This window comes from Pelecanus crispus, chromosome 9, assembly GCF_030463565.1.
Source record: "Pelecanus crispus isolate bPelCri1 chromosome 9, bPelCri1.pri, whole genome shotgun sequence".
NCBI lineage: Eukaryota > Metazoa > Chordata > Aves > Pelecaniformes > Pelecanidae > Pelecanus > Pelecanus crispus.
The window spans coordinates 16533597-16604515 of record NC_134651.1 but is presented as its reverse complement, the minus strand read 5'-3'; the positions used below and the strand labels follow the sequence as shown (position 1 = coordinate 16604515).

Genomic DNA, 70919 nt, shown 5'->3' with positions numbered 1-70919 from the left:
TTCAAGCTCTGCATTAAACACGGTGGATACAGTGAAACAGGAATAAAATTTAAAAAAAAAAATGTTTTGTCATATATTTCTAAATAGTCTAATCTCCTTCAAATGTCTCGGATTTCTTTACAACCCACTGGCTACGGTCCTATAAACACCACCTGGGCAGTTTCACAAGCTTTAAAGTTTTGTGTGAGTGTGTGTGTGTGTGTGCGTGTGTGTGTGTGCGTGTGTGTGTGTGCGTGTGTGTGTGCGTGTGTGCAGTAAGTTGTTTAAAAGGCATCGTTACCATTCAGAGGTATAAAAGTATTGCCCTGATCTTTGGTGTGATGGGGTTTGTTTTTTGGATTTGGGAGGGTTTTTTTTACATGCACCTCTCATTTTACTTAACTTTTTAAAGATGGGAAAAGCTGGAAGCTTTAGTTTTCGAGAGACTTTTCTCGTTATTCATCTGTTTGGTCGCCTTAGCTGCACAAAAGCGTATCAGCTGCGTTATGAAAAATGGCCTAAGCCCAGAGAATGTCACAGTGGTCGACTTATTATTTTAGCCCTTCTTAAAAAAAAAAAAAAAAAAGAAAAAAAAGAAAAAAAAAAAGAAAAGTCGGGGAAAGTTTGCTTTTGATGAATTCAATAAAAGCGGCACTGCAACGGAAGAGATTTTAAGCTAAAATCATACAGCATGGGGGCAAAAGCTTAAACCAGCCAGATGGCCAAAGGTAGCCAGAGTCTGCCCGCTACAAACCCATCCACTGAAGTTACAGTCCTCCAGGCTTTTAGCTTTTTTCAAGTTTATCGTGCTTTGTGTGTCGTGTGTCGTCCCCCCCCCCCCCCTTAAAAATTTCTCAACAAACAAATAAACAAAGTGAACTTTTACAATTCATGTGTCACGAAACATTTTTCTTTCCGCCTCTGGAACAGGGACAAGGCAGGATTTTTTTGGTTTTGGTTTTAAAAAAGTCACGGCATCTCAAAGCCGCTGGGCAAGGTGTTACTTTTTAATTTACCAGCACCTCATCCCTCGTCCCCAGGGAGGGCTTCCCGGCCGTAACCAGAAAGGACAAGTCGAAAGGACTGCAGGGATTGCAACTGAAGGCTGTGCTGTGAATCAGCTCCTGCCCTTCTCCTGAGGAATAAATAGATCTAGATAATAACAGCGATTAATAATAATAATAATAAATATCCCGGACTAGGGACTCTGTGGGGCAGGGCGTTGAATTCGGTGTGGGGTTTGTTTGTTGTCAGGAAACACCCATGAACAGAGCCAAACCCACCAGTAAACCCCATTCTTTTCTGGTGTAAAAACCTTTGCAATACTTGTGATTTCGGTGGCCCTCGGAGGCTGCCATGGGATTCCAGAAAGTTGTCCTGGCTGTCAGCGAGGGCAGGGATCTGGCGCCTTAGCCTGGATCTGAGGCTGTGCCCACCTGCTTCGGTAACAGGACGGAGCTTTTGATGCCGCAGCTCCGGGGGAGACGCCAGTGCTGGCTGCGCGGAGGGGAGTGATTCCCTAAAGCAGCACGGGCTGCAGGCGCCCTGCCCGGGCGCCCCTCGCCCCTTATTTCATAGTTATCCCCATCCCGCAAAACGAGGGGCCGCGCCGCCCCGCGGGAGGGGGGCTGCAGCCAGCCCGCAAGCGCCTAAGGCGGAGGCAGACCCTTCCCCCGCTTCACCTCCGCCCCCCGCGCTGCGGGGCCGCCACCCGGCGCGCCGGACCCAGCCCCTCCTGCCCCCGGGCCGGGCCGCGCAGGTCGCGCACGGAGGGGCTGGGGCGGGGGCACCGCGGCCCGCAGCCACCTGTGCCCCGGCAGCCGGGGGCCCTCCCGCCGAGGGGAGCCCCGCCGTCGGGGAGCGCAGCCCCCCCCGCCCCCGCCTCAGGTAGCGCGGCGGCCGCGGCGCGGGTCCCCGCAGGGGGGGCTGCGCCCCCCGTGGGGTGGGAGCCGCCGTGCCCACGCCTGGGGGCGGCAGGTGTTGCCCGCGCCCCGGGGGGGTGGAAGGTCCTGCCCGTGGTCCAGCTCCGCGGGCGGGGGGTGCTGCGGACAGCCCCTGGGAGCCGAGGAGGGCAGGGGATCCCCGTGAGCCGGCTGTTTCCCGGGGGTGGTGGGGATTGAAAATCTAATGCTGGGCTCAATTTGTAAACGATTAAACGAAATGGAAGGAGAATAACGCGCAACCCTGCTGAAAGCCGGACGCAGAGGAGAGGAAGGAGCGTGCGTTTGCGTGTCTGTAGGAGCGTGCGTGTCGCGCACTGGGCGAAGTCACCTTTCAAAGAGCGAACTTACTGTGCAGCTCCCTAACGCCTGACGACCCCCGTGCCCGGGGCTTGTGCCCCGACGGGCGCTGCCGGGCGACCAGGGCACCAGCCACGCCAGCGGCCAGGAGCAGGAACCGGGCTGCAGTCGTTTCTCCCGCTGGTGCAGCAACTTGCGAGAAGCGCTGAAATAAGAGTGAAAAGGAGCTGGCGGGGAAAACTACGGAAAAACCAGCCGCGAAGACCCCCACCCCCCCCCACTCGTGTATGAACGGGGCTGAGAAGCGCCGGCCACCGGGGTGGGGGAGGACGCGCGTGTCCCCCGTGGCACCCCCTGCCCTGCCGCAGCCCCCGCTGCAGCCCAGCGCCCGGGTCTAACCCGCGCCCCTGCCTGCACCCGGGGCTGCCCTTAACGGGTCACCTCGACGTGAGCAGGAGACACGTCCAGGGGAATCCTGGTTGCCTTCTGGACGCCTTTCCCCCCAAACGCTTGGGAAATCCGTTAAATCAAAGACCTCGCGAGGTTGGAAATTGCCCTCTCTATCTCCAAAGAGCACGGGCTGTGAAAACTTGAAGAGACTCCGTCCCGATGGGAATCACAGCGCACCATCGAGGGGCGTTTAGAAAATTTGTAGGAGACCGTCACATCTGTCAAACAAAGAGGTTTTGGTTTTGGCTTGGGTATATTTTGTTCCCCAGAAAATAATATCGATTCCGGGCGGTTTTGCAGAAAAGGGGGTAAATCAGGCGCTAAGGGAGCGCATTCCAGCCGCATGCTCCCCGAAGCGTACCTGCTCCCGCTTACACAAATAACCCGGACAACCCTCTGGCAGGGCAGAGCCCCGCTGCCCTCCCCGCGCTGCCCACCCCCCCACAGCCCCCCCCCCGTGGCACTGCTCCCTGCGTGGGGCAGGTCCCCCCGCCTCTCCCAGCCTGCTCATCCCCGGCTCTGTAGCCTGTGCAGGGTGCTTGGAGATCCCCCGGGAAGGCGGGATGCTGGGAGCGCTACCGGCGTTAGCTTCCCCCTCGGGGGGGCGGCCCCGGGGCGCAGCCCAGTTTGGGGCGGCGAGCGGGGCAGGCTGGCCCCGGGCGGGGGGCTGAGGGCTGCCGGCCGGGCAGGGCGTCCCCACCCCGGGCAGCGGCTGGGCGCTGGGGACACTTCAGTCCTTGTGCCCCGACCCCGCCGGGGACCGGGCGCGCCGGGACGGCTCTGCCCCGCTCGGGGCACGGCGGGCCCGGAGACAGCGCGGGGTCACGCCCCGAGATGCAGCCTCGCCGCTCCCCTGTGCGAAATACCGGCATGTGGACACGATCACGAGTGTGCAAGCTATTAGACGTGTTGGTGCGTCCTCCCAGCTCCAGACTGCCTGTGAAACGGTGGTGTTCCATCCCTTCCCCCAGCCCCGGTATGTCACCCTTCCTCAACCTTGCAGGGAAACTGGCTCTGAGCCCCCTTGCTCTGGGCTTCACATCCTCTGAGGACCGATCCCGGAGGTCCCATCCGGCCCAGACTTCCCCGGAGTCAAGAGGAGCGAGTGGGTTTGGCTCTCGGAGTGTTTTCGAAAGTCAGGACACAGCGAGGGAACGGAGTATTGCGGAGATCTTTCCCTCCGGCTGGCCAAAGTGCCCGCTAAGGACGGGCTTGGGGGCAGGAGGCATCCTCGGAAGTCCTCGCAGTTCTCGGAAGGTTGCGCCTTGTTTCAGTGTTTACTCCCCGTACCGCAAATGTCACCAGAATGCAACTTCAGTGCTTTGCGGTTAATATTTTTTGCCCGAGGTCTATCACTAGCATTAATTGTCCCAATAAATTGAGATATAGTGTGCATAATGCAATGTAACAATATGGTTATATTCCACGTGTATGACTTAATTAAGCTATTTGCAGCCTGATGCTGCAAGTCAACGGGTGTGCAAGTGGATTAACAATGTACTGTTCTCGTATCCTCAGGATGGTGCATAATTACTTTACTGGCGGTACATATCAATTTTTGATGATTGCAGAACACATGCTCACTTTACCAACAAGCGCTTTAATAAGTCTCCATTGTGTTTTAAAAAAGCGTTGTTTGGAAATATTTGGAAGCCTCGGCAAACAATGTTCGAGGTTCGTAGCGCGAGGTTTCGACCTGATCTATATTTGACGAAGTGCAAAGGCTACGAGGCAGCGCCCGTGCCCGCCTGCCCGCTGCCCGCTCCCGGGGCCGGCGGAGGAGAGCGGAGCCGGGCGGGCCGGGTGCGCCGGGCGTCGAGGCACGCCGCGGGCCTCCGTGCGGTCCCCGGGGAGGGAGGCGTGCGGGGGGGGGGGTGCGCACCGTGCCCCAACACATGCTCCTGACATTTGCGAGCGCAGTAATGCAATTAGGAAACTCGATTACAGGGCGGCGGCGAGGCTGGGGGAGCCCCGGGTCTTTGTTCCCAGGAAGATGGCGCCAGGGTCTGGCCGGCGGGATTTAGCGTGCGCCTCTCCAGGCAAAGGTGGAGGGGGACGAGTGCCGACCTTTCTGGGGGCAACTTAATTTCCGCAGCCTAATCGTGTTGGGGAGGCAGGTACCATCCATCAGAGCGAGTTCCCCGCACGGCGCCGAGCGGGGACAGGCTGCCTGCCCGGCCGGGCACCGCCGCGCCCGGCCCAGCGCCCCGGAGCACCAAACCCACTCGGGCAAAAAAACACAAAAAAAGGAAGAAAAAACAGGAGAAACATGGAGAAAACCATGTAATAAAAGCTGCCGCTTGTCGTCGGCAGGCTCAGGCGTGGCGCAGGGTGCGACCAGGAGGGCCTCGAGAGTGCGGGGGCCGCCGGGGCTGCGGCGTAATCAAACGCACATGGGCTTCTTGGCCGGCGAGGGCACCGAGTGACTCCCGGCCGCGGGGGCCAGCCGGGCAGCGGCCTGCCAGCCCCGCCGGGGCGGCGAGCAGCCCGCGGGCGCCGGGCGAGGCCAGCTCCGAGAGGCCTGCGCGGCCCCGCTCCGCGCCTGCTCCGCGCCTGCTCCGCGCCCGGGCGCGGTGGCTCTGCTGCTCCGGAGCCTTCCGGGAAGGAGTCGATTTGTTTGTTCTTGTACCTGAAGCAGGTGATGTTTATGCAGAGACATCTGAATGACAGCAGGAGCGAAGGACAAATCTAATAAAGCCTAATAAACCGTGAGAGTCTAAATGTCATTAAACTTACAAAGATGAGACTCCAAATCACCAAAAAGGTAAATGTCTTCATTAGTCTGATCTCTGAAGACTGTCGAACATTTCATTAATTTATAATTTATGATTGTTTGACAAATATTGAAAAGTATGTAAATATGAGGGGGATAATGTCTTTTCTGCGGGAGATAAGGAAATGACCCAAACTGTACGTGCCTGCTAGATTACACACGAGGTTCCATCTATCTGTTATCAAACTGTGCTTTCCCTTTATACAACATATTGTGCAACTGACAAGTGAAATAGTGCAGATAAACCAATGGTTTAAAACGTAATAAAGACAACAGCCATTTGCATTTTTTACATTTTATTACAAAGGTAATTTACTATGACACATTTCTGAATGTAATTTATGAAAACATTTTAAAGCAATTATATAATGTATACAGCACTCGGAGACACAGAAAGTCAGATAAATAATAATCTTATGGATCTTCAGAGACTTTCTATAACGCTGAAAACACAGACTTTCGCAGGAAGAGCAGTAAAACATAAAATCATAGAAATAAAATGCTGAATGATGTAATAAAGAGGAAATGGGTATAGTTCGAACTGGAATTGCAACATTAGATATTCAAGGAAACAATCTCATCTATTCCAAAGAACTAGACCGTCTCAGAATATTTCTTTTTTCCTTCCTCTGCGTTGTGAAATAGGCTTCTTAAAGGAAAGGGGATTTCTGAGGAAGGCGTCTTGCACCCCAGCCCTCTTTGACGGACCTAGAAGTGGACCTTCCAGCGGGGCCCCTGGGGGGCAAGGAGCAGCCTCAGCCTCCCCTCGCTCTCCTGCGACAAAGGGGAATTAGGAGTTTGTCACCACTCCTCGTCTGGGGGCGAGCGGGGGCAGGAGGCGCTGCTTTGCGCGGACGCCTGCGGACGTGGCTGCGCGGGGCCGGGGCCCGGGGGCGCGGGCAGGCCCGGGCGGCTGCCAGCCCGCCCGCCCGCCCTCCCCGCACCCCACCGCCGGCGCCCGGCGAAGGTTTCCGCGGGCTCCCCGCTCCTCGGCACGGCGCGCCCTTGCTCGTGCCCCAGCGAAGTCCACGGCGAGGTGGCCACGGTTCTGGTGGGCGAGGGGAACGGGGCGGCCCCCGGCGCGGGGTCCTGCGCCCTCCCCGCCCGCCCCCTCCGCTCGCCGCTCCGCGGCTCTCCGCGGCTGGCGCAGGAGCGCCTCGCTGCTTACCGTGGAGAGCGGGGAGACGCCCAGAAACCGAGAGGGGACAGCATCGCCTGATAAATGTCTCCAGGTGCCTCCAGCAAGGTATTCGCACCCAGAGGGTCAGCAAACCCATCGCGTGCAACTGCCTGGCTTTCCCCCCGCTCCCCCCCCCCCCAGACCCCCCAAGCCACCCACTAGACAATAAGCCACGGAGCAGAGTTTTGTAAAAGCCCCGCGTTCCCCAGAACGGGCTCTGTCTCTTTGTCTTTACATAAAACAGTGCCCTTTGGCCAAATGTGCTTGTAACGAGCTTGTAAAACAAACCAGAAATCTCAGCTCTTCCTCGAGTCTACAAGCAAGTCGCTTTATTCCCAAATCTTGCAAATATGTTAGGAGTGTTAGAAGTGGGACTAAAAAGCCCCCTAGCAGAGCTGGTTACCTGCTGTGAGCCTCACTGCCACAGACCCTTTCACCAGACATATTAAATCTCTTACCCTAAGAAAACAGGCACTTGTCACAATTGAAACCCAACGTACCGGGGCAGCGGGATGTAACAGTTTAGGGAACTTTGTATTTTCCCCGGAGGCCCTTGCGAGCGGAGGTCCCTAACACGCCTCCCCCGAGAGGCCTGAAGGGTCTGCCCGGGCTTCAGCGCCTCCGAGGGCCACGTCCAGAGAGGTGTCCCCTGCCCGCCACCAGCACCTCGCCTCTGGCCTGGCCCTCGGGTATTTATGGAGAGAAAGATTTCCACGAGATGGCAGGTGATTCCCCCCCAGAACCCGGTTTTTACGTGTGCCCCCCCCCCACCACCACCACCCTTGTCTGTTGTCCCGTCTGCCTCCCCCGACGGAAGGTGCCCGGTGCCAGCCCCAAGCCCGGCGCTGGGAATCGCCACCCCGGCCCTCCAGCAGCCGGGGACGGGTGCCGCCAGCTCCCCCCCACCACCACCGCCCCCCACCCTTCGACAACACGCTGTCATTCTTTCCCAACTCCGAAGTATGTGTTTTATTATAGATTATTTAATTTGATGAGCAACATTCCCACCGCCCTGAGCACAGTCTAAGTGGAAAAAGGTTCACTTGGAATTGCGAAGCGATTTCAATAATAATAATTAAAAATAAAAAGAAGCCAACGACACGCACGCAAGCAAACAAAAAGCTCTCCAAATATCGCCAGAGGGGCTGAGCCGGCTTCCACCGACCTGAGTTGCAAGGTTTTCCACCCAGACGAGCCCTCGTCTCTTTTATCTAACAAGATAACAAGAAACAAGAGGTGTCCTGTCCTACCACCCCACATCTGCTGCCAGGGCAGGTCCTCCCCGTCCAGTCCTTACGCGGCTGTCCGTGCGCATCTTGGCTAACAACTGGCGGTTGTCAAAAACTGGCAAAACGTCCCCCGTAATTTAAGTTCAATATATGTCAGGCGACGGAAGGACACTGGCAACTCATTTCTAGGGCGTAAATGATCCCTCACAACACTCGCGGGTCTGTAACTTGCAACGAAAGGAGGGAAAAAGGCAGAAGCGGCCGGCGGCTGGGCTGGGAGAAGCCCACCGATCCCTTAGTCATAAAAGTGTACAATGGAAGGGCTTTATTGTCTCTCGTTAAGCACTTCATAAGTGACCCCGTTTATTTCTGAATAGCCGTGTTTTGATGACTTATAGTATATGCAAAAACAAACTTTCCCGCGGTGTTTTTTTCCTCCGTCATGCTTTTCTTTTCAAACAGCCAGATGATTTTAAAAAGAAAAACACCCAGAAATGATAAATCGCGTCGCATAGCTAATGGCTGGAGGGCGCGTTTACCAATTCATAATCATTTATTCTTGGTGATGTATGACCCTTACTCTTAAATCTCAAAAGCTTCTATTTGAAGGTGTAAATAGCTTTTTCCCCCCTTGCAGTAAACCTTACTGCATTAGCAGTGATTGATCTCCTGTACAATTCGTCCCAGAGTGCTATTTTAGAGGGGGAACACTGGCTTTTGGAGATTAACTGGGGAGTCTGTTACATATTAATGAACCTAGGAGATATACTAACGTTTTGGTAATTTAGTTATTTGTGTCTATAGCTTTCGCCGTTATTTTCTCTTAGACCCCCGCGGTTGTTATACATCGAATTAAAAAGTGGTCCTTCAGCATCATTTTTTCAGTGGCAACTAAACGCCATTTAATGTGAAAAACAAATGTTGACTTGTCTCTTGAAGGAAGTGTGTTTCTTGGCAAGACATCAAAGTGTTTTAAACTGTATTAGAAGGGTTTGTTAGTTTTCTTACCCGGAGCCTACGGTAATGTAGGAAAAGCGCCTGTCTCCCGGCGGAGGCAGCCCGGGGAGGGGGGGAGCGGGCGCTGCGCAGCGCTCACATAGGTGCACGCTCGAGAGGCGGTTTTAGCTGCAGCAGGAATGCACGGGCACCTCTTCGCTGGGATTACAGCCTTGATTAACGTGCTAATGAATAGGGATGCTAAAGAGTCGTCCGGAAACCCGTCTGTGAGAAGGAGGAGTGAGAAACTCCTAGGCTGGGCTTAGCCTGCAGAGAGACCAACTTAACTCAAATGCCATTAACCTACTGCTCCTTAGCAGACACTCGGGCAAAACACCTCGGAAATGGCTGAGAGGGGGCCGAGGCGGAGGCAGGAGGTGGAATCCCCGCTGGGCTCCAGCCTCGGCCCCTGCAGCCGAAGCGGGGCTGCGGAGCGGGCAGGGCAGCCCGGGGCAGCCGCTGTCCGGCTCCGCGGCGGCAGAACGGGCTCGGGGGGCTGGGGGAGGGAAAGGACCCCGGCGGTTTTGTGCAGCGGCTCCGCTGCCCCTTAACTTTGACATCTCGCGCGGATTTATAAATCCGAGTTCATTATCCTCGAAGGTCGTTGAAGTAGGCAGCTCAGCTAAGAATTAATGCGTGCAAACCCCCCTCGCTACAGCTGGCTTCGCCCTGAGCTGTCTGGTGGGCTCAGAAAGCAGGCGGAGGCTACAGTCACTCCAGCGGGCAAGGAGAGATACCGGTCCCTCCTGTCCTCCTCCGCGCCATTTGTCGCCTCCACCTCAAAGGTTGAAGCGCAGCTGGCCACCAGATTGGGGAGAGCGGCGAGCGGGTCCCCAGGTCAAATGGATGTGCCCTTATTTTTGAAGGGAACGAACGCATTTCTCCCCCCGCGTCCCGTCCCAAAGTTAAACGTTTGTTTAGGACAAACTCGAGAAGCAACAATCTTTGGGAGAACCTTGTTTTCCCCTTCTTCTCCTTGTGAATAACAAAGTGATCATAGGCTACTCGGCCAGTTGGCGAGGAGAGAACTTTTGTTTTCTGGGGCGATTTATGTTCTTTATAAATATGTGGTTTGGAAAATAAAAAGAGACTTGAAAACGTTGTTACAATGAAAAAGGACAAATTAGAAGACATTTTCTGTGATCAAAGGAGGAAGAGAAAGCGAGTAGGGGTATTCAAAAAGCTTGACTTATTCACACAACTCCTTTGGAGCCCAGGGGCAACAAGCGTGTCTTACATTGAAAAGGCGGCTCTATTCAGAGTGCAGGTGCGAAGTGGTGTGGCACATTCTGCCACATTATGTAAAGGTTGTTGGAGATTAGTGTTCAGACTTAATAACTAAAGCGCTTGATTTACATTGGAAAAAAGCCCCCTCATCCGTGAAAGCAAAATAATTTAACGCGTGATCATTTCGAGTGCTGCTGATATCCTAATACTTGCATTGTTCTCGGCCAAGTACTAGAGGAGCGCGGATTGATGCTTTTGGGAACCTATCATTTACAGCCACTGAACTCTGCTCAGAACTGGAGGTCTGGAGGGAGATAAAAGAGGGGCACAAGAGAAAAGTTTCACATTAGGGGGAAAAAAAAAAAAAAAAGGAAAAAAAAAGAGAAAGAAAGAAAAAAGAAAACAATATAAATGTGACAGTTCCCCTCCTCCCCGCAGACGTCCCCGCGCCTCCTGCCCGGTGCCAGGGCGAAGCAGCGCCCAGGTCTGCGGAGCCGAAAATTGGGCTCAGGTCTCAGGCTCTTCCCTACTCCGCCTTCCCCCGTCGCAGCAGAATTACTTACCTTACTAATTATTCATATTTATGTAAATGTCATTAGTTAATGTAACTTTCTATAAAAAGATAATCAGGCGAGAACGGAGCATAGGTATTACCTTAAGTGCATTGGCTCTGGGTGTTTCATTCATATGTTAATACACGTGATGCAGTAGTGCCAGGCGTGGGGAGGGGGGAGAGGAGGGGAGAGGAGGAAGGCAAGGGAAAGAAATTAAATAATAATAACAAAGCCCCACAAAGGCTTTAAGTTTGCATCGCGGGATCGAGGAGCACGACGCCTTCTGATGCACGGAACAAAGGGGGACCCGCCGCCGTCCCAGCCGCTCCGGCTGCCCGGGCATTCCGGCAACTTTGGGTGGCTTTTTTGTTTGTTTGTTTGTGTCCCCTCCTCTCCTGGAGGAGAATTTTATGCTTCAACTCGTTTCGATCTACCCCAGTCCTCGTGCCGGGCTGAGACCCTCCATTCCCGAAGGACCCGAATGAAAGTATCTTTGTACGGGACACGCACCAATTAAAATTGCAATACCTTTTTGCATCCCTCTTTAGTGTAAGCATTTTAGGGCCATTTCCATAAATTCTCCGCGAGAATAAAGGCTATAATGGGAACAAGGTGAGAAAGCTGTTAACCATTGTTTCAGCAAGAAAAGGTCGTAAGTCAGGCAATTGGTGTCTGACCTGTCAGGATAAGGTATAAAGGCTTTATTCATGCAGTCGCTCACGATTTTCTCAGCTCTCACAAAAGTGTTTTTATGATTCTGTTTTCTTACCTCGTTCCTTAATTAAAAAGCTGAATGATTAGAATAGCACCTGCATAATGTCTGGACGACGCCTGCATACTAATTCGCGAGTCTTTACATCTAGTAATTATAACATAAAATCAGAGATTGAATAAAACAGAAGGATTTTGCCCCTAAAGCCCTGCTAATCCCCTTTTAAAAGAGTCTGCTGAAATAATTCAGAACAGTTTCCGGAAGTTGGATTACCGACTCTTTTTTGACTATTTACAATGAAATGATATTTCACACTTAAAGGAGTCTCTGTATTTCTACAACAGGTTTTTAAAGGTGGCCTGTTTTCTAGACAATAACAATCCACTGACTCCTTCTTTCTTTTCCTACCCGTTTTTTACCCCCCTTCCTCCCAAGCAAGATCTTCATCTTTATCAAGTATACGCCAGCATTAATCTGTCCTCAGGTAGGGAGAACAAAACCCTCCCCCCTTGAAACCTCCCTTTGACTCCGCACTCCGGGACTCCCAGCCTGGCCACCCCCGGCCCCGGGGGGGGACGAGGGGAGAGGGCTGCGGGAGGGCAGCCCGGTTTGGCCCAAATTCAGATGCACCCTGTTTCCCAGCCGCTCGCAGGAGCAGGCGGTGGAGCAAGGAGCTCCCATTGCTTCACTATTGCCCCCCCCCCCCGCCCCCCCCAAGGGCAGAGGATAATTTAAGCCAGCAGTGACTAGTCAAAAGTTGGAGAATAAATTTTTTGTGTGTGTGTGTCTTCCCAAAACAGCTGGGGGGGGGGGGGGGCGGGGGGGATCGGCGCTTTTGTCTGGCTTTCAGGGCGGGCTGGAGCAGGTACGCTCCGAGGCAGCAGCGGCGCAGGGCGGGGGGCAGGAGGGAGCCGCTGGCCGCGGCAGCGGGGTCCCGGGGGGGGTCCCCCGGCCCGGGCGGGGGCGCGGCCCCGCACGGTTCCCCCCGGCTCCCGCTGCCCCGGTGCTCAGCCCGGCCCCCCGGGGCGGCTGCCCCCGTCCGCGCATGGCAGCGCAGCGGCGCGGAGACGGGCTTTGCAGCAGTAATGAGCCCATCCGCTGGGTAACATTGGCGGGGGGGGGGGGAAGAACAAAATCAAAATCAGCCGCTTTGTTAGGGCGTCCTGTCTATTTTAGGGAAAAGGTTTCCTCGTAGCCCGGCGTGCTCCAGCCCAGCCATGGGGTTGACTGCGGCGGCTGAAGATGAAGGAGACGAAGCCGATGCGCGGATTTCCAAGCGCGGGAGCTGCGGGGTCTCGTCGCCTAACCCAGGCGACCCAGCGCGGTCCTCCAAATGCAGAAGTTGAGAACAAATTCAGCCTCACGGCAAAGCTGCAGTGGTTCCTCTGAGCTGTTGCCATCATTAGGTGCACCTTAATCTGTTGTGTGTCCCCCCCCCCCATTAAAGAGTTGGTTTTGCGGTGACTTTTGTCGTCCCCCCTCCTTCTCCTCCCCTAGTGTAATCCTGCAAGAACTCTAAATCATCAACGAGAAAATGGAAGCAATATGTCATTCAGCATTAAAAATCTGGGGGTTTTAACTAAAAGCTTTAATTGCTATTCCGGCCCCATTATAACCATGGGAACGACGTGCTCTGTTGGGATCTCAGAAATGTTACATATCCCTTAAGCAGGCGCTCCCCTTGTTTGTTTACTCTAGCTTACTTTCATTTATATCCCAGGAATAGTCTTTCACCAGACGACACACGAGAAGACAAAGGGTGTAAATAAACTAACATATGGCCCAGAGGTTTTAGAGAAGCTGGAGCCGCTTAGCAAGTCATGTGGGTGACACAGGGAATCCGACTTCTCTCCTTCCCCCGCTCCCGCACAACCTCCTCTTCCCTGCGCTCTCCTTCTACCTTCTCACGACAAATCACGCTCGTATCGCGACCGGCTCTGGGGGACCAGCTCATTTTTCCTTTGGACTGGAAAAATCTGGGCAGCGAAGGGATGGGGAAGCATGGGCGCACGCCTGTGTGTCTGTGCCTCTACGTGCAGCTGGAAACCCCCCTTTGACATAACAAATGTGCGCGGGGGTGTGTGTACACACGCACAGCAGCGCTGGGCGCCGGCGCTCCCGCGTAGGGGGGGCCCGGGCCGGGAAGCGGCGGTGCGGAGCGCTGCGGGCCGGGCCGGCCCCTCGGAGGGGGGCTGGCGAGGGCGCAGGGGGAGGGCGAAGCAACCCGACGGACACGGGGGACACCTGACAACAACCCCCCCCGCCCCGCCACCACCCCCGTCGTAATCCAAATCAAGGTTTCTGTGCCAAAGAGCCTAAGCGGTGGCTGAGCCCCCGCTCAGGCTGGGGAGGTGCGGTGTGTTTAACCGTACCCTGCACCTCCATCCCCTCCGCTTCTCCCGGTAAGGCGGCGGAAACGGGTCTCGGTTACTGATTCATATTTCTAATCTTCCTTTCCTGAACATACAATGTTCTTTTGTTAAATGAATGGTCTTTAATTAATGCACTTGCACAATGCAGGGGCTTGCATGGGGATCGATGATAGGAAGCAACAGGGGATGGTTCCCTCCAAAATGGTTTGTCAGCATTGAGAAAGAAAAGGCAATGTCTATAAAAGGACCACTAATAATGCCCACACGTCTCTCACCATGTTGTCTGAGGGGACATTCCTTCCCTTGTTGACAGTCAAGTGTAATAAGTACATGTCTTCGCTCAATCATTATAGACCATAGAATTGTATTCTTTAATGAGCATGTACTGTTAGCCCTCCTTTCCTTTATGGGCCATTTTTTTGTCTTTTACAGACCAGCAAAAATGTTTTCCTTCAGTTCTTTTTCTTGAGTTCTTTTCTTTCTTTAATTATTCTCTTTCTTTCTCTCTCTCTCTCTTTCTGTAGTCAAATGTATTCTTTATTGACAGTATTCCTCCCAGACAAAGCCAACTTTTTGTCATCTCTCTGTGTTAGGCAACTTCTTTCAAGTTTTTCTTTTTTAAAAAGAGTCAAGGCAGCGCGCATGCGCACGACGCCCGCCGGGGTTAGGACCGCTATGTGCCCAAGGCTGCTGCATCCCTCTAAATTGCAAAGCTGAGGTTTCAAAAGTCATGCGAAGAAAACTCTGAGCATGTTGGGGAGCTGCGAAACCCTACAACGTCTTAAAATCGGTTAGGGGAATACTCAAGGCGAGGAAGGTTTACCTTCAGATTACTTCAGCTGACGAATGAATTTCCTCTCTTAAAAAGAAAGAAAATGCTCTAAATCCTCCTCGGAACCTTATAAAAAGTGACGCTGTGTCAGGGACACGTTTTGGGGGGGCAATTCTTCAAACAAACAGTTTCATCCCTCACCCGCCCTGCCTAAACAATAACCCCTCGGGGGCAGAGGGGAGCAGCAGCCTTTCGGGGGCTCGCCAATATCCAGAGCCTTAGGGACCCCAAAACTCCCTGTGCAGGAGTCAGGGTGCCACTGCAGGGGGGGGGGGGGGCAACAAAGGGACAGGGCTCCGCTTGGGTGACACTGGGCTCTGTTCTCGCCCTCTGCACCTCGGTCACTATTTAAAGAACTAAATAATTTGAAGTCTCCGACCTGAAAAATGGTCATCGCAGAAATGAAGCCAAAGAAGGGTTTTGTTTTGTTCTTTTAATGCAAATGCCAACCTAAAACGATTAACATTAAAAGAGGTTAAAGACCAACAAAAACACGCATTAGTACTCGATTGTACACCACATTAATAGTACACCGGTTTGAGGATTTTTTTTTTTTTTCGACTAATATAAAAAACAACAGAAAGACAAGGTTGACCACACAGTGTTTTAGGAATGGCTCGGTATCATCAGTCCAAACACATATTTTAAAAGTGCACGTTTGTAAAAATAACCGTAGAATTGAAACGTTTATAAATATTTATTGTAAAAAAATCCAAATATTAAAAATAAATAGTATGTTCAAACACACAACAGAACATTCCTTCATTACCAAACATGTGCTGAAGGAAAATATGGAATATAAGAAGTCTGCAAAGAGATACAGCATATCAACATTGCAAATGTTTTTTTTGCGAGCTACATTTTTCAGAGACGTTTCTTCTCTGTACAGTTCACAAGGAATGTGGTAGGTTTTCCCATAAATATGACAAGATCCAGGAACAATAATAATAATAATAATAATAATAATAATAATAATAATAATAATAATAATAATAATAATAATATCCACTCCACTGCAGTTTGACTCGGTCTTTACTCAGGACAAGTCCCATTAAATTAATGGGGTTGCTTAGAATGGCAGGATTGGGCTCAGATCATTCTGTAGCAACTAAAACAGAAGTACACTGATGAGTTACAACTTCAAGGAATTCATGTTACGAACAGAGCACTTCATGATCTCCAATGAGAAACTACTAAATAAACCTTGATCAGGGAATCATATCAGTATACACCGTGATGTTTATAAAATGAAGATACAAAAGGGATGCAGTTTGACTATCTTTACACTTACGGACAATAAAACATGAGAGCATATGGAAGCCATCGCTTTGAATGCGTTAACAACTTCGATACATTGCAGTATATACATGCTTAATAGGTATTCGGACTGTTAAAATGATCAAAGCCTTTACTCTTATGTCTGCGCTCTTGCTTTCACTCTACTGGAAAGAAAACGTTTGTTGGTCACATACTGGTGTTAATGAAACCCAACATTTCTGCCTTCTCCCAAGAACCGCATTCTGTGCAGCATATGTGTAGGAATAATTTATTAGACGGGAAAGTTCAGAGGATAAAATGCAAAAAAATGGACATCATTTCAACTTTCGAACAGTAAGGTCATACAGACATCTATGGAGATCTGTACACAGACAGACTTTCACACAGCCACAGCCACATATATCCAGATGTATGTCTATACACGGGATTCGATAGTTTGGTATTTTCTGCACCCTCTGGGCCCCTAAAGTTATCTTTAAAAGTTTGATTTTATCTCTTTAGAAACGGTTTAAAGCTAACGGGCAGGGTGAGTTTGACAGAGAGGAGAACAAATCGCTGACAAAGAACCTTTTACGTTTCATCAGCGTTGTTAGGACGACGAGCAGGAATTTCTCAGATAATAACTCCCACTTCAAAGATTTCTCAGCTCAATAGAAATTGGACCATCCTTTTTATTCAACCACAAGGGCTGGCACTAAAGACGACTCAACTGTTTGAATTTTTTTTCATCGTGTTTATTTTTCCCCTATTCACTAGGGTACTTGGATAAAATAAACAACAAGACAATTACTGGAACATGGACTTCTAACTTTCCCGGGCCCACGGCCCGGCGCCCATGGCCCCGGCCGTGCGGGTGTCAAGTTCCCGCACCGCGGAGCCTCCGCTCGCCGCCGCGCAGCGCCGGGCGCGGTGGGAAGGGAAGGGAAGGGAAGGGAAGGGAAAGGAAGGGAAGGGAAGGGAAGGGAAGGGAAGGGAAGGGAAGGGAAGGGAAGGGAAGGGAAGGGAAGGGAAGGGAAGGGAAGGGAAGGGAAGGGAAGGGAAGGGAAGGGAAGGGAAGGGAAGGGAAGGGAAGGGAAGGGAAGGGAAGGGAAGGGAAGGGAAGGGAAGGGAAGGGAAGGGAAGGGAAGGGAAGGGAAGGGAAGGGAAGGGAAGGGAAGGGGGGCACGGGCAGCTCCCCCCGGCCCTCGCCCCGCTTTCCCGGCTCCTGGGGGGGACTTCCATCGGCACACCTACTCCCTGGGGCCGAGGCAGCCCAAGGTGGTGGTGGTGGTGGGGTCTTTCTGTCCCCGTCCTACCTTCCCCTGCGGAGGGGGGAGGGGGGAGAGGGAAGCGCTTCTCGGGCTTTGTGGCCGGGTTTTGTTGCGAGAAGATGGTCAGAAATGCTGGGGAGAGGGGACGGGAGCTCGCCCCGAGCCTAGCTGGCAGCCCCTTACTTTGGGGAGAAGGAGAGAGGGGCTACAACGCCGGAGTGGAGCCCGCCTCGGGGGGAGGGCGAAGCCCAGCAAACCCCAACTCCGCCGAAGTGCATTAGGTGGAGGAAGTATATCTCTAGCGGGGAGCAGATTGAGTGTATTAAGCTAGCATGAAACCAAAGGTCAGTGCAAATGTATCTTAATAGACTGTCTCAAATGGAGTGTGCCTCCTTTGAAGGCCGCTTGCTATTGCTCTCCTCATTACCATAGCGATCCTAACGTGGCATGCTGATGCACCATAAAACTCACACTTTCAACCCCAAAATCAGGCCCTTTGAACAACCCGAGCTTGATTAGACCTTTCTCCTTTTCTTTTCCCCCCTTAAAAAACCATTTCCTTGCCTTTAGAAACTCGCCCTCAAATCCCAAACGCATTCTCTGATCCCGGCAGAAAGCAGAAACAAAAGTGAGCTGAGGCGACGGTTCAAGCGGGCCTTTTCTTCCTGACAGTCTTATCCATTTTTATTATGGTCTGGAACAAGTGCCCTGTTCGCGTGGGTTTTGTTTACCGGAAATTAAATGAAAATTATTTAGTTCGCGTCAAACAAAAATATATACTTGTATACACAAGAAAGAAAAAGGGCCTGTTAGACGTAAATATTATGTCCTTAATGAAAAGACTGGACGGGCTCCAGACTTCGCCTTTCACTATTTAAGTATGACTTGCCTATTGCCATAGAAATCCTAACTTACCATGAAGATTCACCGTTGTGAAGAAATACTTCTTTGTGCGAGCTTGCTTTGATGTCTAAGGCATAAGATTCAGGCTTTCAGCTGCGTCTGTCTAGATTACCTTGAGAGCAACGGGGTAGACATCTGTAACAAGCAAATGAAAAATTAAAGGTGATTAGCCTGCACATCCAAACACTTCTGTAAATAGAGAAAGAAAGAAATAAACAGATCTCGGGACACGATGGAAGCATCCTCCCTGCCCGCAGCTGGCTTCTGTACCTCTCGATTTCCATGACACAAGTTTCAGGGGCTGCAGAGGGACGCAATCCTCCCCTAGTTTAGGCTGCTCTCTGGCACATTTCTCTCGCCTAGGTAATTCCCTACGTGTGTATCTCCCGGTAGCGACACGCTGTTGTCACTATTCGAGGCGTTTTAAATACAGAAGTTGCCGAGTTTGGGCGAGTGAATGAGGGAACCCCGACTTGGTGCCTTGGGAGGAAAATAAAGATGCAGCAGTAGGGGAGGCGCTGGGCGTGGGGGGGTGTTTTTAGCCACCGACCAGCTATTTATCCTGCTGTAGCTTTTCTATTTACACACATATACGTGTACGTGTGCGTGTGCGTACAGTGGCACACACATGCCAACCCCAGTCACCCGAGGTGATGTACCAGCCAGGCGAAGATGCGGTTGCCGCAGCCTGCTGCCTGCGCTCAGCAAGCCGCGGAAACCTCTTGCAGCAGCCCATGCTATTTATTTGCCTATACTATCTGGTATTCTTAAACATCATCAAAGTAATTAAACCGGCACCATTCGGCAGTTTCAAGCTACCCCAGTGGAGGGGTTTGTCTATGTATTTTGGGTTTTCCCCCTTCTTTCTTTCTCTGAGCCAGAGGAGTGAACCCTGGGGGTTTGCGCAGGGTCTGGCTTGCAGCTCTGGGGCAGGGTCAAGATGCTACAGCCGCGTTGCTGGACCGGTACAAGACCCCATCACCGGGACTATTCGCAGGGCAGACGCCGCGGAGCAGCGGCCCCGGGTCCCCGCGCTGCCCGGCCCCGGCCCCGGCCCCGGCCCTTGCCGTGACGTCACCGAGCGGGCTCTGCCCCCCCACCCCCCCCCACCCCCTCGGGAGCCCCAGCGCCCACGGTTCAACAGGAGCCACTCTCTGGGTGGGGACGGGCATGTTTGGGTATTAGAAGTCATTACCAGTGGGAGCTAAAATGGACAGTCAATCATCGCACCCCCCCGGGCCTTTCTTTATTAGCGACTACTGGGGGGGGGGGGGGAATATATATATATTTATATGCAGCAACAGGGAAAAGTAAGGAGATTCTTTACAGAAACGTCCATCGAACGGCTTAATTAATCAGAGAATTTAATGGATCCATTTTGTACAATCCGGTAACAAATAATAGTTTATATATATATTCTGAAAAAACCACACTCTCACAGAAAATAGTGGGCGAACAGAATACTGCAGCACATGGTACTGTTGACAAGAGGAAATCTGTACAGCCAAAATCTGTGTGAAACCACTTTGGTCCTTCGGGGGAGGGGAGGGAGTGGAGGGGAGTGGAGGGGAGGGGAAGGGGAAGGGGAAGGGGAAGGGGAAGAGGGGAAGGGGAAGGGGAAGGGGAAGGGGAAGGGGAAGGGGAAGGGGAAGGGGAAGGGGAAGGGAAGGGGAAGGGGAAGGGGAAGGGGAAGGGGGAAGGGAAGGGGAAGGGAAGGGAAAGGGAAGGGAAGGGAAGGGAAGGGAAGGGAAGGGAAGGGAAGGGAAGGGAAGGAAGGGAAGGGAAGGGAAGGGAAGGGAAGGGAAGGGAAGGGAAGGGAAGGGAAGGAAGGGAAGGGAAGGGAAGGGAAGGGAAGGGAAGGAAAGGGGAGGGAAGGGAAGGGAAAGGGGGAGGGAAGGGAAGGGAAGGAGGAAGGGAAGGGAAGGGAAGGGAAGGGAAGGAAGGGAAGGGAAGGGAAGGAAGGGAAGGGAAGGGAAGGGAAGGGAAGGAAGGGAAGGGAAGGGAAGGGAAGGGAAGGGAAGGGAAGGGAAGGGAAGGGAAGGGAAGGGAAGGGAAGGGAAGGGAAGGGAAGGGAAGGGAAAGGGGAGGGAGGGAAAGGAAAGGAAAGGAAAGGAAAGGAAAGGAAGGAAAGGAAAGGAAAGGAAAGGAAAGGAAAGGAAAGGAAAGGAAAGGAAAGGAAAGGAGAAAGGAAAGGAAAGGAAAGGAAAGGAAAAGGAAAGGAAAGGAAAGGAAGGAAAGGAAAGGAAAGGAAAGGAAAGGAAAGGAAAGGAAAGGAAAAAGGAAAGGAAAGGAAAGGAAAGGAAGAAGGAAAGGAAAGGAAGGCAAGGAAAGGAAAAGGAAAGGAAAGGAAAGGAAAGGAAAGGAGGAAAGGGGATGCAGATCAGTGGGCTTGTAAACAGACTGGAGCAAGACGGTCGGAGGAGGGGGGTGTGCGTGGCGCGGAGGGAGGAGCGGCAGCACCCCTGCCGAGGCCGGAGCTGCCCTCCCGTGTGCGGGGTGCCGGGAGCGCAGGCTGGGGCCCGCCGCCGGCCCCCCCGCGTCCTCCGCCGCGCGTCGTCTCTCCCTCTGCCAAGCGCCTCTCTCCGCCTCTCCCGCTCGGCCTCCCCGTGCCCCGGAGCAGCGCTCCCCGGCCCCGGCCCGGCCCGCTCCGCCGCCCGCGGGGCTCCCTAGCAGCGGGGCCGGGGGTCGCCGTGGGGGCGCGGCGGCGCGGGGGCGGCGGGGGGCGCGGGGGGGCCGCGGAGCCCCGCGCCCTGACACACGTACCATTCGCTCAGGTTGGCGGCGGGCTGCGCGGGCGCGGAGGGCTCGGCGTGGGAACAGGAGGCGGGGGGCTCCCGGCCGGAGTCCGAGGAGGGGGACACCAAGGAGGGCGTGGAGGACTCGTAGCCGGAGCTGGGAGGAGGGGATTTGCAGTGCACTTTCATGTGTTTTCTCAGGGAGCTGGGGTGGGTGTAGGACTTGTCGCAGCCTCGCACTTTGCAGTTGTAGGGCTTGTCGCTGGTGTGGACGTGCGAGTGCTTCTTCTGTCGCTGCTGTTGGCGAAGCGTCTGTCACAGCCCTCGAATTCACATTTGAACGGCTTCTCCCCTGCAGGAGGCAATGGGCGAGCACAGCCATTAGCGACGGCGGCCGCAGGGCAAGGGATGCCGCACCCCGGCACCCCCCGCAAGCTCGCAGCCTCCCCGGGCCCCTCTCTCCGGCCCTGGCACGGTTCTCCCCGGGCAGCTCCCCTCCGGCCTCCGCCTGCCCCCGCCCCGCCACCGGCCCTGCCCTTCCCCGCCCGCCCCGCCGAGCTCCCCCGGCGCCGCCGCCCCGTGCCCACCCGGCTGCGCAGCCGGCTCCGCACCGGGAGCGCCCTGCCCGGCCAGCTTCTCCTCCCCCTTCCCCTGCCCTGTGCGTCGACGTGGGGTTTTGTGCAAAAGACAAAGCCCCGAGATAAGGACAACTTAGAGGCCAAGTGCTCGTTCCGAGCAAACAACGTGGTGTTGTCCCCGCAGCCTCCGATGTCCTGCAGCAAGAGCGGTCAGTGATTTATCCTGGGAAGGTTTTTACGTTAAATAAATTTCTCACACTCCCCCAGGTGCACGTGGAAATATTATTCATAACCTGGCTAGATCACATCTCAGCCACTCCATTCTTGCACTGATTACAATCCCGTGGAAGATCCGCATCCCGCCTCCTTTCCCACTCCCCGGCTTGCTGATACCGTGCGTTAAGGCACAAAATCTTTCAAAAAGACGTTGATTGGGGGGGGGGGGGGGGGCGCAAAACGATTGAGATTCAGCAGGAGGACGACTAGGCCGGTGCAAGGCACTGTCGTGAGGGTAGGATTCCCCTTTTCATTTGAACCTACTCAGTCATGGAAGGAATCGCAATCGGATTAATTTGTCTGGTACTATGATAAGTGACGTTAAGCATAATAGAAATATAATCGTGTTGCTGGAGTCGTGTGAAAGTTTAACCTCGGATCGTGTGGACCGGGCATGGTACAGGATATATAGAAAGGTTTCAAGGCAACACGCCACAGCCAGCTTCGGATGAAATGGTGACTACGTTATTGTCGCTGATAATAGCAAACAGCAAAACCCCGCTCTCCAAGGAGTACCCAGGTCCTGCACCCACCTAGTATGAAAATAACCTCCGCATCCGTCAAAAGCCAAAAAGTATCAGGGCGCGGAGGACACCACAAAAATATACGGCCGAACCTTAAACGTGAAGTGCAAACAAAGCACTGTGTTCACCGTCATGGCGTATGTGGTCGAAAGGACTTCCAACATTTGTAAAAGCTTCCAGGTTTGGGGTTTTTTTTCGAATTTGTTGGATTGGGGTTTTTTCCCTCTCAGTTCGTCACGATTAAATTTCGGAGGACGCAGCCCACCTCGTGCTCGGCTGCGAGCAGAGGCACATAAAGGAAGGCATTCCAAATATTTCACATGAATGCACTTTATGCAAGGTGGGTGGGAAAAAGCTCATGGCTCCGCGTTTAAAGTATGTCCTTTCTGCACTGTAATAATCAATGAGGAGCTCTCACATCCTGCACCGCTAACATTTGCACAAAGGATGGGTAAATACCTGGCGTTAGAGGGAAGGGGGGGAAGAGGTTAAAATAAGGTCTCTTAGAAAACGATGCGGGCCCTGTAACCAAATACTGTCGACATAGAGCGGGGCATATGCAGAGGCGCACGCATATAATCTAATTACAGTTTCACGTAAGGAAACAATTTGACCTTCAGCATCCAAGTTGAGACAACAAATCAAGGATATTAGTGTAGTACAAGCAAGCAGTAAGTAGGAGACCCCAGGGAAAGCCATCCTCATAAGCACTCTGCTTGTGCAAAGTCAGTTACATTCAGGTAAAAGCGGGCTGCGGCGCATTCCGCTTCCCCCAGAGTTGAAAAATGTTCAATTTCGCTTAACCCCCTGAAAGAGCCACAGAAAAGTCCCTCCGTACAGTCATGTTTCAAGTGGGAAGAGGGCAGCATTTTCTCAGCTGACCGGTTTGCCTTCTCTGAACGCCTCGATAAAGAGGAGCCATCCGAGCCATTTGCAAGCAGTCCTTTCGCGAAAGCAGGTTTTCTTACGTGGAAATCCCTAGCCGGCAGGGAGAGGACATTTTACAGGTCCTGGCTGCCGCAGCCCGGGCACGGAGGCGCAGCCACGCAGAAAGTTCCCCGGGTGATGGAGAAGCGCAGGATCTCAACCGCCATTTTACCCCCACACTTGTAGCTGGGCAAAAGTGTTCAGTGAGATTCAGCTTGGAAATTGTGGCATAATCCCCCGTCTCCGGGAGTGATTAAGGTATTTACCAATTTCTCCGGGGGGGGTGAGGGGGGTGGGGGAAGCCGGGGCGGGGGGGGGGGTGGGGGGGTGGCGGCCCCCGGGGCTGCGGGCGCGGCGCGGGGGCGGCGGGGGCCGCCCGGGAGGAGAGGGGCTCCGTCCCACGCCTCGCACCATTGTTCCTGGCCCGCTGGGAAGGCGGCGAAGTGATCCCTGCCCGTCCTGCTCGTCCCGCTGCCGCCGCCTTGACGGCCTTACCCGCCAACCTGGAAAATCCGCACATCGCCAGAAATCCCTCTGCCTGCTCCCCAGCCTCGGAGAAATCAGAAGTCATTAATATTTGAGGAGGCAATAATTTTCCTGTTGAATCTAGAACTGTCTTCATGAATAATTCGTAGCGAGTTCTATTAGGGTTTCAGAAACATTGCGTTTTTGACAACTTCTGGGTGTTTAATATAGAAACGCTGGAACCATAAAGGCCCTGCAGGAGTTTTCACAATACAGCAATTAATCACCGGGAAAGTTAAAGCGAAAAGTACAGACGCGCGGAATGATGTTTAATAAACGCAAACCTCCGATTTCGGGTTTGCCCTGAACCTGCCTCTCCGATGTAGGTCAGTTTTCCCAAGAATTTAACCATTTTCTGCTTCAGAGACTTCAAACAGAGAGGCCGTTAAAGAGCAGTAAAAGTTTGTTTACTTAGGAAAAATACTGTCATTAAGGGATGAGCTCTCCCGGTTAATGGCTGTACCTGTGCTGATCCGACAAGGAGCTGGCTCGGGTGCAAGTTATGTGACTCGGGGATACTCCTTTCTTCTCCTCGAAAAAGGGGGCCGAGAAGGCAGCAGAGGAACACAACTTTGCTATTCCACCCCCCCCCCCCCCCCCGCACACAGACGAGCTATTCATCAGAGCGATGGAAAAATAATTAGGTGACGAGTGACGGTCGCTGTAAAATCTCTGTGCTATGTTTAGACGATAGCGATACGAAATTAATATACGTTCTGCATATTATATCACGTCGAGTTATATCATAAAAATGCAACTCCTGGAAGGTCAAGCCCTGCACCGAGCATGGGGGAAGGGGAGTTTTAATGAACTGGAAGGCGAAAAAAAATCGTTTGGCTGTAAGCAGATCTTACAATAGGATTATGTAGTTTCCCCTCGCAGTGCATAAGGCTGTACAGGAGGGGGTGGGGAGGTGGAAAACCCTACACTGGAACAGATTAAATTTTCTAAAAGGGCTTATTTCTTATCTTCTTCTTCAGAGGAAAAAAAAAAAAGGAAAACAGGGAAAAAAAAAAAAAAGCGCCAGCGCTACAGCCTACAAACACCGGCTGCTAAACTAATTAATACAACTTCACAAGCTGCTCCTGGAAGTGTGAAAACTTTCTACGTGCAATTTCATTAATTATAAATGCTTCCTGGACGGAAGAGCTCAAACATAGTTTGCAAGATCGTCCATCGAGTTACTTTATTTTCTGTTAACTAAGAACTAACAGATGTTTTCTGACACATGTCCCAGTTTCGCTTAACAGATCTGCAAATGACATTTCAAAAATGTACAGGCCGAAACAATACCGCGTTTTCTCCTCCTTTTTTTTTTTTTTTTCCCTCCCGAGAATCAGAACTTGCAGCTCCCTATATTTGCGAATGCAGAGTCGTTGAAAGGCAATGCTCATTAAAATGTCAGTGTTATTCAGATCAAACATTTGAAACTCCCTCTGCCCAAAACAAAACTGTTGAACGAAAAGGTCGCAGCTGTGTTATTCTCACAACGTTCGAGCAGCAGCATCTCAGCGACATCAGTCAAAACTGACTAGACAAGTTGTAACTTCTATTGTTCACTTTTAATTTGTGAGCTTGCACAATGATTTCATTTTTCCCCCAACTACTTTAAACTGCCAAAAAAAAAAAAAAAATTCCTCGCCTGTGTGAATAAGCAGAAATAGTAGCTATATCACTCGATATTTACACAGCTCTACCCCGCATAAACATTACAGCAACCTCTCCACACAACCAGAAAAAAAAATATGGACGAGAATTCTGAGATTTGTTCTCGCTCTCCTTTCCCCCCCCCCCTTTTTCTCCCCCCCCCCTTCAAACGGTAAAGAAGCAAACAAATCTGAGAATTTATTTTCCAGAAGTACTTGGCGTGCATTCAATAACAACGCAAAGGATACATTAAAAACAAAATAAAGCAAAACAGTATGCTGAATAACACAGAGAGAGAGTAAAGAGAGCTTTACATACTGACCTGTATGAGTTCTTTTGTGTATTTTGAGATTCTCTGATCTGGCAAACACTTTGCCACAGCCCGGGAAAGGGCAGGGGAAAGGTTTTTCACCTGTGTGGACTCTGATGTGATTTACAAGTTTATATTTGGCCTTGAAAGGTTTCCCTTCTCTTGGACACTCTTCCCAGAAACATATGTGATTGGACTGCTCGGGTCCTCCAACGTGCTCCACCGTGACATGAGTCACCAGCTCGTGCATCGTGCTGAAAGTTTTCGAGCATAATTTTTTGGGAGTCTGGTCCAACTCAATCCACTTACAGATGAGTTCCTGTTTGATGGGCTGCCTCATGTAACGAAAGAAGGCCCCCGGGCCGTGGTGTGGAGCCAGATTCACGTTCAGATTCATGCCACCGTAGCTATGAAGCGAAGAAGCAGCAAAAGGATCTGTCCTGGAGGCTGGTACTTGAGTGAAATGTTCAGACCTGGCGTACATTTCTCCAGGTAACCCCAGTCTTATCTGTCCGTTTAGATGGCCACCTGGAGCTGCATGGGGAGGCTGCTCATGGAGTCCAGTGAACAGAGAGGGATTCCCAGCTTCTGAGTGGTGGTGGTGGTGACCATGGTGTCCGGGGTAGCTACCTGTTGTTGAGACAAACAGTCCGTGGTGAGAACTTGCAGCGGGTGCTGCTCGGTCAGCCCTGGCATGAGTGGGGCCGGCAGGTCCCTGCGTATGAAGAAGTCCCTACCTGCTGCCAGAGCCTGGGCTGGGTGAGAGACGGGGTAAGGGGCTGCTGGTGACTGCGCCGGGCCAAACGCTCCCGTTTGACTAGAGACCACCTCGGCTTGGCCTGCCTGATGATGATGATGATGATGATGATGATGATGATGGTGGTGTGGTGGTGGAGCTGGTGGTGGGGATGAGGGGCAGGGCTGAGCTTAAGGGCCGCAGGGTGATGCTGAGGAGCAGGATGAGGATGGTGGTGGTGCCCCATGTGTTCTGGCCGGAGCGGGTGCGGCCCGAGGCGGGGACTCGGCGGCGTGCTCCCCCGGCTGCGTGGGCGCCGTGGCGTGGGGGTGCCCGGCGAAGCCCGGGAAGCCTGTCACGCTCTGAGGGGGGTGGTGGTGGTGGTGGCGAGGAGCCCCCGCCAAGTCTACTAATCTCAGCGCCGTGTTCCGCCTGGAGAGAGCAGCAGGGTCCATCACTGGGATCCCAGAGCATCCACGCTCATTAGCTTCTAACGCTAAAAAGTCACCTGACAGCGGGAGGAGAGAGACACAAGGGGGGGGGGGGGGGGGAGTAAAAAAAACCCAAACTTTTTTTTTTTTTCCTTTTTCCCCAGAAAAAGTTTGCCGGTCCCGCTGCCCCGGCGGCGGGGCGCTGGGGCGGCGCTGCCAGCGGGTGGGCTCGGCGGGGGCCGGCGGGGGCTCGTTTTTGGCGGCGGCGGCCGGGGAGGTCCCCCCGCGCCGCCCGTCCTCCCGCGGGGCCGGCGGGGAGCCCCACGCGGCGCGGCGCGGCCGCGGGACGGGACGGGGCGCGAGCGGCCGCGCGCCGCCTCCGGGCCGCGGCGCCGGCCCCGCCGGCCAAACAATCGCCGCGCCTTCCCATTGGCTGCCGCCGGGGTGACATCACCGATGACAGGTCCCGCTGCTGACTGAAAGGGTTAGCGCTCGGGGCGGGGCGGGGGGGGGACTGCGCATGCCGCCGCCGCCGGGCGTCCCCTTCCCCCGGCCCCCCCCCCGCCCCACGGAGCCCCCCGGCGCGGCCCGCGGACACGGCGGAGCCGGCGGCCGCAGCCCGGCCCGGCGGCCGGAGGCCCTGAGCGGGGTCGTCCCCCGGGCCGCCCTGCGCCCCGCCGTCGGGCGGTCGCCGAGCTTCCGCCGCCGGGCTGCGGCCGTGGGGGAACAAAGCCGAGGCGGGCGGGGGGACCCCGGGGGGGAGCGCCCCGGCCGCCCGCCCCGGCCTGTGCCCGTTCCCCGCTGCCCTGCCCCGGGGCGGGGGGCAGCCCGCGGGGTGCCCCCCCCGGCAGGGCCCCGGCAGCGCCCCGCGGTCCTCGCCGCCCGGCCGGAGCCGCGGGGGGCGAGGCGGCCCCGCACCCCCGCGGAAGCGGGCCCGGGGCGGCCGGCGGGTCCCTGGCACTTGTTGGCAGCGCGGGGAGCGCGTCCTTCCCCGGCGAGAGCGGCAGCGGGAGCCGCGCCGCCCAGCTCGCTTGCGAGGCTTACGCGATCGGCCTGGCGCTCGGGCTATTGTAGCGGTGCCTGAGCCCTGACAAAGGATTCCTGGCAGGCTCCCCGTGCCCTTCCCCTCCTTTGACAAGTTTTAGCAGTTATCTGGTTATTGGCTGCCGGAGCAATGCGAGAGATCGTGATGTTTAGACTGAATCTGAGTGCTTAACCCAGAAGAGGAGTCTCTCTCCTTTCCCTCTCTCTCACGCACACTTACAGGGTAGTTCCACGTAAAATCCCCATCCTTGGCTTGAAGGGGAAGCATTGCAAAACATTCACGACCGACCCGGTTGTGGTGCTTCTCACCTGAAGGAAAGAACCTGGTCTGCAAGGTTTGTGTCGCTACTGTAGGCTAGGGTTCCAGCTGTATACACTGGGGCCTTACAGGTTGAGAAGAGCTTAGGGCTTCAGCACGGAAAGAAGCATCCACTTAAGTTTTTGAGAAGGGGATTGCTTCAAAAAAGTAATGAGACGGGGCAAAAGAGGGAAGGAATCGGGCATCTGCTTCAAGAAAGTAAAACACAGCTGTGAATATCTGCCCACGTTATTTCCACAGAACTCGGATCCTGACATAAAAATGCCTCCACCAATAAACGCGCAGTCTTACGAAATAAAGCAACAATTAATTCTCTATGCGTCGTGTCAAACTCCCAGCGTTTTAATACATTGACTTGCTGTTAACTTGCCAGTGGCTACTTTACCGCATGCACGCCAGGTAAAGCTCCCTGCGCGGAATTTTGCGTCTCCATAAAAATTTAACAGTATCGGCGATCGATAGGTTTTATGTTAAGTAGTAAAACAAGAAACTGTTTGGCAATGTCAACCCAGCTACTCTCACAACAGAAGCTACCAGCCAATGATCGGAAACCTTAACATTAAAGCGTAGGACATACATAACCACATAGGGGACATTTTTATCACAGCTTCGCGTACTCTGGGCTGGCTGCAGTTACGTATTTTGGCTCTGCGTGGCTTTCACCACTATTTCCCCTGTAACACAAGGCTAATATTTAGGTAGCTAGCTATAGATACATCCTTGTGTACATCTTTCTGAGTGGAGATGATGAGAAGTGACAAATGATGCAATTAGCTCTCCGTCCTTACATAACATGTTTACGCAGGCATTTTAAACCACACACCATCCTCACAATATCTCAACTTTCAAGTCTACTTGCTCTACGAAATGGATTTGACAGTCCTATTCATGACCATCTCAATAGGAGCGCACAGAAGAGACAAACGTTAGGAAGTATGAATCTGTTACTTACAAACGTACTGAGAGTGTGAATTCCAAATAAAGCTGCTTTCCTCCTACCTCCTTAAAACACTGCATCTCTACATACTTGTTATCCATCAATTCTGACACTTCTCAGTCAAGGGAGAAAACATCTGGAACAGTTTATCAATTAAAAAAATGTCATAACCGGTTTGCCTAAGCTCATTTAAAATATTGTGATGGTTTCTCGTCAGACACTCATGGCTCTCAGCTCGCCCCTCACTCAGGGCTCTCCCTCACTCCCTCTCCCAGGCAGTGCAGGAGAACCTGGCCCTCGGTGTCCCTCACTGTTAGGTGAAGTTGGTGTGAGCCCCGGTTGCGTGCGGGGGGGGAGCGGGGCGGGGGGCGGGCGGGGGCCGCCACATGACTGCGGGGAGGCGGAGAAACGGGGAAGAGGAGGGGAGCGGGGCCAGACCCGGCCGAGCTCCGCGCATCTCCCAGAATGTTTTGAAAACTTGAATGCCTGTTTGTGCAGCCCCTTGGCAGCCTGAGCTCGTACGGCTGCCGCTCGAGGGGTGACCGAGGTTTCCCGCTTCTTGGCAGCGGCCTGAGCCCTGTTTGACCAGATAAGCCGGGCTCTCGGCAAACTCTCAAACGTGTCAACATCAGCTTAAGCAGGGCCAATTTTTTTTTTTTTTTTAAATTATTATCATTTCCTTTCCAACCCACCTGGCTACGGTAAGCGCACCGCCTTCTAGACTGCCCTCGGGACTCATGAGCTGGATGAACCGGAGCCTTTCCAAGGAGAAGGCAAGATTGCCCAAGCAGCGAAACAGAAACATCTTGAGCTGAAGCTGAAACTCAGCCATCAGGGCAGGTCCATAGGACAATGTTCCTGGAAGCTCTATAGGACAGACCTTATCTTAAGGGAAGTGAAGTTTAGAGGGACCACGGTGCTCCCTTGGGTGCCGGATCCCTTGGGTGCCGGGTCAACACGAACAGGAGGGCAGCTCGGTCTTGAGCACCAATTTTCTAGCGGCTGCTGAGTTTCTGCTACCCCGGCCGCAGCCCCCGGCCCCAGAGCCCGCCCGTGCTGGGGGGCTGCTCTATAGAGGTGACATGTTGCAAAGACGAGTCACAAGCACTTTTCCTCCTCGCTCCCCCCGTCCGCCCCTGCCCACGACGCGGCTCTCTCGGGGAAGAGGCGAGTTGGCCACGGCAGCGCCGGGAGGAGGCAGGAGCCCCGCACGTCGGGGCTGTGCCCTGGGAGGGGGCCAGAGCTGCCTCCCCGCTTTCCACCCCGCCGTGCGGGACCCAGAGCTCCGCCTGCCCACACCTGGGGGGGTGCGGGGCCGAGCTGAGCAGCCCCAACCCTGCGGCCCCTGCCTGCACCCCCGCCCCGCGCCGGGCGGCTGTCGGGGCCTACGGGATGGAAACTGCACCGCACACCCCTTTGCGGTAACCCCCGGGGATGGGGACAGCCCCTGCTGCGGGACGGCTTTACAGATCCACCACCCTTTGCCTTGTTTTGGGTGGGAATCTACCCATACGGCAAGGCGCTTATCCATATTTCTGCCTTCGCCGGAGAAAGGGCTTGCTGTGAAGGTGAGGTGCAAAGCTCCAGAAAATCAGGGTCTGCTCGTGTTGTGCTCTTTGACTTGGGGCCAAATCCTGCTCACCCTTAGAGTCGTGCTCAGCGCAAGGAACAGCTCCTGCCCCGGGAAGCATCGGGGCGAGCAAAGTCTGACCTTCACCCACCCCCGTGCTCTCCCACTCCTGCCTCTGCAGAAACTTCCTTCCCTGCGAGCCAGCTAGAAACTTGCCAGCCGGTGCCCGAGGGCTGGGACGGGAGGGGAGGGGTGCCCTGAACTCTCCAGACAGCAGGTTCCAGCGGCTTTAGGAACCTTTAGGCTTCAACTTCCGGACGAGAGGAGGGAAACGGTTTCATCTGAAAATCCTAATATTTACTGTGAGAAAGGGAAAAAAGCGAGGCATGGAAACAGAGAGGACCGAGAAGTCAGCCTGTGCGATTCCTTATCCCCCAAACTCGCATTAGGCAGGGAGAGACGAGGGAGGCAGCGAGGGACACAGGGGCAGGCGCAGGACCTGAGCCCGAGTCCTGCCTGCCCCGGCAGAAGGCACTGCTGTTTAGGAAGAGGTGGTTCCAGAAAGCCTTTCAGTAACCCCAGCATCTCCTCGGAGGCAAGAGGAGAGGGTACCGAGCGGCTCGGGAGCACACTCTGCCTTTGTTTCGGTTCCTCGACCCATTCCCACCTACGGGGACTTCTTTATTTCAGGGTTCCCGGAGAATGGGAACTCAGCTACCAGATGAGCAAGGGCTTGCGCCTAGGTTTGCCTCTCACTTTTTGTGACCTAGAGCTACCCTAGGACAAGCAAATCATATGCTTATTTTAAACAGAATGTTTCATTCAGTACCTCAAGATTAAGGTATTCCTGTCAGATAAGCTGTCAGTCACTAACTACTTAGACACCACATTGTGGAAGCCTGGTATCCCTGGTAAAGATGATACATATCATGTAAACCCCATCAACAAGATCAAAGTCTTCTTCTTTAATAGGATCCAATACATGTCAAACCTCATTCCAATCAAATCGTCCGTAAATGAATTCAAGATGAATATGTCATAGAATAATGTGACAGTGCAATCACATGGGGTCAGGGGTTGTTGTTTCAATGAGAGAGTCGTCAAATATTAATTCTAGAACCTCCAAATGAATAGGCATTGAGCAGGATTAGGCAGCTGCTGGTGGGGAGTTGTGTCGCTGATTTGTGTTTATGCAAGTACGTTAAACGCTAAGCTGAAAAAAATATTGTCTCCTTTGAACTGAGAAAAAGACATATTTTAACTTACTTGACTTCTCCAGGATGTTTCTGTAAAGTCGTTTTCTTTTCCTCATTACAAGGGGAGTCTTGTGCCTCATTTCCTGACTTTGTTCCTGTTTGGGGAGAGGGGTGGAAAGTTAAGAGCAAAACCATTTGTGTGTGATATGAAACAAGTAAGGCGCTATGTGACTCGGGCATCATGGATTCAAAAAGAAAAGAAAAAAACAAAACACAAGAGTTAAGCAGCGAGGGTGGGGGGAAGACAAGCTTTCTCCGAGGGGAAACGGGAGGCTGTCTCCCCGGCGAAGCAGCACATGTTTTATGGAGTCATGAAGTTTCCATGGCTGATTTAGGGGAAAAAAATATGAAAGGACATCTTTTCAGTTCTCCTTTGATCTGACATTCACCTTCTGGCAGGCTATTGTAAGGCAGGTTTTTACCAACTCGACTATATTGTTTACAGATCCTTCCCTCGCGAAATTAAATTTCGGACTCTCTCCGAGCCCCCAACGCAAGTTGTTGTCTCAGCAAGGATTAGTATAGTACCACACTGGCACTTCTCCCTGCCTATAATTTTCAGCTTGCTCTTTGCACTCTGCAAAGCTGAGCACTGCCACTACTGCAGGCAGAACTTTGCACATCTTTCTTTGAGCGGCAGCAAGAACCCTGAGAGCACATCTGGGACTTGATGGAGGGTCCGAGTCTGAATTTTTGCAGATATCTTTGAAATTCTAAGGGTTTGCTTTTTTAATTTTTTTTTTCTTTCTTCCTCCCCCAATACAGAAAAGCGCACTAGAATCTGGAATCAGTTACTTCAAAGGAGATTATTATTATTGCTACTGCTACTATTATTATAGGGACTCCAGGGCTGGTGAATATAAATCTATACTAACACAAATAATTGATGATATTAATTATGAAACTTCATCAGCGTATCACAGTCATACTCTGTCACAAATAATTTGATGTCCTTAGTATTTTCACCGCTGTGATGAAAATTACTGCCGAAATAAAAAGAACTAGAGGAAACCCTTAGGAATTACATTTTCTAGTCAACTTCTATTCATCCTCACACTTTTATCAAGTCAGAGCAGCAAACGCTGCCCCGCTAGTGAGAGGTTTGCAGGAGTTGTGCTTTATTGGTTAGGTTGGGAGGCTGGAGGAGTGCTCAGTTCCCAAGCGTTCGCCAAAACTTGTTGAAACTGGACAAAAAAAAAAAAAATCCGCTGTATTTAATATTTCAAATGGTTACCAGATGACAAAAAAACGAAGGCAAACCAGTTGTGGATTTCAGAGTAAATATTGGCTAAAACTCTGGCTCGACCTCGCACGCCTTTCTCATCTACGCAGTGCCACTGGCGGAGCAGGAGGCTGAGGATGCCCCGCTACCCGAGCCGGACGGATCTCGCCCGGGCCGAGCCCGCGGCTCCGGTGCAGGGGACCAGAACCCCCCCGGGTCCCACGCTAGGGCTGGGGGTGCGAGGGGCTGCAGCCCGCGCAGGGGGGGACCCGCCCCCCCTTCCACAAATGCTGCCTCCTACACCCGGCCAAAGGTGCGCCCGCGGAGCGGGGCCGGGAGCCGCCGCCGCCCCCGCGGGAGCCCGGCGGCCCCGGGCGCGTTCGGCGGCGCTGCCCCGGGATGGGAGAGCCGGGCTGAGCGTGGGGCAGCGGGGACGGCGTGCGCCCCGCCGCCACCGGCTTGTCACGCAACCTGTGCTGTCCGCGGCCGCGCAGGGTGAAGGGAGCGCTCGCCGGGAAGGTCTCGGTGCAGAAATAAAGTTCCTCGGCTCCGGGTGGAGCGAGCCCCGAGCCCAGCCCGGCAGACGGGCTCCCCGCCTGGCCGGGCTCCCCGGCGCTGAGGACCGTGCGCGACAAAGGAGCAGCAGGGCAGGGGGCCACGGGGGGGCTCGGCGAGGAGCCCACGCCGGTCCCCGCCCGGCCCGGCGCTGTGCCGCTGCCCGGGGGCTGGCACATGGAGCCGGGCTCGGGTCAGAGGTCACCCTCGGCGGGGATTTGGGAGCATCGCCCCTTCCCCAGCCGGCGCCGGGCGCGGGGCGGCCCCTCGGGGCCGGGGTCTCAGCCCCTCCGCGGGCTCTGCGCGAAGTTGGCGGCAGCACCCAGCCTCTTTGGCAGCTCCCCCGGCCCTGCAAGCGGGGGGGGGGGGGGGGGGCGGGGGGTGAGTGTGGGGAGGGTGGAGGGGGCCGGCCGGGCTCCCGGGCTCCGTCCCTCCTGCGCCCGCCTATAAAGAAGGGCGTGCGGTGCCGGAGCGCCGGCTCCCCCGGCGCGTCCCCGTGGCACCGGGCGCGGCGGTGGGCGAGGCGCTGGGCGGGGAGCGCGTCCCCCGGGACGCCTCCCCACGGGGCTCTCCATTGTCAGCGCTCCTCGCCCTCTGCCCGCCGCCCCGGGCCGCCCCCCCCGACCCTGCCTGGGCGGCCGCAGGACCCGCCCGGACCCGCCGCCTGCCCGTCCCCGCCGAGCCCGGCCGCTGTCGGGGCTGGGAGCGCCTCCGCCCCGCTCCGCGGACCCCCGCCGCCCCGCCTTGCGCGGACCGCCGGGCCGGGCCCCCCCCTCGGGCTCAGGGGAGCGGGCGCGGCGCCCGGCGGAGGCTGCCGGAGCCCCCCTCGACGGCGCCCGGGCGCTTCTCCCTCCGCCCGCCCCCGCCCGCCGCGGTGCCGCCGGGGGCCGGCCCCACGTGGGCGCGGGGCAGCCGAGGCACTGCCCCCCCCCTGCACCGCGGGGCTCCGGCCCTTCTCCCCCGGGGTGGCCAAACCTCCTCCCGCCGGGCCCCCCCGGGGGCAGGGAGCTCTCGCCCAGCCCTCGGGGCAGGCGGCGGGGGCTAGCCAGCCGCCCGGGCTGCCCAGGCACCCCCTGCTCCCAGGCACTTACCCCTGCGACCTGTTGAAGGTTTCCCCTCATGTCCTAACTGGCAGAAATAAAAGTGGGGGTGGGGGGAAGGGAACAGAAAGAAAGAATGAAAGAAGAAAACAATAACACCCCCCCCCAACAACCCACCACCTCTTTGGTGCTTCCATCGAGGCGGTCATCCTTCATTTCTTCTTTTCTTGCTTTCTGGAAGCAGTTAGGGAATGTATGATGAAGCAGAAATGAGCCGTCAGGATGATATTTTAATGGCTTATATGTCACGTTGGTGCATGTGGCTTTGAACTGGAGCAGCTTTCGTTTCCTGCAGAGAGCGCGCCGCAAATCCCACTTGATAACTTCTACAACCCACAACATTTTTTTTTTTTTTTTTACATTCACTCTTACACTGTATATTTAGATACGCTTCCTAAAAATACTCTTTCGTCTGCCTTCTCGTATATTTTGCACCGACCTGGAATGATGACTGGGTTCTCCCTGCACTGGGAGGCGGGCTAGCACTGGACTACCTAACTTTCTGGATCTCCTAATGCCATCTCCCTGAAGACTTCACAATAACGCTGACAACTCTGTCCTTTGCTTAATTTTAGCACCAAATACAGAAAGTAATGTAACACCCGCCTAAAGACCACGTCCACACACAGGCGTGCTCCTAGAGCGGGTATACCTGTTGCTATAAGCTATTGCAATTCCTTCGAATGGATTTGGCAGAATAAATGCAAACGTGTAGATTCAGCCCAGCGTTATTCTGCAAAACCCCCCAACCCTGTAAAGCCTCCCAAGATCCAAGGGAAATTACACAACACTTCTGCTTTGAAAGCGATCTCCGTGCAGCGAGCACAGGCAAACTGCATCTGCAGATAAACTGCAGCGAAACATTCCTTCCAGGCGTATCAAAGTTTATTTGTTGTCGTTTGTTTGTTTGCTTGTTTGTTTGTTTTCTAGGCGCAATGGCCATTTCCATACCTCTCGAAATGAGGCAGTTCTCACCCGAGAAGGGTTCGCGCAAGAGCGCTGCTGGTCTGATTCCCCAGTACCTGCGCTGCGGATTGCTTACCAGCGCCTTTAATTAGAGAGGATGAGTTTAAAGTTTCTTTGTTTGGCGCTAGGAATTGGAGGGGGTCGGACTGAGCTGCGAAGGAGGCAAGTGAAGGGCTGAACAAAGGCGAAATGGAAGGAGTCCGACTCTTAGCGAGCTTTTGGTGTTTTCGTTACTAGAAAATAATTAGAGCTAATGAATATGCAGGCGACCGAGTAAATAAATAATTTGCCAGTTTTATATATGTACACACACACGGGCACATACGTAAGTGTATATATGCACACGCACACAAAGGCGTCTATATTTTAAAGTTTCACGAGATCTTTTCTTTTTTAGTGCCGAAGCATCGTTTAAAATATTGTACAAATGTTGCTTAGCTTAATTGATTAAGCCACAAAGGTTTTCTGCTTTTAAATACCATACTTATACCTTTCAACAATCATTTTAATATATAGTCAATGGCTCTTTGTAGCGAGAACAAAAAAGAACTATCCGCAGTTTTTCAATAGACTTTGAGCTGGGGAAAGACAGGTTAATCGAGGGTTGCATCTAGAAAACAACCAAGTGTTGTATGTTTGCACTGAATCCAAATGTCTGCATTTTTCTAACTAAATCAAAGGGAGTGTTATTTCTTTTTCTGCTCACTCATCTGAAGGTAAGTAAATTTTCTCTGGCGATCAAAAGCCTGGTCAGCAACAAAGACACCGCCTGCTTTTTCCACCGTCCTGGTGTGGCAAGTTGAGGAATTTCAATAACTGTGACAAGGGTGACTGATTTGTGAACTAGAAAAGGTTTGAATGTCAGAAAATTTACATTGCTCCTATCGAGGATTTAAAATAAATTTTTACCAAAAAAAGAGAGAGAGAGAGAGAGAAAGAGAGAGAGAAGTATCCGGGAGTTTCATGCAGCAGGAGGAGAAACAATGTAGGTTTGGGAAATTTACAGTTTTACCTGAATGAAAGAGACCCCGTAAAAAGAGAGAGCGAGAGAAAGGGAGAGCCAGAGAGAAAGGAGAAAGAAAATAACAAAAAAGAGGCGAAACAACAACAACAAAAGTAGCAAGTTAAGAGTTCTCACCCACCTGCGTTTTGATGGGTGCAGAAAACAAGATTTATGTCAGAAACCTGATGGAGGGATAGAGTCAGCTACCCAGAGAAATCGCGCCTGGTGTTTAAAAATAAAATCAAATGCACCCAGCACCTACTCTTGGAGAGCTTCAGTTTTAAACGAGCGGAAAACAGCAACTTCAAAAGAAGCGAGTCCCTACAGGACTTCTCTTTTCAAAGCCTAAAAAGTTGCTCAGTGATCTTAAAAATTCTGGATCACCAAGAAATCATCATTACCATCATTATCAGAGTGCTGGGGAGAGAGGGACAGAGAGAGGGAGAGCGGGGGAGAAAATAACCCTAATAATAATCAAAGTTTTTTTTTTTTTTTTTCCTTAGCACACGTACATACAAAAAGATGCGCTGGAAATATTTTCGTGGAGGGAAAAAAAAAAAAAAAGGCTTTATATATTTAAAAAAAAAAAAAAAAAAGTTGCTACTCCTGCAGCCCTGTTTGTCAGAAGGGATGTCAGGGCGCTCACAATACCTGCGATTGATGAGGCGGAGGGGCCAATCAGCGGCGGGAGGCGGCCGTGCGCGCCCCTCGTTGGCGGGGCCGGGGGGAGTTACGCGGGGAAGGGGGAGCCGCCGCCGACCAATGAGCGCCCACGTCCGCCCGCACGTCGCTCCGCCCCCGGCTCCCATTCATCAAGGGGGGGGACGGTGTCGTCTTTTCAATTCATTTATCTGCAGGAATGATTGCCGCTATCAGTCTCGCGTTCACCGCCCGGCTGAGGAGGTGAAAGTTTCTCCCCAGGAAGATAAACCGCAAAAGACAATATTGTGCATGATTTGCGCCTTTTTTTGCAAAGCGAAAAAAAAAAAAAAAAAAGGCCCCCAAAAAAAAAAAAATCGGGGAGAGTGTGGGGAAGCTCGAAGAGGAGAGAGAAACAAGCTCTCGGCCACTTTGCAACATTCCTATAGCCAAAAAAATCACTGAAGGAAGTTTCTTTTTTGTTTTGTTTTTTTGCTGCCCGTGTTGATCTCTCTCCGTTATTGTTATTTGCAGCCAGTTTATTTTTGAGCCCACCCAACCCCCCCCTCCCCACTTAAACCTCCCTGAAAAGTCAAAGCAGAGAGACAGTGAATATTTTTGGGGCACGTTTTTATTATTATTATTTGCAACTGCGAAGATCTCTTCCCCCCTTCCGCACCAGCCTCTTTTTTTTTTTTTTTTTCCCCCTCTTCTTCCCCCCTTTTTTTTTTCTTCCCCCTGCGCTGATGCCGAAGGGGGTGTTTTTGATGTGGTTGCTTTGGTGGTGATCGTCGCTGACTTTCCAAAGAGGGTGTTTTCGCCGCTGCTGCTGCTGCTGCTGCTGCTGCTGCTTCTCTCCGCGTTGTGTGTGTGCGCGCGTGCTTTTTTTTTGGTTGCTGCATCGACGCTGGGAAGATGCTTCTGGATGCTGGACCGCAGTATCCCGCCATAGGAGTCACTACCTTCGGATCCTCTCGCCACCACTCCACGGCCGATGTCACGGACAGAGAAGTGGGGCTGGGGATCAACCCCTTCGCCGACGGCATGGGCGCCTTCAAAATCAACCCCAGCACCCACGAGCTGGCCTCGGCCGGCCAGACCGCCTTCACCTCGCAGGCGCCCGGCTACGCGGCGGCGGCCCTGGGGCACCACCACCACCCGACCCATGTCAGCTCCTACTCCAGCGCCGCCTTCAACTCCACCCGGGACTTTCTGTTCCGCAACCGCGGCTTCGGGGAGGCGGCGGCCGCCAGCGCCCAGCACAGCCTCTTCGCCTCCGCCGCCGGCAGCTTCGCCGGACCCCACGGACACACCGATGCCGCGGGACACCTACTTTTCCCGGGGCTGCACGAACAAGCCACCAGCCACGCTTCGCCTAACGTGGTGAACGGGCAGATGCGCCTGGGCTTCTCCGGAGACATGTACGGCAGACCCGACCAGTACGGCCAGGTCACCAGCCCCCGCTCCGAGCACTACGCCTCGACCCAGCTGCACGGCTACGGCCACATGAACATGAACATGGCAGCCCACCACGGGGCAGGGGCCTTCTTTCGTTACATGCGGCAGCCCATCAAACAGGAACTCATCTGTAAGTGGATTGAGCCCGAGCAATTGTCAAACCCCAAAAAGTCCTGCAACAAAACTTTCAGCACGATGCACGAGCTGGTGACTCATGTCACGGTGGAGCACGTTGGAGGACCCGAGCAGTCCAATCACATATGTTTCTGGGAAGAGTGTCCGAGAGAAGGGAAACCTTTCAAGGCCAAATATAAACTTGTAAATCACATCAGAGTCCACACAGGTGAAAAACCTTTCCCCTGCCCTTTCCCGGGCTGTGGCAAAGTGTTTGCCAGATCAGAGAATCTCAAAATACACAAAAGAACTCATACAGGTACGGTAACCTTCTCTGTAGCTTTTCTCTCTGCGAGTGGAAGCGCCGAGCGCCGGGGCCGGAGCGGGGCGCAGGGACGGGCCGGGGGGGCCGGGGGGGCTGCTTGGCCGAGGCTCGGGCTCGGGGGGGGGTACGGTCCAGGGCCACTCGAGCTCCCTTGCAAAACCAGCTCGGTCGCAGCCACGCCAGCAGCAGCAACAAAAAGGAAATTATCCCTGCCGAGGCAGAGGGGGAGAAAGGCAGGGTTTGCTGCTGGGATTGTTAGGGCGGGGGGTGGGGTGGGGGGGGGGCGGGGGGGGGGTGGGGGTGGCGAGAATCGCAGCAACCTGTCCTGTTTAAATTTATAGGTTTTAATTAATTGTTGTTCGGCAGTTTTGACTGTGGCACGATGAGAAATCGTGCTAAATATTGCAGGCAGCTCATCCGTCTCCCTTCTGCGATTCAGGGCTTGGTAAATATTTAATTCCGAGGAGCGATTTTAAATAAACCGAGCCCGGCGCGTTAGTGTGTTATTGTTGTGCGGAGGGCAGGCGCCGGGATCCCTGAGAACTTTTCCCCGTCGCGGGAGGTGGAAATGCAGCAACCCCTGGCTGGGAGAGCTCTCTCCCCCCGCTCCCACCCCCGAGCGCCGAAAGCCAGCGCCGCTTTCCCGAGCGCTTTTGCGGAGGGTTTGTGGGGCTGCCCTCGCATTGTATTCCCCGGCCGGATAATTTTCAATATTGCGAGAAAATACGGGGGAGGGGGCTGGGGTGGGTGGGAGCGTGAAATATCACGAGAATGAGCTATAAAAACGGAAACTAGACACTGAGGATCGTGTGTAAATACCACCACGCCTGCTCTCTCGCTTGGAGCGTTGCGAGGAGGGAGAGGTGCCCAGGGCTGGGGCTGCAAATGAAACTCTCCCCTCCAAAGGAAAAAAAAAAAAAAAAAAAAAAAAAAAAGTTCTTTAGCTCCCCCCTCCCCGAAATGGACGCTGAGCAGGGGTCGGAGGTGCGGAAAGGACGGTGAAGAGAAGCAAGGTTTTGGGATTTGAGCCTCGTTGAAGTTAGAAAGTTGCAAGTGTTTGAAATGGAGCCCGGGGCTTCCGTCCGGCGGTGCGATGGGGACAATGAGCGATCCAGCCGGCCCTGCTTAATCAGATCCGTTTCCCCCCCCCTTCCCTCTGCAATAGGTGAAAAACCATTTAAGTGTGAATTCGAGGGCTGTGACAGGCGCTTTGCAAACAGCAGCGACCGCAAAAAGCACATGCATGTGCACACTTCCGACAAGCCCTATCTCTGCAAAATGTGTGACAAGTCCTACACGCACCCCAGCTCCCTCAGAAAGCACATGAAGGTAAATGGAGGGCGCCTGGCGTGCGGGGCTCGGCCGCCGCCTCGGGCCCGGCCGGGGGAAAGGGCTGCGGGCACGGCGGGCAGGAGCGCCCGGGCCGTGGGGCGGCGGCGCCTGCGGGCGGAGCGCGGAGCGGGGCCCGGGGCCCGGGGCCGGCTGCGGGCTCCGCGCTGCTGCGGCCCGGCCCCGGAGTCCGCCCCGGGGCCCGCCGGGCCGCGCCGCCCCCCGCCCGGCCGCGCTCAGCCCCGGCCCCTCGGGCAGGGCCTTTTGTCGGTGCCTTTTATCCGGGGAGGGGGTGCGGGGGGGGGGGGGGGCGCAGAGCGCGGAGGCAGCCGGTGGGCGCTGCCCGGCCTTCCCCGCCGCGCCGGGGCGGGGGCCGGGGCCGGGGCCGGGGGGGCGGCCCCGGGGCTGCGGCCGGCGGGGAGCCCCGCCGGGGATGCCCGAGCCCGGGGCTCGGCGCTGGGTCCCCTTGTCTGGCGCATCCCCAGCCGAAGGCGGCCGCCGCCAGGGCCTCCGTCCTCCGCCGCTCTCTATTTCTGCCCGGGTTTTCTCTTGCAGGTCCATGAATCATCCTCGCAGGGGTCCCAGCCTTCTCCCGCCGCCAGCTCAGGCTACGAGTCCTCCACCCCTCCAACCATCGTGTCTCCATCCACAGAAAACCAGACCGCCAGCTCCTTATCCCCTTCCTCCTCCGCAGTTCATCACACGTCCAGCCACAGCACGCTTACATCAAATTTTAACGAATGGTACGTCTAAAACGCTAAAACAAAACAACAAAAAAAACACAAACCGAAACAAAACAAAAAAGCCCCAAGCGAGCAAACAAATACCCTATTTAAAGACTCAAAAAATAATGAACACTTTGCAATCAGAATTTAAATGAGCGAACAAAAATAAAATGCTGCCAGTAGACCCAGGACTGAGTAAAATGAAGACTTCATTTTTTTTAAATTTTTTTTTCTTCCTTTCTTTTTTTTTCCTTTAATTTCTCTTTTTTTTTCCTTTTTCTTTCCTTTTTTTTTTTTTTTTTCTTTTTTTAAACTGTTCTGCTTTGCTCTGTTCCAAGGCTTGGTAGGCGAAGGGGTGAGTAGAATGCATAAGAAGACAAGGTTACCAGGGCAAATGCCAACTGTGTAGGGCTTTACTGGAAACCACTGATTAGAGATCTCCAACTGCATGTCTGCTCGGGCAGCGGCCTTCCCCCCCATCCCCTCTTGTAAATACAGAATTATTAGCTTCAAAAAGAAAACAACAAAAAAATGTACTGTTTGATTTTGTAAATAGTTATATCGCAAGTTGAATAAGGGGATATGTGGATTTGTGGTCTTTGCATATATGTGGGGGGAGGGGCGGGCGGGCGGGCGGGAGCGGCGGCGGGGGGGCGGAGGTGGTGGGGGGGCAGAGGGAAGAGGTAGAAATTCAACTATTTGTACTGAATGGCAAGAATGTTCTAGTAAATGTGTACCAAAATGTGAATTACTTTGTATTATTACAGTCTAAACGTCGATCTAACAGAATATTATTGGTATTAATGTGCTTTTTTGTATAAAGTGCAACATTTCGTCCCAAAGTCCAGTCTAAGTAGTGCAGTAAAATGTTGTTACACGTCCTGTCAAGAAATTCGTATAGTGAAAGCCTGGATCTGCGTGTCAAACTGTTACATTTGTTTATGTAAAGTGATATTAAAAAAAAAAAAAAGATATAAACTATATCTGTCCGTTGCTTTTGGCAAATACAAGAACATAATGTATATAAATCCTAATTTCCATATTTATCCGCATGTAAAGGTCCGGTTATACATGTTACAAGATATTCAATATTTATGGCTAGAAGAATTGGTATGTAAAATTTAGTTTACAGAACTGTTTGGTAACATTTCGTACCTTATTAAAGATTCTTAAATCCCATGAATTGTGGTAGGAATTCTTATTCGCTAAGTCAACCTGCTGCAACTCCAACTAGCTTTAGGATATTAGAATAAAACTGTCCCAGTTTTTCACTGCTTTCCATTATGTCATCACTAAAGCAGCGAAGGTGATATAAATGTGATAAATGAAAGGATCCCTGCTGGCATTACTATAGTGTGTAATTAGTATTTATATCAAAATTTATGAAACAAATTTTCGGCCGCAGTATAATTTAAATGACCTTTGCAGACATAGAATAACAACCATAAAAATAACAGAAATAGATTGCATATGCTACATAAATATTAATGTGGGGAATTGTTACACGAGAAGTGCTGCACTCCACTCCAACACTGCCCATGAATCTGCATAGACTGGGTCCCTAAATTAAATTAATTCGGATAACATATATTAGGAGATTTAAAACAGAGGAGATTTCGGTTGCTATTTTAATTTAAGGCATTTATGACCATAACTAATTCTCAGGCAGTGGCTTCATGACTTTCCTTGGGCCTTTTACTCCAGGAAGTACAGCACTGTTTCACGAAGGCCGTTGTTGTTGTTGTGGTTGTTGGGTATATTTTTTGGTTTGGTTTTTGGGTTTTTTCTTTTTCTTTTTTTTCCTTCCTTCCTTTTTTTTTTTTTTCCTTCTGATATTCCTTAAAACGTGATGTTAATTTAAATCAATTACTTCTTATGTTATGTTATTATTATTACTATAATTTTGCCAGTGTTAATAGCTTTCTAAAAAAAATAAATCTAGGGGATAAGAATTATTTTATGTAATTTGATTATCTTTCTATCTCTTTTATTTATTTCTCATTTACTTAAGAAATTCGTTCCATTGGCTGGCGTTGATACAGTAAATTTGTAAATGAGAAGACAATATAAAAAATCTAAATTACTTGTGCTTAATGACTGTAGCAGAACGCCTTTTCTCTAAATCAGATTGTCTTCCTTGCAGTTTAGTTTGATAGATTTGCAAGCTGTACTGCTTCCACTAACTTAGCTACGGTTGTTGGAACTGTTGGGCTTTGTTCCTGGTTGTAGCTTGCATGATCGCCCCATTAAGCAGACAACATATCAACAGACAACACAAATCATGAGGTTGGCTAAAGCTGCGAGGGCTTGTGATATGTCATAGAGTGAATTGCACTAACTGACCTTCCAGTAGACCAAGATGACACTTTAACAGCTTCTTTAAAGAAATATTATGTGTACAGCGAGTCAATAGCCATATTAAGCGCTCAGGGGGGAGGGGGGGCCGGGGAAGCCGCTCTCCGCTCCCATCCATGCGGGCGCTCCGGAGCTCTGGCTGTAACCCACCCAGAGCCCGCCTATCTCACAGCAAAACCCCGCAAGTATCTGGCTTTGTGCGAAACATTTGGGGATCTCCCTCGGAGATTTTTCGCCGCCCCCGAGCACCCCCCTCCCTCCCCCCCCCCCCCAAAAAAAAAAAAAGTTTGCCTTGCTCCGATGAAGCCCCACTCCTGCCAGCTCGGCATCGCCGTCTGCTCCCTGCAGCACCCGTGGGAAGGCTTCGCTTTAACTTTACTTTCTACAAAATGTTATTATTATAAGGCTAATATCAGTTTTCAATGAAAAGAGCGCCACCTTGCAGGGTTTGGCGAGATAGAAAAAGTTGGAGCCCGGTGGGACCTAGGCAGAAAGTGTTGGGACTTGAGGAAATGTAACCCACCGGGCAAAAGAGCCAGGGAAAAAAATGTTTCGTGCGCCGAAAATGTTACTTTCCGCCAATCTTTCAGGTTAACTGTCCCGCCGGCTTGACCAGGCAGAGGTTTTAAAAAACTAACCTGAGCGTCGCTAAAAAAAAAAAATTAAAATCGTAGAGACAGCCTGAGCCATCCCACTGTACAATAAACCCGGAGAAACGTGGTGGGGGTGATGTATTTTAAAGATGCGTATTGCAAGTTTCTTTGAACTTGTGTAAAGTCCCTAGTGGTCGCTTAACACAGATCTGTTACTTGTGTGTATTGGAGCGCTCGGTTAATGACTATTCTTTTAAACTTTAGGTCTGAGATTTGTTTGAGCGTCTTACGGCAGAAAGAATGATTTCAGTGCTGTCGCTTCTGCTGCTGCTGTTGGCTTTTTATCTGGGGTGGGGGGGGACGGTGCCATACTGGTTGGTGGTCACCCCGTATGTGTTCTGAATTAGCCACGATCACTGGGGCTGCAATCGCTGATGCCGAATTCAAGTCCACGCCATGCTTGTGCTGTTCGCTTGGCTCTGGAGAGGGGAGCAGTGCTTTGAAATCCCCGGCAGAGAGAGGGGTATTTTTGCAGGCAGAGAGGGCGTGAGGCGTCTGGCGGCTGTTTCTGCGCTGTTTCAGTCGCCAAAGCCAACTTTCCGCTAGCAAGGCGCCCTTTGCGGGTTTGCTCACGGGGAGAAACACGAACCCCAGCTCTCCCGCCTCGACGGGGGCCGTGATTTTCTTTCTAATGGCTGTCTCTCGAGATGCTGTCGGGGTGCTGTTCCTGCGTGGGTTCTTAGGTTTCGGAGTAGGCGGGGGCTGTCTGCGCGGGGTCGCGCCGAGCCCACGGCAGGCCGTGCCGCCAGCCCCCCGCGCCGCTCCGCGCTACCGATTTCGTGGCAGCCAAAACGCTGGGGCCCGACGTCCGCGGGCTCCCGCGCCCGCGGAGCCCCCCGCCGCCGTGGGAGAGAGTTTGGAGATCCCCACAGCAGCGGGGCAGTGCTCGCGGGAGGGTGCGGGAGGCCGTTTGGGGTGGGGGTGTGGGGGGGTGCGTGCTGTCCCCTCTCGGGCGATGTGCCGGCGGGGCGCAAGCAGCAACCCCTGGCCTTGCTTGTGCTGTTCGCACGCAGAAAGTTAAATGCAAAACAATAATCGGGCGCTTCCATTTGCCCCCCGAAAGACTCGCCTTTCGGGTCGCTTTAATGGCTCGTGAATGATCGCTTGAATTTTTTAAAAGGAGAGTCCGGCATTCACAGGACAAAGTTAGCTTCTTTAAAGCAGGCACTGCTTGAAATGGGGACACACGCTCGGCGCTGGCCTCGACTGCTTATCGCCCTTCTTTGACCGTAGGGAAGTAGCGGTCCCCGGGCTGATGCACGCAACACCGCGACTTTATTTACTGCTTTTCTGGCCACGCTGGTAAACGGCCCCGACGTTGTAAGTTTTCCCACGTCCAGAGCGCTGGCTCCTTTCGGAGCAACTTTCAAACGGAGCAAGCGGCGAGGCCGGCGGCGGGCCGGTGCCGGCGGGCGCTCAGGGAGCCCCGGAGCCCGCCCGGGTCGGCGGGAGCCCCGGCGGGGAGCCGGAGCCCCGCTGCAAAGCCCACTTCCAGCAGGCAGGACGGGGAAAGGGATCCCCTCTGGAAAAGGCTGCTGCCACAGGGCAGGGTATTTCGAGCGACCTGATGCTGGAAGAGCCGCTGTGCCTTTTACCGCTAAAGCTCAGAGGGAACAGAATTTGTGAGCGCTACCCCCGCGCAGGAGGCTGCACCCTTTACTGGACACGTTACGTATCGCCGTTGTAAAACGGGCATCTGCCTATGCACACACAGGCACCCCCTTGGCGCTGGCACCACCCCTGCGCACCCGCTCACGGGTGTGCCTGCCCGCCGCCACCGCGCACACGTGCGCGCTGCGCACCTCCAAGCCGCGGCCGGAGCCCCGCGGCGCAGCGCGGCGTTTCCGCGGGAAGTCACCCCGCTTTCCTCACAATGTGGCGATTCTCTCCGGAGCGGGGGGGGTGTTGCTGCCGGGGAGAGGCCGGGGAGCGCCGGGAGGCCCGGCCGGGGCCCGGCGCGGCCGCGCAGCCCGGCCCGCGGAGCGGCTCCGCCGCAGCCGCCCTCCGCGCCTGGCCGCGGGCCGCCACCGCGGGCGCGGGGGAAGCCGCGGTGGGGACGTGCACCGTCCGTTTTGTGGCTATAAGCCACAGGACACGCGGTCATTGCTGCAGATGCACACGCGCTCACCGGAATCACCGTTCGCGTTGCTGGTTTTATTACAAACATACACGTATCTATAAATACATATACATCTCTCTACCTATAGTCGCCTGTAAAGAAAGAGTGGCGTTTCTAGAAAGACCCATATTCATGCGTTTACATGGAGGTATAGTTTTGAAGGCTCACGTAACCTCTATTATTTAATGCGAACGCCTACCTACAATGGATCGCGTTTGTAACAAAACGGGCGTATTTTCCAAATTCACCCGGAGAGATTAATAATCGAGGTCCCTATTTTCAACTAGGCGCCGGAGAGATTTCTTCAACTTACTGAACGTTACGAAGGTGGGTTCCGTTTCACCGCAGAGAGGCTGTGTTTTAGGGCGCGTTGTATATTAAAAATGGCCAAGGTTTTTATTTTATATCAAATTACTTTTTTTCGCTGCTGAACTCTATGGGTCAGATTTGGTTCATCTTCGATAACAAGAAACACGATCCTGTGAAGCGAAGGGGCTATTTTTATCATGCAGCTGGAAGCTGTCATCAATTCGTAACATTTATTTCGGCTTTAGAACGATAGTATAAAATAGCATGAAGTTTCCAGATGACGCCCGTACTGCAGACAGGATTTTTCAAGTGCAATAAATCAAATTAATTACCTTTTAGATATATACGATCATACCACCTCTCTATGAAACTGCTATTAAAAAAGTGCTCCGTGCGCGCATCTGTGATTGTGCATGTGTTTACACCTCGGGACCCAAAGACGGCGTGGGCTGGCGGGGGGTGGCCGGAGCGCGGCAGAGCACAGGCTCGGCGATGCGCACGCAAGCCCACGTCCACGCGTGCCCCTTCGCGGGGCGCGGGCAAGGCTCTGCTCAGCAAAAACCTGCACGTGGTGTGTTGGCACGGCTCAGGACTTTGAGACCCTTTGGGATCTTTCTCACTGCCCCAAATCCCGCGAGGAACACGGCCAAAGGCTGGAGAAAAAAAAAAACGAAAGAAGGCGAAGCCCCGCAGCAGCAATCGCCGGCCCCCCCACGCGCGGGGACATGTGTTTTGTGTTTGATGTTGCCTCTTTCGGGGGGGGGGGGGGCAGCGGGTAGGTGCGGGGCTGCCCGCCTGGGGACGGCTCCCAGAAGTCGCGGCCGTGTGCGTGCGTGTGTGCATGCGTGTGTGCATGCGTCCGTGTGTGTGTGTGTGTCCCCGTGCGCGCGTGTGTGCGCGCCCGCCGCCCACCCCGGCGGCGGCCCCGGCGGCGCATGCGCGCCCGCCGCCCGGCTCCACGTGCTGTTGAATATTTATGACTCTCACCGCCTCCCCCCGCCCGCGCAGGCGACCGCGCCCGCCTCCGCGCCCGCGCAGGGCAGCGCCGCCGCCCGCCGCACGTGCTGCCCGCCCGCCCCGCGCCCCGCGGCCGCTCCCGCCGCCCCGTCCCCCTGCGCGCACCGGGGCGCCCGGGCGGGCACTTTCCCCCTTCCCTTGCCTTCCGCGGCATGTCGGGCGAACGCGACCTCCTTAATTTAAGGGGTACTTCAGCTCATCGCCGGCTGCCCGCACGCAGCGGCTCTCGGCCCCGACGCCCGCCCGCCGAGCGGCTTTTCGGGGGCTTGTGTGGCCAAACGTAGCTGGCGCAGCCGCCAGAAAAGTACGGTCTCGGGGGAAGGGAGAAAGGTTCTCGTAATGGATTCCTTTCTGCCTCGCTCCCCTTAGTAAAATCTCATTATACTGTATGGCCCATCATATTTTATTGCTGATGTATCGACATGGCATGATAGATCCGAGGAACAAACGCACGGGCTTGGCACTATTCCGTTTGTAAAGCTGCAGGCTTTTTTTTTTTTTAAAAAAAAAAAAAACAAATAGTAATAATTTCCAGCACTCATTGTTCAGCGGCACAAAGTGATTTTAAAGCCTTTTGTACGGTGGCAAAATTCCATCCCATGTTATCAGAAACGTGCTCCTCAATCTTGCTAATGAGGTGGGTTTTTCTTTCCCTCCGGAGCCCGGTAGGGAGCGGGCAGGACGGAGGCAGGAGCCCGCGCGGGGCTCCCGGGCACACCTGGGCGCGTCGCCCCGGCGCGGGAACGGCCGCGGCCGCGCAGCCCGGCCCGGCCCCTCCGAAGTTCCCAGAAGGGCCCTTCCGGGTGGAGCGAAGCTGGCTGGAAGTCGCCCAGCGACAGTTCCCTCTCCGCAGCCCCTCGCTCCTTCTCCCCCCTCCGCCACAGCCCACCCCCCTCCGTCGCCTCCTCTCCCCTCCTCGCCCGGCGCTACGGATACGCGGGCGCCCACCGGTGCGTGCGCAGGGCCCGCGTTGTGAAAGCCTCTCCGACCCGCACCTTGAGTGCCTGTGCCCCCCTCCCCGCCCGGCTGGGGCTCCCTGCGCGCCCCAGCCAGCTACAAGAGGCGACAATAAAGCCGATGTCCATCATGTCGCCTGTTCATTTCGGAAAGGGCAGATCCTGACCTCGGTTCCCCAAGTGGAAGCTTGTTTGGGGCTCGCACTGTGGGCACCTTTTACTCCGACATTTACACAGATGTGTACGAGCGCTTTTTTTTTTTTTTTTTCTTTTTTCCCTTCCAACCGGGCTTTTTTCCTTCATCCATTTGCCCCCTTAGCCGAAGGGGAAGCTCTCCGGTATTTGCAGGGGGTGCGGGGGGCGTTCAGGGGGACGGTGGCACCCGGGCACACACCTGAGCCGCACGCCCCCGCCTTCGCATGGGAACCCGCTCGCCTCATTTAACTTCCAAGAAAACTGTTGATCCCCTCCGAGTGTGAGGCTCAACCCTTGCATTTAGTGCTCATGGCTGCGTCGCTTCCTCCCTCCCCCCAACCCCCTTTTTTTTTTTTTTTTTTTTTTCCCCCGGGTTCGTCCCTATTTTGTATTTCCGAGCTCCCCAGGCCCCCCCGGCAGGGCCGGGGCAGGCACAGGGCGCGGGCTCCTGCGGCGGGACGGCACCGCGGAGCGTTTGCTGCGGGGGCAGGGGAGGGGGACGTGCCCTCACTTTTTAGCCAGCTGGACCAGGCTGGGCTCTATTATTATTGCTATTATTATTGTCATATTCAGTGTAAAATTATCCCTTTGTAACTTGCAAAGCGCCTGTAAATTTACCTTAAACCTGATTTCTTTCCTAGCCAATGGTGTCAGGGGCCGGCTAGCCTGTCCCTCCGGAGCATTAACCCTTGTCGCTAGCTGGAGTGAGTGAGAAGCTGAGGTTTGGCCCTGAGGAGCTGCGTGTGTAGATCTGGCACAGCTTTGCTCCCTTAACTCCTGGATCTTTGTTTTGGTGGCGACCAGGGAGAGCAGGGAGCGCTGTGCTCGCATTTCCCTCTGGCTTTTACACACACACACACACACACGCACACACAAATCCCCCTTTCCAACTTTCTGCCTTTTGCGCTTCCCTTCCAGTTTTTTCACTTCTCAGACCTACTGGCAGCATTTGCCGAGATCTAGATCCCCGCCGTGGTAAGTGATGCTTTTCTCCATTGCAAAACTCGCTCAGCTCTCGGCTCGCTGTCCCAGGGATGGGTGTAGAAGTTGTATTTGTTTGGAACAGAATTGCCCAACCCCAGTGGTTTCACGTCAAGCAGCACAGAGTAAAACTATTGTCGTGTATTAACTCTGAATGGGAGCAAACAGACCAAATAATCATTGCTGGCTCAGACAGTAGCATGGCACTAATGTCATTCTTTTTAAGTTTGCAAAGCAACTTTTTTTTTTTTTTTTCTTTTTTGGTTGTTATGGGGAAAGCGAGCTTGTGTTTTGGGTCTGATCTTTATATTTACATTACACACCAGACCATAACAAACTATACAAAGAATGCAGCTGCCATATGTGCTTTGTGAACATACAATTATGATGGGGGGGGTTCATGCGTTCAACCTAAGTGTTGCAGACACACTGGTATCACTCCGCAAGGTTCGTGCAATACCTGGAAACTCACTCCATATTTGGGGGGAGGGGTTGGAGAGACGTTGCATTTTTGAAACCTCTGTATTTTTTTTTTTTTAAATCAACTACAGTAAATGCCTCCTGGACATTTATTTTTAATGTACAGTCTGCAGCTCTGACTGGATCAAATTCACGATTATTCAGATGAGCCTGAATTTGAATAACTTGCTGGTTTCTCTCCCCCGCCCTCCCCCATCACCCTCCCCCTCCTTTTTTTTTTTTTTTTTTGTTTTAAAAATTAAGAAAATGAAGAGAACCGCTGAGTCCGGCCGACCTTTGGCTGACATAATTTAGCAGGAGACCGTTCGTAAATGAGGACTGGCTAAATTAGACACTCGAGTTCCCCGGTAAAGCGATACTCAGCGCCCGGCTCCCACCGAAAGGAGCCGGGGCAGGGGCTGCCCCGCGGCGCGGGAGCCCCCGGGGCGGCGGCTGGAGGCCGGTCCCGGCGGAGGGGCGCGGGGAGCCGCGGGGCACCGCCAAGTTCAGGGCACGTCCCCTTCGCCGAAAGCCGCCCCCGCCGAGAAGCGAGCCCGACAACCGCATGCTAATGACCGCCCTCCCGCGGGTCCCCGCTCCGCAGCCGCGCAGAGGCCGCGGGTGCGCAGGGCTGGCGGGGCCGGGCCCGGCGGCTCCAGCTCCGCGCTGCCGCCGCTCCGCGCCCGCGGGGCCGGCCCGGCCACGCCGCTGCCCTCGGGGCCGGCCCGGCCGCGGGGAGCCTCCCCGCCGGCGCGGTTACCGATCCGCGGCGGGGCCGGGCTCCGCGGGCGGCAGCGAGGGCGCGGGGCCGGGCCCGGGGCCGCGGTGCCAGGGTGGCGGCGGGCGCGGCCCCCGCCCTGCCTCAGCAGCTTCGCAGAGCTCATCTCGTGAAGTTGTGCGGGACGTTGCTCACACGGCAAGGCACGGGCAAACTCTGGAGAGGGCTTAATCCCCAGGAGCTGCTGTCAACCCCCCCCCCCCCCCCCCAAACAACCCAACAAAAACCAAACAAAAAAGAAAAAGGAAGGGAAAAAAAAAAAAAAGAGAAGGAAACCGCGTTTCGGGGTTTAACCGGTCATTTGTTGAGCATCTGCGGACACCGCTGCTCTGCTCACGCAGGCTTGCCAGGGGACTGCTGGTTTAGAGACAACGGAGCGTTTCCCAGGCGCGGGCTAATGTCCTTTTTTCCCCACTGGAAGAGGTGAGAGCCGATCCCTCCCTGCAGCCGGCGGAAGGGGGAAGGGGCGCGGCGGAGGGGCCGATCCTGAGCTCCTTAGGCAAAACTTCCAGCTGAAGCAGGACCGAGCTCCCAGCCGACAGTAATTTCCCCCTCTCTAATGAGTCGCCTCTGCTAATAAATGATGCCTCCGCTCAGGTTCCTCAGCGGTCTGCAGCTGAGTCCGAGCGAATTTGATCCTCTATTTGAAGATGTGTTTTAATTTATTAGGAGGTTATTGTTTCCAAATTAATACTTAACCTACGAAAAAATGCCTATCCTACCAAACTAGATTCACCTCCACGCACTCCTTTCTTCATTTACATGCATTTTACAACTAAGAACCTAGCTCTACATTTCCCTGAGTCATCAGACCATTAATTTGCTGGGGAGCTAGCTGTTTCACCCAGATGGATATCATTCTGAATAAACTCTGAAGAAATGCAAAAACATATGCTTTTCTGTCATTTTCTCCCCCCCCTTTTTTTTTTTCCTTTCCTCAGTCGCTCTGTGTTGAGCAACGCCTTCAGAAACTTCATTATCTAAAAGGCAGACCTAGAGGGCAGGGACTTTGGGAATAGTTGCCTTTTATTCTGAAACTTTCTAAACTTAGAGCAGGGTTGAACATGTCCTCAAATCTGCACCTTCCAGGAGGAAATAAATGATGTGCCAGACACTTCACTTCTAGTCAAAAAATGTAAACCAAATGGTGCAAGGTTCGGAATTCTTTCTCAGGCCCATTTTCTGTGTACATTTTACAGTCAGAATGTAAAATGGTCACCTCAGCAGTTGATAAAAACCCTATGCTGATGTTACAGTGTATCTCTTTCTCCATTTTATCTCACATAGACTTTACTAACAATTAATAGCAAAAACCGGACAGCCACCCTGACAGGATGCCTTTGCAGTTTGCAGGCCAAGCAAGCTCAAACAGCTCACATGTTAGAAATAAATTTGGACTAGGTGTAATATTTCTGAAAGAAGAACTTTTTTTTTTTCCCCCCTGCAAATAGGTATTATTTTGCACTGAAATTTTCACCTTTCTTTGACTTTCTTCAATGGTGAAAATTTACAGCCAAGTCAGCATGAAGCGTTGTAACGGAGCGTGGTTACAGTGGAATTTTAGGTTTTAAGGTGTTGTACGTTAAAAAAAATCCTAACAGAGCAAGCGTAGTTTCTGCTTGAAATCTGAAAGAGCTATCTTCTAGGAAATACCCCGAAAATATTAATCTGCTAGATAATGTGAGTGCTGAATAGAAATGTATTTCCACCAGCTCTGCAATACAAATCAAGAAACACTGTAAATATCATGTGATTGATAAATCAAGAATTTGTAAATGCAATGCCAGCATCACAGCACTCAAGATACTTTTTCCTATGTATAAAAATACATGTTTAATTATTCAAGCCTGGGTTTTCCTTGTCTTAACTTTATGCTTTATTGAAAGCTGTTGAACCCCTAGACTTCTGATCACTGGCATGTTAGGTCTAGGAAGTGGGGTTATAATACAGGCAGTTACATACCTAATTCAAGCATCTGTGTTTAAATCAAAATAATTATCTTTCACGCAGGTGAGTGAAGCAGGTTATTTGCTTACGGCAATTTTAGTATCAGTCGTGTTTTTTAATCCGTTTAGATTTAGTTATTTATTTTTATCTACCATTATTGCTTGCAGCAGGACTTGCGCTGAGGTGAATATCCCTAATACAAACATTTAGAATTGTCTGGCTAGTTTGTTTAAAATACTTGGGATATTTTTTTAAAACTGAAATAAATATATTTTTAAATGCTGGATTAGTTCTCTGCTGTGATATTTGTAGGACTTGCTTAGTCCTACAGGACTTAGGACTTTGTTTAGGACTTTTAGTCCTTAGGACTTTGTTTAGATCAAACACCTGCATGATCAATATACAATATACAATGTGGTTCATGCTTCCACAAACATTTCTAATCATACAGTAAATTGTTGAATGTTCCTATAAGGAGCAATGGACAAAGGCTACCAGGAAGTGTGACTACATTAAACTGGCGAAACACATGAGGGCTGAAACAAGGGACTGAACCAAACCACATTGAAATCAATGGGAGACTCCTGTTGAGTTGGAACAGGCTTCAGGCACAGTATAAATGACTGTACAGGTACAGCACTTTTCATCTCTTTCCATTTTTGCTTTGCTTTACAGCACATTATTTACAGGTAACATTCCTGAGCTAGATTAAAATGTATTGATTCACGTCTGGCATAAAAAGATCTGTGTTTGGATGTAAGCGCCGATAGGAAGGCTGCACTGGTATTGCAGAGCTGAGGGAAACGATATGCAAGGTTCACCTTATCCAAGCAATGATTGCTTTTAGGGAATTTCTTAAACTGTTGTTCTTTTAGATAAAAGTGTATTTTTGTATGAATGCAGCAACTATCTAAAAGATTTGGTCAGGTCCTTTCCAGTAAACCATTTTTTTCAGCCACATGATTAAAAGTTGAAAATTGACCAGATTACCAAATCGATATTCTTCTTTGCCAAGGAGTAACAGCAATGAGGGACCACCCCCCTCCACCCCCCCAACCTTAGCACTGTTCTACAAATATCACTTAATAATTAATTCCCTGCTAATATTGGAACTTGACTGTGAAAATGCTGTTTTCTGCTAGGAGAATTCAGATGCAGTAAACACTGCTACAGCAAATGGAGTGTTTCTGTTGGGATGTGCTATAAATGGGTTTTAGTCAGTTCCCACTGGAGCCATAAGTTTAGGATCAGATCCTGCTTAATATCATATTTCTCCTTCTCATGATACTTAGTGACTGTAGCAAAAAGCATAGCTATTTAAAAAATCCCACCCCTCAAAAAAATACTTGCTTATCTAGAAAATCTTAGTACCGCTGGAATTTTTAATTTTCTCCCCTCATTTGCGAAGGACTTAGAGACTCCTTTATAAACTTAGCTTCATATTTAGATACTATCTCCTTTTAAGTTCTATTGTGTACTGAAGAATAGCACATTTAATTAAAAAATCCTAACAACATAGAATTGTGCAGTCTTGTCAGTAGTTGCAGAGAAAGGGCCAAATTCTTCCTTTCTTAATCTGGCAAAACTCCCATTAACATCAGTGCTATGTTCTTTACAAAGCTTGGACATATATTTTAAGACCCCACCAATTACAAGGAAATTGTTTTACTCTTGTTGCAGTGTTTGTCTGCTGGCTGACAGTAGCAATCAGAAAGCTGCATGACCCTAGTTTTTCTGGTCATAAATTAGGAAATGTTAAGATGAAATCCTAAATGTTTCAAAAAGCTGTAAACAACTCACTTCTGATGTGAATGCTATGCAAGAACGATCTGGCCATCCTGTTCCAAGCGGGACTTTGAGTTAAACTGTAGGAAAAGTTCTGAAGCCTTTTAACTTTTCCCCACACAAAGCTGCCATTAGTTAAAATATTATTTTTACCTGTAGAAGACGATGAAAGGGCTTTACAATCCGGATCTGTTTATACTCTGTAGGTCTAGTAAAGAAACAAAATTTCCCCTCTGACATGCCCAAATAAACAATGAGCCTATTTCAAGTTCCGCTCAATAAGTGTGTTAAATGCATAAAGTATTTTGAGTAAATGCCATGCAGCTGTTTGGTAGCTTGCAATTACTGCGGTATTGTGTCTGCCTGCGTTTTGTGTACTGCTATAAATCCTGCAAGTGGACATTGCTATTTCTGACACATCGTGTTGGATTTTCTATAAGTCTATAGGTTTTGTTCCAAGTAGATGAAAATAATGAAACATTATAAATATTAGATAGTCTTGCTCCAGTGTGTGGTGCTGTAAATCTCTGGAGATTTACAAAGAGACAGTGACAACATGAATGCAATTACACATGATACTATTTTATGAGCTAATTCTGTAAAGCAGCATCTCAGCTCTGCACTGACAATAATTTTTCACGGCAACTTTCGGAATGTCCCATGGAACCTTTTAATAGATTAATTATTTGCTCATCCCAAAATAAATTCGCACGTGGCTAGAATTAAACAAAAGGCTCACCACTGCTTCAGGAGGAGATTTGCCTGAGAAGGAACTCAGGATAGAACCAGTTATGTCAGGGCTCAGATTAAAATACTGAAATACAGTGATATCTGCCAGGAGGCTCTGCTCTGGCTGTGCACTGCAACCGTATATGCCCTGCAAAGCCTTTGTACTGCCCTCTGGTCGGCAGAGGTTCTAGGCTGGCGAAGGAGAAATATTTCTTCTCTGAACCTTAGTTCAACAGGTGACTTTGAAATGACCTATAAATTCTTCCACTTTTTTTCGAGCCGAGGTCAATAGCTCGTGTGGTTCTAGGAAAATACACGTAGGTATTTTCTCAAGGCATGCTAATTTAAAAAATAAGAGCTGGAAAAACACTTGTAGTGTTAGAGGATTCAAAGAGGTCTCAGAGAAAAAAAACTTTGGAATTGTTATAGCAGCTGTTATTATCTATTATGTAAATCATCTGGGAATTAAACCAAAATACTTTGTAAGATAGTTTTTGTCAAATAATAAATACGCTATCATTTAGACTTAATGTTTTTCCAGAGGTGTTATTGTTATCTGATGAAAATGAAACCTTAGAGTACTCCTTATTTTGACTGATGAGGATTTCATATTTATTTATAGCCATGCCAATGATAACACCCATATATCTGTTCAAGAGAACATATGTTTCTCAAAATTGGGTGTTGGAACTTACGCTGTTGATCTGTACTGAGTTATATTTGTCTTCTAGGTGTCACCTAGGTATTCTCACCAAATTTAATCAGAGGCACAAAAAGATAAAATATGTAAAAAAAAAAAAAAACAACAAACCAACCAAAAGCTTTGGTCAGATTATTATTTACTTTAATGTTCATTTATATCACCATAAGCCTCTCTGCAGAAACTCAGCGGTTACTCTTCATTGCCTGAATGTTGTAAACTGGCTTTTATAACAACAAGAATCAGGCCCTTTAATTCATTTTTGTCCTTTTATACAGGGTATTGGTTGCTGCTGGTGCAACATGTCAGTTCATCAGCCTGTTGACTAAAGTACAGTATGATTTCACTAATGACTGGGATGCATACTGCAGATTACCACATTCTGCAAATTAGTGAGTAATCAAACAAACACCATAAAAATCAAGGTTACTGCATAATGAAATATACTTTATTCATTTATTTTTACAACCATATATTAGTTTTAATTATTTGTGTTAATAATTCATCGGGTGCTAGCACGTGGAGCTATGGAACGTGTTTTTTAAAAAATTACGTTTTAGTAACCAAAGCCCCCATAGTAGCACTCTGATATTCAATCCTTTGTGAGCAGATGGGTGAGCGCTTCTTTCTTTAGTGGGACACCTCATTTCAGAGAGAATCCCTAAGAAGGTCCTAGGGTCCTTGGGGCCAGCCTGATCCATCCTGGTCGAGATGTTGGGGAGGAGTTGCTGTTATCTTGGGAAGGTCGCCGCAGCTGGGCTGGCTGCTTGCCTGTGTAGGCTTCCAAAGAGCCGATGAAGAGAGAGAAACTCATGCCGGGCAGGTTAGCGCAGAAGCCTGGCTTGGGTGCTCTTGGCTACTCACTGGAGGAAATCTCTCTCTCCTGCTTCTTCACTCCCCTCCTTCCTCCTCTGTTCCTGGTCCATAGAGCAAGCCTAGAGCATGAATAACACCAAACTGTATCTTTTACCCATCTTGTTTCTGCTGTAACGTCTAGGAATGAATCAGGGGGTGAAAACTTCTCTACTAGGTGGCTGTTGCCTGCAAGTAGGGCAGTGTTCGCTGCCTAATGTATCCCTGGGTTCCCCTCCGAGATGTCCGTCTCCAGGGCCAGTTACTGCCTGCTGCCCAGCTGGGCAGAAATCATTCGTTTCATGTCTGTGGGATGAATGTCTGTCTCTCCTGAGCTCAGTTTGGACCTCTGACATGGAGGAGAACATCCCCTCGGGGTCTTAATTTCTTGCCATTCCTTTAAGAAATGTACTGGTTTTTAAAAGTGTCACAGTAAATATTGTGTGTATGTATAAAACTGATGTGCAATGTGCATGTTCTTTTTTTTTTTCTCAGTGTACATTTACTTTTCGCTTCCATATGCTAGCTTGTCATCTGGCAGTTCCATAAACTTTCAGTTGTTAAAACCATTTCTCTTTTTTCCTTATATTTTAAGTTTGATCCATGAATGGCCTGTCAAGAGTTTTATATTATTGTAAGCTGAAGTTTGGATGGTAGCAGCGACAGGCCACTAACCATAATTGTGTTGCTGTTACCACTGTAACAAATTTGTGTCATTTAGCTATTTTGAAGCTTGGGAAGTGCATAAAGGCAAATGCAGTACTGATGAATATTTATTACACTGCTGTGGGATCTTAGGTTTAACCATCAATTCTGCAAAACCGTCCTTAAAATTTAGCAGAGTGGATTATATCTGAAAATGGGGGACAAGAGAGAAAAATCTTGCTGGAAAAATACTTGTGATTGTGGAAGATACTTATTTACATAATTTTAATGGTAACAGTCTTCTTGCAAAGACCAGAGTAGGAGACAGACGTTTTGTCTGACCTTAAGTCAGTGTACCAGTGTTTGACAAGATGCTAAGCACCATGTGAGGTACACAGATTTTCCTCATTTGACAGTGTTCAACTGATTGTAGGTTTATGCCCCAAGTATCTATGTTTCTTGGTGACCTTATTAGAGAAAGGAAAGTTTTAGCCCCCTCATAGTCTCAGCAGGAGCAAGCCTGTTCCTGCGTCACACAGTCAGGGCAAATGAAGGCTGTGTCCTTCATCGCTTGTGAGGCTGGTGGGGTGTTATTAACCTACTTGAAACATGATTTTCATGTATATAAAGCTAACACTTTCAATTTATTGGCAGGTCATTGAATTTTTTAATTATTTTTTTCATATAGAATTGAATAGAAGCAATAGAAAATTGATAGGCGTGAGTCATAATGTTTCCCTCCTTTACATCATGATTGTCTTTTTGAAATATTTGAAATAGTCATAATCTAGAAACTATTTTTTTTTTTTAATCATGTTGATAATATAGTGTGCATTCGAAACTTGAGATAATGAATTATATTTTAGATAATCATATTCTTCTTAGAGACATAGTAGCCAGAGTTTATCACATATGGAGGACAGGTGCCAGAATGGATCTTGATTTTTTTGTTTTCAGGTTAGTGAGAACTGCAGTTATCTAACAACCAGCGAGTCACTACTAATGGTTGAGTATGAACCATAAAGAAATTGTGAAGAAAAAGAGCACTCTCTTAATGTGCTAAATCTGACTGTCCATCAGTGCAGCTGGGGACAAACTGCTCTGGTCAGACTTAACCCTTTGGCATCAATGCACTTATGTCAAGAATGACTAAAGTTGAACCATTTTGGAGGTTTAAGTGGGGGCTAAATAGAGCCCAGATTATCTCCTGACTCCTGCAAACAAACAGCTGACTTTCACCCATTCAAACCTAGCTAATGGTTGTGCTTTTTTCCTTGACCAGTAAATGTGTGTGAAATATGATTATTTCTAAATAAGAAAACCTCAGATGTTTACATGAGAACATCTCTCAAGGTCATAAAGTATGTGTGCCGAGGACAAAAGGATATTAATTTGACCATAATTTGTGTGAGGGCTTTCAGCAAGGCAGTGGAATGCATATTTTTAAGATTTTTTTCCTCTAGTAATTTAATTTCTCAGGAAATGCTGCCATTAATATTTTATTTTGAGCACTGGGGCGCAAATGGTATTACCCATGTTTCTCTTTGCTCCTGACAGTACACTTGACACCAAACACTTGTTCCAGTAGCATATTTGTCCCCTGGTAAACACAAAGTCTCCCCCCCGCCCCGCCCCATGTCCCTCACTTATAAAAATCACCAATGTTTAGAAAGGCTGGAAAAATAATGAGATGGGGGGACATATGAAAAACTGTGATTTTTCCAAGTGAAATTAGAAATAGGGTCTCTTTAACATGGAAATTTGATTTCTCTACAATTTCAGGACTCATTTCTGCAACTGTCACATATGTAAAATTTCCAGTGAAGTCAAAGAGGTCTTTGAATACAAAGAAACAGCACAATCAAGCTCTGAATATATATATTCCATATGCCTTTCTCTCTCTCTCAGTGATGTACATGTTATAGTAATTTCATCCAGATAAAGCTGTCATAATTTTAATTTTTACAGTCCTTAAACTGTTTAAAAAAAAATAAAATTAATAAAACCAATTTCTGAGAAGAACAACTCATCTTTGTGAGACCATTTAATTAGCATCACCATTTTTTATTTTAAACTGAAATGTGAAATATTGCATTGTCAGGACATCCTTGAATGATATCCTAGATGTATTGTTTGTTTGGAATGGCTTGAAATCACACAACTTTACTGAATTATAACCAGATAAATATATCTAAGCCTGAGGGCAGGAAGTCCTGGCAGCTGAGACGTGGGGAACATGCAGTTTGTCCATACTAGATTCTTCTGTTCCCTTTTACTAATAAATCTATTAGAAAGCTTTGTTTTCACTCTCTGCATGATAAATAAAGTCTCTGTCTATGGTACCATATTAGTGCTTGGTACTGATGCTTGTAACTCCACCTATTCTCATGGAGAGATGAGACCTCTGTGAACCAAACCTCACCAGGTCAGGTTTTGTTTGGGTTGGTGCCTATTCCAAAGCAGGGAAAATATCGCATATCACAAGTATTATGGGATTGATGAATCACACCTCGGCTTTGTAAGGTCATCTGCAACAGTTATTTGAGCTGCCAGACCACCCACCTCAATTTCTGATTTTCCAGAGTGTCTAGTTTTATTTTCTATTTCTGTTTAAAATCTTTGTTTTTCCCCCACCACATCTCCCTTGTACAAATCAGTGGAGAGGAGACCGTAAAAAGTCAGGGTAGCACCCTCGGCATGTTCATACAACTCTCTGTTCAGTTGAACCCTTTGGTAAACAATTTTTCTTGCATGACAGAGCATGTGCTCTGTGGCAGACATTTTTATGAGGTAGCCTAGGACAGGGCTAATCACATCACCGTGTCTCAGGTTTTGACCTTATCACTGTTGTGCACCGAGCCTAAAAATTGGACACTGGCAACCACATTGCAGGAAAATAAATGGGAAATGACATTTTAGTTAAAAAGAATAAGTGGGTTTTACTTTATTGAAACATAAGGTCATATGACTATTATTTATTGTTCTTGTATGAGTGTAATTAAATAGCTGCCATGTTGCCATGTCAAGCGATAAAAAAAAATGGAGCGATTTCACTTGCCAGGACCCAATCCATGGTTCTGCAGCTGTTTTACATTCAGGCCTTTTAATGAAGCCAGTGGAAACTCTACCTGGAAAGCAATGAGAGAATAATATTCTTATGTGAAACATCATTTATAACATCTGTAATAAAGCAAGCTAAATCATACCTCTGCCATTTAAAATCATAAATAGTTTGTTAGCTTTTAAAACCAGCATTTGTCCTTTTGAAATCTTTTGATGTCAGGCTGCTTTAAGAAAAGCCTAAGTAGACCTCCTCTGTGCAGTGGTTTGATTAAGAAAAAATCATTATAAAGTCTTCAATACATATATAATGAAAAGTAGTATATAAATGTGAGCCTGGTAATTTATTATTGGTATCAGAGACAGAAGAATTTGTGGATACAACCATCATTGTTTCCAAAGGATGTAATAATATAAGCTGTTCTTATTTGATTACCTGCATATATATTTTTCTATATATATGTATATGTACATACATGCATGCAGACTGGTGACATAATGTTTAACAACCTGCGTTTAAGAACATAATTTTTCACTGATGCACTAAACCTTATTTCATAGATATATTGGCACCTTTTACAGTGATAGCCTGACTGTACAAAATGAGAGGCAAACTCTGACAGTAAGGATCTTTCTTAACACAAAGTAGAAATAGTCCCTGAAAATTCAGAAACAACAACATGCATTACTGCAAACTGGAAAATAACTGTTACTTGCAAAATGCCAGGCTGCAGAAAGGGATGTGGTTTGGAGGGTAAATTGGCCACAGCTTCCAGTGTAAAACCATTTAAACCCAACATAATGCCAGGCAGCCAGATCTGATCTGTATGTGTGTGTCCTGCAGTGCCCTGGGAAACCTGCAAACTGTGCCTGGTGCTCAGGCAACTCTACCTGGGGCGCTTATGGTGAGATGTCGAGGCAGGACCTGGAAAAAAAAGAGACTCAAGTTCAGGAGAAATGGCTGCACTGTAGTGTGTTTCCTGATTAAACTCTGACTCCAGTGAAAGATTCTCAGTCCTTTCACCCCCTTGTATTTATTTCATACCGCTCACCTCCGGCATGGAGCTCCTCACAGCCCAGGCAGCCGGCACCCACCATGCTCTTCCACTGGGTCCCTGCTTCAGCCCTGGGGCAGACTGGTCCCCAGGGTTGCCCAGGTGTCTTCTGCCCATCCCTGGTCCAGCAGCCACCTGGAGACCCACTGCTGAGAGGGGGCTTGTGAGAGGATCTCTGGATAAAGACGGAGGCTGTTTCTGGTTGGGAGAAATGAGCAGACAAGGCTTCTCCCTGCACCTGTCAGTCAATCAAATTGAACAGACAGACCAGTGGCCAGCCCTGGAAACCCTCAACAGTCATTTACACTAACAAAGTTATCTTTCCCCCATGTTTTTTGAGAGAAGCAGGTCCCAGATGTTACCTGCTTAATAATTATCTGATTTCCCAAGGACAAAGCTCCCCGCAGCTCCTGCACTGAGGGCAGGAGCCACCTATGGTGGCTCCTTGGAGCTGCGCTTTGCCACTGGCAACTGACGGAGCAAATTGAAATGGCTGCACCTCATGTCCTCACCTCCAAGAAGGACAATTGTATTAAGGGTTGATTTTATTTTTTTCCCATTTTTTTTATTAGGTGAAATAGGAGAGCCACAGTGCTCTAAAACAAGTATAAACATAATTTTGCTGCCCTTCCTTTTTGTTGTGTTGATGTCACCTGTCATAAAGCACAGATAAATGATTTGGTCTGAATTTGTATTCCATGGTATGTGAAGATTTCAGATGTTTGGGACAGAGCATGCTATGTCTGCTCTGTGCATGTATGGGGTAGAGGATCGCTCATCAGGGTGATTAGCTGCAGTGATACAAGGATGCACACAACAACATGGGGGCAATGCTAATGTTTCCTTTTAGCTTTCAGTTTATCGTGTCCAATGTATCAAAGGGATTGATGACCTCTAGAGCCTAATTCTCATCTCACACTGTTGACACGGATATTAAACACACTGTAATTGACCTCTCCTGATTTATAACGGAGTAAGTGGACTCAGATTCATTCTGAATTGGGCAAGCTTATCCGCAACTTCCAGATGTTGACAATGCAATTGGTCCCTATGTGGAAAGAGAGAGAGGTGTTTCTTCAAGCCCATGTTCAATTTCCATGCTCCAGTCCTTCTTTGTTTTAACTTTGCCCACATGCTGGTATGTCATGGTGATAATTGGACATTTTGTTTTTTGAGTAATACGTAGAATCTGCACCCAACTCATTGATATATGGATAAATAAGATGCTGGAAAAAGAGGGTGAATACCTCCATTACAAGTCTTGTAAATAATTGGTCTTAAATAAAAATATATGGAGAAAACAGAAAAACTGCTATTAAATACACCTTTGCTGTCTGCAATAGAACACAAGACAGATTTACAACATTAATTATTTCCACCAGCTTTGAGCCTCAAATATGAATATGTCAGGTATTTAAATACTAATTTACTTTAAAAAATCTCTACTTTATTAAAATATCATTATGCATATTGGAAAGTTAAAAGTCAAAGCTATATAGCTGCTGAGGTAAAATTCACATTTATTGTCCACTGAATGTGATGGAAATTGAATTTGTCAGGAAGCTGATTGATATCTAGAAGTGTTTTGTTTTCAGTGACTGGCACTGCCGAGTTACAACCATCTATCATCTAACAGGTAATTAGTCAGATTTCTCATCATGAGCCTTCAATCCTGCTGTTTTATTATTGAAATACCACAAACCAGTAGGCATCTGAATGCAGATAAAGTTCTCTGTCATGGTCTTAAGGACAAAGACAACATTTTGCAACTCAGCTGTAGTAAGTTTGAATAAAAGTCACTGAAATGTGAGGCATGATGTTAATATATATTGGAAAAAGAGACCCTGGAAAACATCATCAGTGTCGACTTTTTTTCTGCAAAACAACATTTAATATTAAAACCTTTAGTCTTGCAATCTACATGTAGAGAAATATGTCCCTGTACAGAAGGAGGCTGGCTGAGGCAGAAGACTGTTTGGACCTTAGGAGGGTAAGGTGGGAATCAGGGTCTATCTCTCAGAAGAATCATGTCCCTGTCGCTCCTTGTCGGTGGCAGATGTCGGCTCCTCCCATGCGGGAGCCCCAGGTTCTTTCTGGCGGTTCCCGGAGAAGCCATTTCTGCTCCTGCATACATCCGTGGTAGCTCTCATTTGTCTCCAAAGAAAGAAAGGCACAACTCACAGTGCTTGGCCCCATTTGAAAGTGGACAAGAGTGGAGTTCGGGACTCAGGCCACGGCTGGCCTCAAGAGTTTGTGTTTAAACAAAAATAGCTTTGTTGGGAGGTTGTTGTAAACTCTTCACATATGGTTGAGTGCACATTTGAACCATTAGCATGCGTTAATAAAAAAGGATAAAATAAAATATTTGATAACACAATTGTTACCTACATAACTGTGATAAAATGGCTTTTTTTTTAACACACCCCTCCTCTTCTCCCCTTGTCTCTTTGAAGTGTTCACTGTAGATGGTATAACAGCAATTGAACAACCATTACTAGGTAAGGATATAAAAAAGTAAAAACGAACTGCTACTAGAGCTTCAGGAAAAGAAGCAAGATGAACTCATTACATTACTAAATGTGTTACATTCTGGATTCTGACTCTGTACTCAATGTCTACAAGGAAATTGAAAATGTGTTGCTGTTTGCCTTTAAAATATTGCTTTTGTAACAGAATGCAACTACATGAACTAATATTAGTAAAAGCTTGCTTAATGTTTGGTTTTGGGACTAATTGATCTAATCCAGCTGCACAACTCACTCATAGCACTAGGATGCCAGCAACCTTGGTTGCTTCAGGAAGTCAAATCTAATTTTTTTTCTTAAGCTTAATTCTAATGTAAAAAAAAAAAGATTTTTGGTGGACATTTGGGTTTGTAATATCCGAGCCCTCCATAATGTCAAGACACAACAGCCTTTAGTTCTTCATGAGTTGTAAATGTTGTTCTTTTCTAGAGAACTTCCACTATTGAATATATGAATTTTTATATACTTGTGTAATCTTGAATTAGAAATGATAATTCACCATAGCTGATAAAGTGTTCTTAGTTTATGCAGCACACCAGAAAACAATTGCCAAGCAAGTTAGCTAACCATACTAAAAACTGTTTTGATCCAAAATGTCAAAAGACTTCTAGAATGAATAAACTGTCCATTTGGTATGATGTGTTTAATGATTCAAAGAATTTGACAGTAGTAGGATTTAATTCACAGTGTACGTTATCAGATAACATATATGTGAATGTTGTATTATGGTATTTAATTTGCAGTTGTTCCTTAAGATTATCTTCTGTTGCAGAGCCAAGTAATTTTGCATTATGAATTTGTTGTATATGCTTGAGCTGACATTGTCACATGTGAGCAAGAGGCTGAGACATGATTAACAGTGAAAAAGAGGAGTGTATATTAAAGAGACAACTGAAATGTAGAGGAAGGTAGCTCTTGTTTCATGGACTAAGTTTGGCATGGAGTAGGATCAAAACTTGGGAGTTCTGAATAACTCCAAACTTTTGGGGAGAGTGAAATGGAATTTACACTTTGTGGTTGAGACCCACCTTTCAAGTATATGCTCCCTGCAGAGAGAATCAAATAACCTCTTGATGGAAAATGCAAATATAAACCCAACCATGAGACACAGCTTTTCTTTACTCTCCTTCAGTGCAAGAGGTCTGTTTTATGTGAAATTTGGATAGCTCGTGTTCTTGGGCAAACTTACCCTGCCAAGATGTTTGTAAACAAATCTCTTATTTCTTGTGCAGTTATTCTACAGTCCAGCCCTTACAATCCATCTGGTGGCAACAAGGACAAACTCCTGTCTTGAGAAGATGCAGTGAAAAGAATGTGTAGATAAGGATCAGGAGTCATACATGAAATCAGGGTAATTGACAAAAAAACCCAAACTGGCAGAACATAAGGTGACTGTCAAAGCAGGCGCAACATATTAGCAGTAATAAATAACCCAGAAATCTCACTTCATGGAAACAAACCAATGTAAACACTGAAGACAGCCAACGCTAAACACTAATTAGATATAATTGCATTTTCAAAATGATTTAATGGATCGGAGAACCATTCTCTGGCACTGCCCTCCTGGACACCTGGGCAGAGGCAGTCAGCTTGCCCCCAGGCCCCCAGGCTTTGCAAAATGCCAGTGAGGAACCAGGGCCCAGATCAGGGAAACAAGAAGAAAGAAAACATCTTCTCGGGCACGGCACACCTTGGAGGCTCACATCTGACTCCAAAGGTGGCTTTCTTGTAGCTTCACCCAGGGTCCCCTTTCTTGCACAGAGCCAACATACCTCATGGTCCATCCAAGTGCTGTATCTAGAGAGCTTGGCTGCCCCAAGAACACGGCTTGGGCACCAGCAGGGGATGCTGGGCCATGGAGCCATAGCAAAAGTTAGGATTTCTCTAGGTTATTACAGGGTTTTTTCAAGGACATTTCTAAGCAATAGGTCACAAGCTATGTCAGGATTGCTGAATATTTGTCTGCAAATGCGGGTTGTAGTCACTGTCAATGCAGTGAGCCAGTTGCATGGGATGAGACACTTGCGCTTCAACATGTACCTCTGCTACCTTCAAGCAGCTCGGAAAAGCCGATGATGTGATTGCTGACTCTGCCATTGCATGTTACAATTTCAACTAATTGATACTGCTTCTGGCTGTGCCTGTTCTTTCCATGAGCGCTTAGCAGTTTAAAGTTTAAGACATCCAATGTATCCGCATTTTGGTTCTTGCTTTACTTTTTATCTCCCGTCAAGCAAGCACCTAGCGGAGGGCAGGAGACCACGACTGGCCCCTAGTGAAACGTCAAGATATCTTATTCTTAAGCAATCACCTTTGGACAGTTCTTACATGAACACAACATGGTCTCTCCTAAAAGGCTGTTACCCATCATGTCCATCAATAGCAGCTCCCCCCATTATGGTCTCATTGGTCTCTAAATGGAGCCGCATTGTGCAGTCCAAATCCCCTTCTCTCTCCTTCCATCTCCTGGGTGTCTGTGGTCCGTCTCCAGGGACTAGTAGCATTCATTATTCACACAGTGCCATCTTCTGCCTGGCACTTGACAACCAAGAAGTGCGTTAGGCCCATAGCTCGGAGGGCTTTCCCAGTCTCTGCTCAGTGTCCAAGGCAGGCAGCCGGGTGTCATTGGCACAGCATGGGCCATGGTGTAACAAAAAAAGGGGGCTACCCTGACTTTCTGCCCTCTCTTCATAGTCTGCTGCCAGGACCTGCCACCGCGGTGGCTTCACTACAAACCTTCATATAGCCATAATCTAACAGAACAGGCCTGTAACAGCCAATACCCTTAAATCCCCTTAGTTTTGGGGTTTTGTGGCTTGGCTCTCACTGTCTGGATGAGTAACATACTTATAGTCTTATTTAGACACAAGTACAGAATAAATGGCAGTGATCAAATGGGAAGTGACACATTACAGAGGTCTGGTGGAACAAAGGGGACAGTGGTGGAGGCTCACAGGACAGGATTCTTCTCTCTGAGTTTTACATCCATTTTGGTAGAGGTAAGATTGGTTTTGAAATGAAGTTTCAAAGCACCAAGTATTTAGAATGAATGCTTGGAACAGATTATTTTCCTTTTGACCTTAGTAGATTAATTAAACCACTGAAATGTAAAGTGAAGGGTAAAGTCAAGCCTACCATCAGTAGTAAGCGTGAGCCGGCAAGTATCTAATGTATACTTTTCCCGTACCTTTCAATTACTATTTCGGCTTCCTATTTAGGGTGATAACGTGCAGGTTGTTGTTTCAGAAGATCCGGCAGACAACTGCTGGTGTCAGAGTGGGCAAGTCTCCCGGTGCTTTGCCGGGTAGAAGCCCCATGTGTTCATCCTGTGCCTGTCGGAGGTGCGTAGGGGAGGCCAGCCAGCCAGTGTCACCTGCTGACACAGCGCCTGTCCCCCTTGCACGGAGAAAAGAGTTTGCCCATCGTGAGGGGATGTGAGGGGACACAAGGGGCCAATTTTCTCTTCTGTGGGTGTGAGGAGCCCCCACTTCCACCCACGGGCAACCTCCCACCTCCAGGCACCCGAACCAAATCCTGTCAAAAGGGCAAGGCTGCAAGGTGCTAAATACCTGGGGCTTAACTAATACCCTCAGGGATAATGATAACTGATGCATTTGCAGAAGGAAATTCTTTAAAGTTCTGCGGTTGTAAAATGGATAATATATTAATGTTCCAGTATGTTTATTAAATACTTAACAATGTAATTTTTTAGAAGACTATCCTAGCATTGCTATCTTTTTGCATGTGCTTAGTTACCATTTTAAACAACTACAAAACAGTGACATGTGGTACTGAAGATTTTCTAAGCATCCCAAAGCAATATATGTGTGTGATATATGACATCCTTCCATAAATCCTAAATTTACACAGTATGCTAATGCTTGATTCCATAATTTCTTTTAAAAATGATTATACCCTGCTGCTAAGAGCAAAGGCATACTAAAATCAGTTTTCTATGCTTTTCCAACAATGAAATGCAAGCCAGCACACCACATAACCAATACTTACCATATGTTAGAAGATAATCCAGTAGGCTTCAGACACTGACATGATTTGCTTAAATAAAAATCCCTTTTTTCAAGGCAGTAACAACAGCCTACCATTTTTATTATTCCTTTAGTGACCTACTATAGAAACACTAATATTAAATATAAATATTTTTATTGTAAATCAGTCTAGTCTATTTTCATTGCCTTTAATGTGGGATGGCCCTGGCTTACTTGCTAGGCTAGAGGAAAAAGGGCTGCAATTAAATCATTGGGTTGTTTGAAGAAATTCTCAAAAACAGAAAATATTCACCAGATCAAAAGAAGCCTAAAGAGCAGCTTCAAGATTTCTCTGGTATATTGGAGATGAGATGAAACAGTTCAATTTGGTATTAAAATAATTAAATGTAGTCTAGAAAAACAGCTATGAAATATTTTTGTAGAGCACTGATGTCTCTTAAGTACAGTTCGTTGCTTTCCCATTCGGTACCAAATGAGGCTTAATATTAAGCACATGCTTAAGTGTTTGCAAATTTGGGGTCTAAGGAAAGAAAATGTGAAATGCAATTTTTTATAGTGAAAGGAAAGAATGCATCTGACAGGTTAAGATTAAGGCTCTATGCACTAATGTGGCATCTTTCATTGTTACAGAATGATAAGAAAATAGAAAAATTGCATGTAGAAAGTAGAAGGTAGCAAATACACAAATTCCCTTCTTTTCAGATTCACCAGGGAAAACATACTTGATCTCAAGTACTGCTTAGAGGTGGAAAATAAAAATTTTTAAAGCTGAGATACTTTCAATTTTTCCCAAATCATTAGGACATCAGGGTTGAACTCTTGGCTCCACTGAAGTCAGTGATAGACGAATGAGTGGAAAATGCAGGTCTAAAAGAAATTTATAGTTATTATCACTAGACCATTTCTCTCACATCATACTTTTAAATGCTGTTATCATTTCAAGTCATGTCATTACATGATCCTTAGTAAAATATATTTGCACCTGTGAGGCAGTGCTTTATGTTTTCTTTTAATGCAAAAATTATGTAATAAATCTCAGCACGCTGGATTTATTAACAGCCCGGTTTCTTCAGCTAGATGTGTCTGAACTTCTGGTGCCCTGTTTCTCTGACCAGACTATTCCAGCTGGACTAGTGGCTAGTTTTATTGAGTAATGGACTGAGCAAAACCAGTAGTTATGGGGATACAAGGAGTATTCCCAATGGGAGCATTTGGCAGTATGTAGAAATATTTGTAATAGGAGGATTTGGCATGTTTCCAGCATCTGCAAAAAATGTAGACTCCTCCTTTACTCCCCAAATATGCAAAGGGTTTACAGCCGAGAACAGAGAAATGTGGGAACTCCACAACTTGACACATTGATCTGCTCCCAAATTGCCCACAACTGCCTACGTGCTTTGGAACACCCTCTGCAAACCCCAACATTTGGATTAAGTGTTTGTTAGCTCTTTTTGTAATTAATAGCAGAGTGGATTATTTTGCTCATTATGTAGTTAGCTATTTATTGGGCCAGATCCTCAGCTGGTGTTAATCAGCATTACTATTGATCTTGATGGAACTATCCAAATTATATCAGTCATAGTTTTGGATATTTAACTTTATGTCATTTTATAATTATACACTGGAAATTACAAATGGAAACCTATATTTAAATATTTATGACTATATATTTAAATTCAGAATTTTGATCAGCACAATAAATTATGCACAGAAATTAATTTTGGACTAGATTTTGTAGGAACTAAATATGATTCATTCTTTCAGCTGCTGGGGTCATTTTGTGCAAACGTATTTAAAATTACTGAGAGGATTCTATTGTGGCATAATCCCATTGAAATTAATAGCTACATTATACAACACTAACTAGCTAACCAGTATTTTTTTTTTGACATTTGGAAAATATCACAGGTTATATGAACCTTCTGTTCAGTCAAAGCTCACGTGTTCATTTTGTTATATCCTACTTTATTAATGATATAGCAAGCATATCCTTTTCCATAGTATTGAAAATTAAATTGTATTAATTATTTATAACCTCAAGGAATATTTATAAACCTGGGAAGAAGGGCCAACAGAGGACACAGAAAATGATATGAATGTCCGATGGTAGGATTATTACATTTAAGAAAATATAATGGTACAATAATCTCAGCAAAATTTATGACATGAAGACTTGGATTCCACTCTGAGAACATTCAAACGTGTAATCCCTGATGCAGTCAATCCCAAATCCTGCCCTGGTAGAAATATGGGCCGTGCGCACGTTTCAAATAAAAGAATGAACCCACATGCAGTGGTGTGCTAGAATTCAGGGAGGATTTTTAAGTGTTCTTAGATTCCTAACTCCCTTATTAAGTCAAAACACCTAAATACCTTTAAAAATTGACCATTTGTACTATTTACTGAAGGACTCATGCAATTGCAGTGTAAACCTCCACTTAGTTATGCAAAAGCATATATACTTGTCAAACATTGAAAGTGTAAGGAAATTCTGGCTTGAATAGTAATTTCCAATAATTGTCATATTTCTTTTTCCTGTTGTTCATTCTCCGAGTGCAGGAAGAGC

General features: G+C 49.7%; 2 protein-coding genes across 2 annotated transcripts; one reads left to right on the top strand and one right to left on the bottom strand.

Moving 5' to 3' along the window:
* Window positions 1-20641: 20641 nt before the first annotated feature.
* On the bottom strand, window positions 20642-26688 carry ZIC4 (Zic family zinc finger 4). Its single transcript, XM_075716556.1, is given in 6 exon segments — window positions 20642-21000; window positions 21003-21062; window positions 25510-26166; window positions 26169-26388; window positions 26391-26513; window positions 26515-26688. Coding segments are annotated over 6 exon segments (1593 nt in total).
* Window positions 26689-38190: 11502 nt separating this feature from the next.
* LOC142594280 (zinc finger protein ZIC 1) lies at window positions 38191-41254 on the top strand. Its single transcript, XM_075716571.1, has 3 exons — window positions 38191-39166; window positions 40338-40501; window positions 41057-41254. Exons 1-3 carry the CDS (start codon window positions 38191-38193, stop codon window positions 41252-41254), a joined length of 1338 nt encoding a protein of 445 aa, XP_075572686.1.
* Window positions 41255-70919: the final 29665 nt, after the last annotated feature.

What these genes read in the sequence shown, in the direction of transcription:
- LOC142594280 (XM_075716571.1), top strand. Translation starts at nt 38,191, where the DNA reads ATGCTTCTGGATGCTGGACCGCAGTATCCCGCCATAGGAGTCACTACC. An exon ending in ACACAAAAGAACTCATACAG is followed by an intron (nt 39,167 to 40,337) that starts GTACGGTAACCT and finishes CCTCTGCAATAG; the next exon opens with GTGAAAAACCATTTAAGTGT. An exon ending in CCCTCAGAAAGCACATGAAG is followed by an intron (nt 40,502 to 41,056) that starts GTAAATGGAGGG and finishes TTTCTCTTGCAG; the next exon opens with GTCCATGAATCATCCTCGCA.